General features: G+C 38.9%; 2 protein-coding genes across 3 annotated transcripts; one reads left to right on the top strand and one right to left on the bottom strand.

The window, feature by feature from the left end:
- Window positions 1-12575: 12575 nt before the first annotated feature.
- On the bottom strand, window positions 12576-51403 carry LOC117340032 (solute carrier family 23 member 1-like). The gene is made up of 11 exons (XM_033901780.1): window positions 51161-51403; window positions 48411-48568; window positions 47998-48086; window positions 44842-44936; window positions 44224-44405; window positions 42821-42941; window positions 20626-20782; window positions 15836-16089; window positions 14448-14721; window positions 13168-13263; window positions 12576-12933 (listed from the first exon to the last, which is right to left on the bottom strand). The coding sequence occupies exons 1-11, from the start codon at window positions 51263-51265 to the stop codon at window positions 12716-12718; spliced, it is 1749 nt and encodes a 582-aa protein (XP_033757671.1). The 5' UTR covers window positions 51266-51403; the 3' UTR covers window positions 12576-12715.
- A 7450-nt stretch (window positions 51404-58853) lies between these two features.
- Window positions 58854-71591, top strand: LOC117339878 (monocarboxylate transporter 3-like). 2 transcript variants are annotated; one of them, XM_033901588.1, is made up of 6 exons: window positions 58854-58955; window positions 63169-63396; window positions 64983-65126; window positions 67931-68722; window positions 69287-69337; window positions 70249-71591. In XM_033901588.1, the coding sequence occupies exons 2-6, from the start codon at window positions 63204-63206 to the stop codon at window positions 70398-70400; spliced, it is 1332 nt and encodes a 443-aa protein (XP_033757479.1). In that variant the 5' UTR covers window positions 58854-58955; window positions 63169-63203; the 3' UTR covers window positions 70401-71591. The 2 variants fall into 2 exon arrangements, with proteins under 2 accessions (XP_033757479.1, XP_033757480.1); XM_033901589.1 differs by lacking the exon at window positions 64983-65126.
- Window positions 71592-72089: the final 498 nt, after the last annotated feature.

The following is a 72089-nucleotide window of genomic DNA, read 5'->3' as shown; positions in this document are numbered from 1 at the left end:
ACAGAGCGTCCTAGTTCTAGACGTAGGAACTCCACATCAGATATGGACGACCAGTCCGAGTTCCATATCAATCTGGGTAAGGGAAAGCAAGTTGACTTGAGTACCCTACTTAGACCACATTGGTAAAGCAAGACTTTATAGATTCAGTGGCCCCTGCTCTAGCTCCCGCTTTAGCCAAGGCACTGCTACCGCTGTTGCAGGAATCATTTAAAGGACTCATTAGTGAAATTATTGCCCCTCTCAAGCAGACTGCTGATCAGCAAAATGATCATATTGATGAACTCCAGAATATCAACAAGGCACTTGAAAATAGGATTGATTATTTAGAAAATGTAGTGGGTACCTTAGAGGGCCAATTCGAGGAGTCACTGCAATATACCCGGAGCAATTCTCTCCGTTTCCATAACGTTCCCCTTACAGGAGATGCAGTTACTAACACTGATCCTACCACAGTGAGTGTTTGCAAAGAACTCCTCAAGGTAAATATAAACGAAGACTATATATGTAGATCCCACATCCTGGGAACCCCAAGAGACAACAAATACCAAATAATATGCCGCTTCCGTAATTGGAAAATAAAAAAACAATGTGTTCCGAAGTAAGAGGCAACTGAAGGAAAACTCTGGACAAATGACGACAGAATTTTCATAAAAAGAAGTCGTGATGTAAATAAGATCCTTCTCAAATCTCGCGAACACATGTATGTCACTATCCCGTCTCTCCGCCCTGAGGCATAAAGTGCACGAGAACCACCGGTGTGTATATATATATATATATATATATATATGCTCGACTCATAGTCTCCAATTAGATTGTGTTAGTAAATTAATCTACAACGTCCTCTGTATACATGTATACACGACTTCCCGTAATATTACATATTATCTACAATATATAAGAAAAAAGTCTAAACGAATCAGAAAGTTTGCTCTACATACGCAAATATGAACTCTTTGCATGTAAGATGCTTATATTCAAACATTGGATATCGTTCTTCATAGGTTGTTAAAATACCGATCATATAAATATCACCAAGTTGGTTTGGTTTGGTTTATTTAGTTTAACGTCCTATTAAACAGCTAAGGTCATTTAAGGACGGCCTCCCGTGCGTGCGACACGCATGCGTGTGGTGAGTGCGTATGGCTGCGGCATGTAAGTGTTAAGTCTCCTTGTGATAGCCGGAACTTTTGCCGATTTATAGTGCTACCTCACTGAAGCATACTGCCGAAGCCACCCAGCAGCACATCCCACCCAGCCACATTATACTGACAACGGGCGAACCAGTCGTCCCACTCCTAATATACTGAGCGCTAAGCAGGAGTAGCAACTACCATTTTTAAGACTCTGGTAAGGACCATCTCATGAACATTCCAGGCAAGTGTTAGCTCAATCCAACCAATGGAACTTGAGAAGTTTGAAATGTGAAACGTTTCCGCACGGCGTACGACGACGGACGAAGCACGATGACTAAAGGTCATCCTGACCCTTTTTGGTCATATCACCTACAAACATGAGGAACGAGAATAGCATTGCGTCGAGCCAAACAGTTATTTCTCCAACGACGGAAATTTTAAAATATCACGACACGAATTGGTTGTATAAAGTAGAACTGACAAAATCATGGGCGTAATCGGTGCTTTCACGTATGAGATTTGTACGCGAAAAAGGAAAGAAATCGGCAAGAACTAAACCCCAGGATATTGATCATATCAAAACGGAACTTAATGACAGAGTTAACAAAATGATTGCCAATAACATCGCAGACCAGCCCGTGTGCAACTGGGACCAAACGGGGGCAGTGGACAATGGAAACAAGAGGCCCATGGGCCTTAACGGTCACCTGAGATTTGAAATATCTCTGTTAATTCAATTGACCCTTTTTGGCCCTGCCCATCAGCCCCTAGGGGTCAGTCAGTAAAGCACCATAAGACCCTTCCACCTATGAAGAGTATTTGATTCTACGTTATTTTGGTCTTGAGAAGAAGATTTTTGAAATTTCAGTCCATTTGACCCTTTTTAGCCCCGCCCATCAGCCCATCGGGGTCAGTCATGGCCAACATGTGCATACCCTCAAATTACCATCCCAAGCTGATAATGTTAACCAAATTAGAATGAATTCCAATAGAAATCAAACAAATTATAGTAAAAAATGTGATTTCCCTATATAAACTATAGTAAAATTTACCCCCTCCCCAGGGGCAAACGTGAGACCCCAGGGTCATGAAATTCACATTTTGGTAAAGCACCTTAAGACCCTTGGAACTATAAAGAGCATTTGATTGCACCATATTTCCGTCTTGAGAAGAAGATTTTTGAAATTTCAGTCAATTTGACCCTTTTTAGCCCCGCCCATCAGCTCATGGGGGTCAGTCAGGGCCAACATGTGCATGCCATCAAACTGTCATCCCATGCTGACAATGTTTACCAAATTAGAATGAATTCCAATAGAAATAAAACAAATAAAAGTCAAAAATGTTATTTCCCAATATAAACTATAGTAAAGTTTACCCCCGCCCCAGGGGCAAACTTGAGACCCCAGGGTCATGAAATTCACAATTTTGGTAAAGCACCTTCAGACCCTGCCATCTATGAAGTGTATTTGATTCCTAATATGTCTGAGAGTAGAGAAGAAAGTTTTTGAAATTTCAGTCAATTTGGCCCTTTTTAGCCCCGCCCATCAGCCCCTGGGGGTCAGTTAGGGCCAACATGTGCATGCCATCAAACTGTCATCCCATGCTGACAATGTTTACCAATTTAGAATGAATTCCAATAAAAAGAAAACAAATAAAAGTCAAAAATGTGATTTCCCTATATAAACTATAGTAAACTGTACCCCTCCCCAGGGGCAAACGTGAGACCCCTGGGTCATGAAATTTACAATTTTGGTAAAGCACCTTAAGACCCTTCCATTTATGAAGAGTGTTTGATTCCACCATATCTGAGAGTAGAGAAGAAGTTTTTGAAGTTTTAGTCAATTTGACCCTTTTTAGCCCTGCCCCTCAGGCCCCTGAGGTGTGGGGACCATATAATTTACAATTTTGGTTGACCTTTAGCCATAGAAGCTTCCTGCTAAATTTCATTGAATTTGGTTTAGGGGTTTTGGAGAAGTCGAAAATGTAAATTGTTTACGGACGCACGACGGACGACGGACGACGCACGACGCACGACGGACGACGCACGACGACGGACAAAAGGGGATTAGAATAGGTCACTTGAGACTTTGTCTCCCTAAAAAAGTGAGAAAAACAAGTCAGTATCGTTGGACTTGACAAAAGACTTTCCTGTGCTAATAGCTGCATCTAAATCTGAAAATATGCTCCCTTCACAGGTATGGCATATAACTTTTTTTCATAGCACATTTTAATGATTTACTTGTATGCATCAGGATTACTTCGATTTAGAAAAAGAAACTTTGATTATTTTACGTTTTTTTAAATTCAGACATGTATCTGAATAGATTAAATTTCATTTCCTGTCATCTACAAAGGACTACTGATCAATGTCACCCAATTATACATTTCCGTCATCGTGGGATATTTACCAATCTGAGAATCACTGGGCCATGACTGACACAATGTTACGTAACATGGACAATGTTGTTGTTTTATATGCTGAAAGTTCTCGTGAGAATATTTATTTGTTTATATGTAGTAATTAAGGCGTTAGCAATATTTGACGTATTGAGTGCTCATCGTCACGAAAAAATGCTAACAAAGCTGAAGTCAGAAAATGTTATCGTTGCATTCATTCAAGCTGGTTGACACGCACAATTACAGCCATTGGACTTGAAAATAAATAAAGTTTTCAAAGAAACCATGAAAAAAACCCCTTTTTTCAGACTGCAGGTCGTTTGACAAAGAATATGAAAGCCGGATGAAGTAATTGACTTCAGGTTATCGTTCCTGAAACCCCCACTTGCGCAGTGGCTAGTTGATGCACTGGAAGCCACAAGCGACGTCGAACGGATCAAATCAGCATTCTCCATAGCAGGAATTTGATGTCACTTTCCCAATACCTGAAATTTCTAATTATCGAGACCGGGCTGCATCATTTTAAAACATGACTGGATTGTTAATGTTTCTTCATACTAAGCCTAATAGATCCTGATTTCGCCCATATTCTTATTACTAGGCCTAGATTTAGATCTAGATTATATTTCACATGCAGAGAGTAAACAATCTATTTCAATAATTTGGAAATTGTAATGAAATTGTAATAAAAGTGTGTTGCATGTATTTGTACAGAATAAAATTGAGGGTATGTTTTGGACCAGACTATAGCTGGCCTATGAACGATGGTTTTTACATCCTTCAATTTAGCTTGAAATTTCCGCCTTCATCTTAAATTCGCCCTACCTTCAAAGAACAAAAATTAAACGGGGACGAAAATTACAAGGTATACATAAACTATAAGCTATGTTTCCGCTTTCTGTTTTCGATAATGACCTCCACAGCTAGGCGGTCCATAGTTGCACCGACTGTTGAAATGCTGCTTGAGTTTTCCTGTGACAGAATCTTGATATATTACTTGCACGTGTGCTGATCCAGTTTTGACAGTCTTCTTCATTCCTAATTGTCCTCCTGTGATGCATGAATGAATATCTGATAACATTCGTAATCTCAAACATTTTCGAAATAATATTTGCCAAATGATCCATATCTCCTTGAATTCCATTTTCTACACAAAAAAAATTCGATTGTGTATTTTTAATCTTTCTCATTCTGCAGAAACCTTCCATTGCCAAAGTTGAACCAAAATTTTAACCAAAATTGTGTATTACATGGTCCCCATCCACTTAGCTGTGAATAGGACGTTAAACAAAATAAACCAAACCAAACCCTACCCTACCCACTCCGGAGACTTAAGCGGCGCCAAAGCGGGCAAAATTGATTGAAATTTCAAAAGTGATCTTCTTAAAACCCACATAAGGTTTGGTTTGGCTCAACTAAAGGCCAAAAAGTGAGGCATTGTTAAGGGAGACATTAGGAAGAAGAAAGTTGTTCAGAAAGAAGAGAAAAGATAAGATCCCAAATTTAGTCGCCTGTTACGATCATGCAATGGGGGAAGCAGGCACAATTCTTACGCCTTACCTGCAGGGCAGAGAAATTAAAGATTTCTGAGTTAACTATTTTAATAAAATTGTTATCTGGATTTGGTAAGGAGATGAATAGATGATTAAATTGTGAAATTAATAAAGATTTAATGATTTGTATTCTTCCTATTGGTGTTAATAGTCTTCTACTCTTTAATTTTTAATTATAGATTTAAGTTTCACCAACCTTTTATCATAATTTAATTTAGGGATTTGATGTAAATCTACATGAAATTCTATACCTAGTATCGTAAATTTTCAACTTCCCCATTGTAGGTTCCATTATGGGTAAACAAACATCATCACTGTACTTTTTATTGCCTATCCATATTACTTGTGTTTTGCTTTTATTTATTTTGAGACCAGAAATTTCTGCAAATGAATTTAGTTCTTTTATTGATTCTTTTAATGATTTTTTTTGTTCCATCTAATATAAGAGAGGTGTCGTCTGCATATTGTGAGAGAAGTAGTGGACAGTTATCTATGTTTATACCCCTAATAAGATTATTATTTCTAAGTCTAATTAGGCTAGTATTTCTGAACACAAAATAAAAATATAAGGAGCTATTAGATCACCTTGCCGACAACCCCTCTTAATTTCCAAAAAAGAAGACAGATTACCACCTTGATTAATTGAAGACATATAGTTATTGTGTAATGTTTTTATCCAGTTTCTGATATCTTTACCAAAATTAAAATATGTAAATACATTATCAATAAACTCCCAGCTCACCGAATCAAACGCCTTCTTAAAATCCACAATTAAAAGCATCCCATCAATATCGTTATCCTCTGTATACTGCATTATGTCGTAAATTAATCGAGTATTTTCCCCTTAAAATCTGCCTGAAATAAAACCTGTCTGGTCAGAATTAATTTATCTAAAATAGTTTTTAATCTAGACGTAATTCAGAGCCTGATGCAAAGTTTTAGGATATATTTGCAATGCGCCGGAGGGCCCATGTAGAAGTCGTGCGTCATTTTAAAATATTATGCGGGATTTGCGCGGGCGCACCGTCAATCTGAAGCACTGTATCATATATGAAGTAATCATCGATATATTGTTTCCAGCATTCGGTTCGACAATGTGCATGATAAAGGACACACGCTATTAGGTAAAGATACATTAAGTCGACATGTCTAAATATATACAAACTGTATGAAGAAAGTAATAGATTGTGGGTTTTTCCGTTTGGGCAGAAGATTCAATAGGAAAGTGAATGTGTCGGGGCCTACTGATTGGATATCCAGGTGAGATAAATTTCTAAAATTGTGGGCTGGGCAATATATGTAGATGTAAAATATATATATTTAAAAAAAAATTGTTCCAGTCTGTTTTTGTCTGGGGGAGTTCATTAAGTGTGTAATTTGTTGTAAATTTAGGTGAATGTGTGGTGCTGATGATACAAGATGGTGGCCCCCATATAAAAAAAGTTCAAATTGCTGGAATTCTTAAACATTTAATTTACAGGTGAGATGTCATTTTTCAAAATTATGGTTAGTGGACCAGAGTTGAAAACTCCATTTAAGCAGGACAGTGGTAAACGTTAACACTATCGTCTATGGGAAATCATTTGGTTCCGCGGTCCCTATAGGTAGCTACCGGATATGAAGTGTTATGCCATTCAGCGTCCCTGGACACCAGATGATGGGACCCAAGTGCACACTTTTAGGTGGGATTTTTATCATGGAGGTATTTTGGCAGAATTCAGAGAAGAAATTAAACTCGGGTGGATATTATAATGGAAATATGGACCCATGTAGAGTGTGGAGGGGGCAGAGACCAGAGAGGTTACGGGGACGTGTTGTTAGATGGCCAAACGGACACAGGACGACAGAGAGAGTGCATCGTTTGTCACTGCTGGTCAATTATAGATGGCTGAAGGATGATTTCCCGAGGAAAGACGGTGCCGATATTGGAGGTCAGTCATTTGTGCCACAACAAACTTTGTTTTAGTATACAACACATAGTCGTCGAGACACATGTTCTGTGTCTGTTTTGCCTCTTTTGTCTATATAATTGCTCTAGTCTTGAGTTTTTTTACATAAAGTGCAGAAAAAGGGGGGTTGGGGAGATAGCACTGAGTTAAATCCCCCTTATCTTCAAACTATATACTATTTGTTTATATTTCTCAGTAGCACAATAACCCTACTCGATTATAACCAAAAGCCATAAGTCTAGGTTCAAAGTTTATTAAGATATTTAAATTTACATTTCAGAATTGATTCAGTTCTCATGTCTTTTTCTTGTAGGAATCTCCATCTGCGGTACCAGCAGAAGACTTGACCTACATTGTACCAGCCAAAAACTTGCAGCCAGCTACTTCCCATTTTGATACCATACCCTATGGACCTTGCCTGTTCCAGAAAAGGTAAATTTGAAATTTTTTTAAGATTCTAAAGGTGTGTAATCGCCAGCATTTAATGCTGAAATTTTTGCATAAATATCCACCAGTACTTGGTGTGATAGCAATGAATAAAATAAAATGAATATTACTATTTGTTGTATTCTAGCAAATAAGTGTCTCAATATATAAAGTATTTATATGTTAATGTTCGATATTTGTCTTTCTTTTTTTATTTACGTCCCGACTTATTTTCGGGTCACCTGCTGAGTGTCTTCGGCAGTATGATTCAGTGAGGTAGCACTATAAATTGGCAAAAGTTCCGGATTATCAGAAGGAGGCTTTACGCTAACATGCCACAACCTCCAAAAACACATACGCACTAACCACACACATGTACAGCGCTTCACGATTTTTCAAGATGGCGGCGACGGCATTGTCCACTTCACATGATTAAAGCGGTCTAACTCTGAATGCAATTAGTCTTTTCTAATTAAATTTTGCATATGACGTCGTCTGGAATGTCATGACGTCATACTGACGTCATTTTGACGTCTGCTGCGGTATTCGACGTAAACAACACAGCTGTCGAAATGGGAAGGAAGTCGGCGGAAAAAGCAGAAGTTATTAAGGAAATCGTTGTAGAACTGAAATCAACCGGACACAAGACATCATAGTTAGTGAGATTATTGGGAATACCGGAATCTACAATTCGATCCATCTGGAAAAGGTATTTAGAAAGATCAAGCGTGGAAAATAAGCAAAGAAGCGGTCGTCCCGGTAGGTTGTCCCGACGGGACCAGACATGGTTACTACGACATATTAAAACTAACAGAGGAAAAGTTTTAAATGACATAACAACTGATTTAAACCAAAGGCTACATCCAGGCAAACGAGTTAATTCACGAACTGTTAAAAGATTTTTACATCAACATGATATGAAGCGCCGAGTAGTCCGTAAGAAAATGGTGGTATCCGAGGTCAACAGAAAAAAAACCCGTTTATCATGGTGTTTAGAAAAAAGACGGCTATCTGTTGATCAGTATTGGAACACTGTGATATTTTCAGATGAGTCACAAGTAGTTATTGGAGATAATTATCGCGTATATGTTTGGAGAACAGCAAGCGAATCATATCTTTCACAATGCATGTGCCCTCCCAGGCAGCGACGTGTATCAGTTATGATATGGGGATGCATCACATATCACGGTGTTGGAACTTTATGCAAAGTTGATGGCAATATTAATGCCCAAAACTATATTAACATTCTTGACAATCACCTGTGGCCCGTTATTGCCCGTCATTTCGCCGATGGAACTTACAGGTTTCAGGACGACAATGCTCCCGTCCACCGGGCTCATATAACTAATCAATTTAAGATAAACAACAATATCCCTGGCATCACATGGCCTGCACAGTCTCCGGACATAAATATCATTGAAAATTTATGGTTGAGGATCAAAAGGACTCTGCAAAATCAGGCCCGGAACATCAACACAGCTGATGAGGTTTTTGCAGCCATTTCGGACATTTGGGTTTCATTTACCTTGCAGTACATTAGATCACTGCATAATTCCATACCCCGACGTCTGCCTACAGTCATTAAGTCCAAGGGTCACCTCACCAAATATTAGGTAAGTGTGTTGATATCTATGTTACATTACGACATTTTTATTTCCGAGACGCCCCCGCTCAATACGTCCGCCATCTTGGAAAATCGCGAATACTATTGTCATAGCGCTGTATATCGCACGCCCGGGAGGCCGTCCTTAAATAACCTTAGTTGTTGATCGGATATTTAACAAACAGGAGGCCCAAGGGCCTTAACGGCATCTGACTCTAAATTAAAGAGCATTATACTATTGTAGTATGTATTCTCTGTAGCAGGTATAGTGGCACTGTTGGCCATGATGGCCATTTTGGAATTTGGATAAACACGAAAAATAGCACTTGATCAAGACTATCTCAGGATCATTTCTGGTAAGTAAGAGCTGAATCCCACTGGTGGAATTTGAAAAAAAGTTTGAAATAGGTGTTGTTCAGGCAAACCATGATTGCGCAATCATGTTACAAAATGGCTGCTGTGGCAGAGGCAAAAAAATAACAACACTTTGTTGGCTCTGCTTCCTTAACATCCTCTCCAATTTCAAGCTCAATCGCACCAGTGGAACTGGAGAAGAAGTTTAAAATGTGTTTTTCAAGATGGTTGCCATGGCGGCCATCTTTGATTACTGACTGACCTGAAAAATAACAACACTTGGTCAGGACCATCTCAGGATCATTTTTGGTAAGTAAGAACTGAATCCCATCGGCGGAATTTGAGAAGAAGTTTCAAATAGGTGTTGTTCAGAAGAACCATGATTGCGCAATCATGTTACAAAATGGCCGACGTGGCTGCCATGTCAAAGTTTTTACAAAGCCAAAAAATAACAACACTTTGGTGACTATCTTTCCTTAATATCCTCACCAGTTTCCAGCTCAATTGCACCATTGGAACTGGAGAAGAAGTTTAAAATGTGTTTTTCAAGATGGTTGCCATGGCGGCCATCTTGGATTACTGACTGACCTGAAAAATAACAACTCTTGGTCAGGACCATCTCTGGATCATTTCTGGTATGTGAGAGCTGAATCCCATTGGCGGAATTTGAGAAGTTTCAAATAGGTGTAGTTCAGAAGAACCATGATTGCGCAATCATGTTACAAAATGGCCGAAGTGGCTGCCATGTCAAAGTTTTTACGAAGCCGAAAAATAACAACACTTTGTTGGCTCTCCCTCCTTAACATCCTCAACAATTTCCAACTCAACTGCACCAGTGGAACTGGAGAAGAAGTTTAAAATGTGTTTTTCAAGATGGTTGCCATGGCGGCCATCTTGGATTACTGACTGACCTGAAAAATAACAACACTTGGCCAGGATCATCTAAAGATCATTTCTGGTATGTGAGAGCTGAATCCCATTGGCGGAATTTGAGAAGTTTCAAATAGGTGTAGTTCAGAAGAACCATGATTGCGCAATCATGTTACAAAATGGCCGAAGTGGCTGCGATGTCAAAGTTTTACAAAGCCAAAAAATAACAACACTTTGTTGACTCTCCTTCCTTAACATCCTCGCCAACTTCCAGCTCAATCGCACCAGTGGAACTGGAGAAGAAGTTTAAAATGTGTTTTTTAAGATGGTTGCCATGGCGCCCATCTTGGATTTCTGACTGACCTGAAAAATAACAACACTTGGTCAGGACCATCTCAGGATCATTTTTGGTAAGTAAGAGCTGAATCCAACTGGTGGAATTTGAGAAGTTTCAAATAGGTGTTGTTCAGAAGAACCGTGATTGCGCAATCATGTTACAAAATGGCCGACGTGGCTGCCATGTCAAATTTTTTACGAAGCCGAAAAATAACAACACTTTGTTGGCTCTCCCTCCTTAACATCCTCAACAATTTCCAACTCAACTGCACCAGTGGGACTGGAGAAGAAGTTTAAAATGTGTTTTTCAAGATGGTTGCCATGGCGGCCATCTTGGATTACTGACTGACCTGAAAAATAACAACACTTGGCCAGGATCATCTAAAGATCATTTCTGGTATGTAAGAGCTGAATCCCCCTGGTGGAATTTGAGAAGAAGTTTCAAATAGTTCAGAAAAACCATGATTGCGTAATCATGTTACAAAATGGCCACCTTAGCTGCCATGTCAAAGTTTTAACAATGATAAAAAATAACAACACTTTGTTGACTATCTTTCCTTAACATCCTCACCAGTTTCCAGCTCAATTGCACCATTGGAACTGGAGAAAAAGTTTAAAATGTGTTTTTCAAGATGGTTGCCATGGCGGCCATCTTGGATTACTGACTGACCTGAAAAATAACAACTCTTGGTCAAGACCATCTCAGGATCATTTTTGTTAAGTAAGAACTGAATCCCATCGGCGGAATTTGAGAAGAAGTTCAAATAGGTGTAGTTCAGAAGAACCATGATTGCGCAATCATGTTACAAAATGGCCGACGTGGCTGCCATGTCAAAGTTTTTACAAAGCCAAAAAATAACAACACTTTGTTGACTATCCCTCCTTAACATCCTCACCAACTTCCAGCTCAATCGCGCCAGTGGAACTGGAGAAGTTTAAAATGTGTTTTTCAAGATGGTTGCCATGGCGGCCATCTTGGATTTCTGACTGACCTGAAAAATAACAACACTTGGTCAGGACCATGTCAGGATCATTTTTGGTAAGTAAGAACTGAATCTCACAGGTGGAATTTGAGAAGAAGTTTCAAATAGGTGTTGTTCCGAAGAACCGTGATTGTGCAATCATGTTAACAAATGGCCGACGTGGCTGCCATGTCAAAGTTTTTACAAAGCCAAAAAATAACAACACTTTGTTGACTCTCCCTCCTTAACATCCTCACCAACTTTCAGCTCAATCGCGCCAGTGGAACTGGAGAAGTTTAAAATGTGTTTTTCAAGATGGTGGCTATGGCGGCCATCTTGGATTTCTGACCGACCCGAAAAACAACAACACTTGGTCGGGATCATATCAGGATCATTTCAGGTAAGTTTCAGCTCAATAGCAGTGGTGGAACTCGAGAAGACGTTTAAAATGTGTTTTTCAAGATGACGGATTTGGCGGCCATCTTTGATTTCAGACCAATCTAATAAATAATAACACTTGGTCGGGATCATCTCAGGAACATTTCTGGCAAGTTTCAGCCCAACATCACTGGTGGAACTTGAGAAGTTTAAAATGTGTTTTCAAAATGGCGGCTATGGCGGCCATCTTGGATTTCGGACCGACCCGAAAAATAACAACATTTGGTCAGGACCATCTCAGGATCATTTCTGGCAAGTTTCAGCTTAATTCCACAGGTGGAACTTGAGAATAAGATTGAAATGTGAACAGTTTAAGGACGGCGGACGACGACGTACGAAGCACGATGGCTATAGGTCATCCTGACCCTTCGGGTCAGATGACCTAAAAAAGATAAACGAAGCTATGGTTAGTCATTTCTTGTATAAAAACCGACGGTCTTTCGATAAAATGCAATCCAATTCAATAAGATGACTTAAACGATAAACGGTTAATAACATCAGGGACGTATATATGACTACATGCGATACTATGAGAATCTATAACAAGGACAACATTTGAATTACAATCCTTTAATACGATACAATTATATCCTGTTAATTGATACTCGATAAAAATGACTGGTACTAATTGTAGATATTTTACCAACAGCGTGTACCAGATATCTTCTTTTCTAAGGAGTTAATGTATTGAGGACTACACAGTGAACTGTGGCATAGGGAACATCTCGCCGTTATTTTTTTTGCCAGGTAGAAATGGCAGATATTTCAGGACTTTGTGTGGTATCCATTTCACCGAGAACGGTAAGTTATACACCTCCATTCCCTCGCTGTACGACATATTTCTGTCGTCATCGTTATGATCATCACCGAGTTGCGGATGCCATGATGTGATCCCTCTCTCTTGCAGGGTCGCTGTCATGATAGAAAAATATATCCTACAATATGAATACTTCTTTTGTATATGCTATGTTTACTGTTTTAATCATTTTGTAACAGTAATAATCTTCAACAATTGATATGTACACTTATTTTATCAATTATTTTACTGCGTCCGTTAGTAAATCTTTAGAAACCAATACAATCATGTACTTCGGTATATGAATTACGCAGTGGAGTGACATTCACGGTTCGATGAACACGCCTTACCTGGAGTTGTGTTGTCAAGGATGCAGGATATGATGCCACCAGTGAGGTTCGGATTTGCTAGAAGTACCTTTAGTATTTTATCTGCAGTTAGGTTGCCTAAACATAAGAAAGGTAAAATATGGAAGCTGATTGCCAGTTTTTGAATAATGAGAGATGCAAGTCGAGATAAAAAAAAAGTCATTTGAACGCGTTAAATGTCCAATTGGAAAGTATGAACTAAATTAACCTCTGGCACCGACATTGTAATATTTTGTTTTGTTATTTTCCTAGCCATAAGTGATTCATCTTAGGGCTAAGTTTTACCATACAATACCATAGCGCCCTGTTATACATATCGTAGTAACGTAACACACGGCCATGTGCATGTAGTGTAACACACTCTTAAGATATCTAATTATGGGCTAAGGATAACTGAGTGGTTTGTAACAAGACATAGAATCCACTTGATCAAAAACACAACGTCCAGGGTATAAGCATTTTTTTAGTCTAGACCTGAAACGTTGCGCTTTACATCGTACGACTGAATATTGTGCTTGCTCTAACAGGTGATCAGGTGGCACGAATAATCGAAAAACACAAATTGCAGGAGAACGAGGACATTGTACAAGTCAGGTCTCTAATCATCGTAAAAGACGACTAAATTTGGGATTTCCTTTTGCGTTGCCTCGCTTTTTGCCGGCCTATAGTTGGGAGCGTTCGACCCTGTGATGAAGGCTTTGTGTTGTCCCTTGGTTGAGACATACCAGTCTATAAAACTAATAGTTGCTACCCCTGCTTAAAACTTCCGGCTTGTTGTCTCGGCAGTATGCTAGGACATCAGTTTCGCGCTATCCAAATTCGACAGTCAAATTAGATTTCCACATTCAGATGTATTGAAACCAGATACGTTTTTATCGTTGGAAAGGTCTATAACTAGAATAAGAATTCTAAATGTCATTACTCATAAACTTTATATTCAACCAAGTGGTTAAGTGTATGTAAAGAGATGGGCTTCAAAGTTTCTAGTAATTATTCTATACTTAATTGAACGTAATTATATTATGAATGTTTGAAAAGACGATTAGATGCTTTGAGTAATTCTTATTTTTGCCAGCCTCAAGGGCCGGAACCCACAGTAATCAAATGTGCTTGTATTTCTGCAATTTCCTTATTAGACCTAGAGTTGCTAGAGTCATGCTCTTTTAAGAACTCACCCGATTCGAATCCTTTATCGAAAAAAAGTTACATGTATGATACAAAGAAAGGATATGCATTCAAAATATTCGTAAATCGTACCCAACCTGTATCAATAGCATTTGGGGTCGTCTCGATCCATCGGGGTATCATCAAACCAGACACGATCGATATCCCGATAATAGCGAGATTCCGGGTCGACTTGAGAGAGACAACTTGAAGATTTGACAGGATTACACCCGTGAACATGCCATACATGACAAGCATTCCTCCTCCTAGGACGGGGTACGGCATTGTCACAAAAATGGCAGACACCTTACCCACCAAGCCGAATAGGATAAAGATGATGGAGGCACAAAGAAACACACTTCGACTAGCTACCTACAAATTAAATGCGATCGGTTTAGTGTATCTTAAAGCTGGTACATGTGATAACGCAATTACTTCTTCGAACATGGCATTGCATACATTTTGTGAGTTGGTAATGTTTTATTGATATAGTATTAAGAACAAAGTTATCATTTGTGAAATTGACGGAAATGAGTTTCTGTGAAAGTGACATTTTATTGAAGATGTTGGTCAAAAAATATCGAAAGAATACCATGTAGCTCAAACAATAGAACGAAACACCCATCGATGTTGCTCGCTATAACAGTTTCTGCCCTTATGGAGTTTTTCTAGGAATTCGATGGAGTTTTTCTAGGAATTCGATTGTAAAAAAGACGGTATCAACCCTATGTGTTATATCATGTTTCAGCAACATACTTTGGTTTGGTTTATTTTGTTTCATGTCCTATTAACAGCTAAGGTCATTTAAGGACAGCCTCCCGTGCGTGCGACATGCATGCGTGTGGTGAGTGCGTATGTGTGTTTTGGGAGGCTGCTGTATGTTCGTGTTAAGTCTCCTTGTGATAGGCCGGAACTTTTGCCGATTTATAGTGCTACCTCACTGAAGCATACTGCCGAAGACACCCAGCAGCACACCCCACCCGGTCACATTTTACTGACAACGGGCGAATCAGTCGTCCCACTCCAAATATGCTGAGCGCTAAGCAGGAGTGGCAACTACCATTTTTAAAGACTCTGGTATGCCTCGGCTAGGGGACAGAACCCAAAGCCTTCCTCACGCTCAACTAAAGGCCAAAAGTGAGGCATTGTCAAGGGAGACATTAGGAAGAAGAAAGTTGTTAAGAAAGAAAAGAAATGATAAGATCCCAAATTTAGTCGCCTCTTACGATCATGCAATGGCGGCAGCAGGTACAATTCCTACGCCCTACCTGCAGGGCAGCATTTGTATGGTTGCCCTGCAAATTTAGAGAAGAAAAAAACCAGATCGCCTCTCAAAACACGCACACTACATACATACAGGCATCTTGCACACAGGTGAGGCCATCCAAAAATGACCATATTGATAGGACGCTGAACAATAATTGATGAAAATTCCGAAAAATTAATATTGATTATTCTAAATTCGAGTCATTGGCTTATCTCGTACCTTTGTGATTCCTATAGATCCAATGTTTCCGCCTTGTGTGGAAGTAGCATGGCCACACCCCATTGCCCCCGACAGAGCTGTACACAGTCCCTCGACGGCAATTCCGCGATTTACTCCGTGCGCGGGCGGGGGTGGAACGTTACATATCATCGCGCAGGCGTAGTAATCGCCAATGGAATCCAATATAGAAATGAACGTAGCTATCAGAAATGCAGAGAACGCTCCGGTTTCAAATATAGGGCTTCCAAATTGACCTGTAATTAACGAGATTAAAACTAGGTTTCTCAACAATACGGAATTAAAAAAAAATGAAATTATGCAAAATAATGGTAAAATAATCAAAATAAAACAAAGTTTTAAAGGAAGTGCTTCATTCAAAAGTGGCAAAAATGGCATGTTTGCATTATACAATTTTCATTGAATTTCGAAAGGCAAGATTGAACGCCTAATTTATTCTTTCACGAAATGAAATGTAAAAACAAGAGGCCCATGGGGCCTGTATCGCTCACCTGGTTGGATTAGACCAAATGTCGAAATAATGTTCATATTCAAATTGTTTTATTTGTAAAACTCTAACAATGCTATATATGGTTATAGTGTGGGAATCCGAACTGCTTTAAAGATTAATGAAGTTCAGACTCTCTAAGGTCTGAAAGACCTCAAGAATTGTTTATAGAACATGCATTCATCACTTTATGACTAGTAGCGATTTAAAGGAATTACCTCTATTTCACCTATTGGGCCCGCCCCTTTGGCCATTCGGGGGTCAGAGTCACCATTTATGCAAAATCTGTTCCCCTGTTTCTGACCAAATTGGGTTCAAATCCATTCATAACTTGATGACTAGTAGCGATTCAAAGGAATTACCTCTATTTCCCCCACTGGGCCCCGCCCTTTTGGCCCCTTTAGGGTCAGAGCCACCATTTATGCAAAATCTGTTCCCCTTCCCCCAAGGATGTTTCTGACCAAATTGGGTTCAAATCCCTTCACAACTTTATGACTAGTAGAGATTTAGAGGAATTACCTCTATTTCCCATATTTGGCCCCGCCCCTTTGGCCCCTCGGGGGTCAGAATCACTATTTATGCAAAATCTGTTCCCCTTTCACCAAGGATGTTTCTGACCAAATTGGGTTCAAATCCCTTCACAACTTTATGACTAGTAGAGATTTAGAGGAATTACCTCTATTTCCCATATTTGGCCCCGCCCCTTTGGCCCCTCGGGGGTCAGAATCACTATTTATGCAAAATCTGTTCCCCTTTCACCAAGGATGTTTCTGACCAAATTGGGTTCAAATCCATTCATAACTTTATGACTAGTAGTGTTTAAAGGAATTACCTTTAATGGTGACTCTGACCCCCAAGGGGCCAAAGGGACGGGGCCCAAAAGGGGAAATAGATGTAATTCCTTTAAATCGCTAATAGTCATAAAGTTATCAATGGATTTAAACCCAATTTAGTCAGGAACATCCTTGGGGAAAGGGGAACAGATTTTGCATAAATAGTGACTCTGACCCCCCAAGGGGCCAAAGGGGCGGGGCCCAATAAGGGAAATAGAGGTAAAGCCTTTAAATCGCTACTGGTCATAAAGTTATGAATGGATTTGAACCCAATTCAGTCAGAAATATTCTTGGGGAAGGGGAACACATTTTGCCTAAATGGTGACTGTCCCCGAGGGGGCGGGGCCAAAAATGGGAAATTGAGGCAATTCCTTTAAATTGCAACTGGTCATAAAGTTATGAATGGATTTCAACCCAATTTGGTCAGAAACATCCTTGGGGGAAGGGGATCAGATTTTGCATAAATGATGACTCGGACCCCAAGGGGCCAAAGGGGCAGGGCCTAATAGGGGAAATAGAGGTAATGCCTTTAAATCGCTACTTGTCATAAAGTTATGAATGGATTTGAACCCAATTTAGTCGGTAACATCCTTGGGGGAAGGGGAACAGATTTTGTATAAATGGTGACTCTGACCCCAAGGGGCCAAAGGGGCGGGGCCCAATACGGGAAATAGTTGTAATTCCTTTAAATGGCTACAAGTAATAAAGGTATGAATGGATTTGAACTTAATGAAGTCAGAAACATCCTTGGGGGAAGAACAGATTTTGCATAAATGGCGACTCTGACCCCCAAGGGCAAAAGGGGCGGGGCCCAAAAGGGGAAATAGATGTAATTCCTTTAAATAGCTACTTGTTATAAAGTTATCAATGAATTTAAACCCAATTTAGTCAGGAACATCCTTGGAGGAAGGGGAACAGATTTTGCATAAATGGTGAATCTGACCCCCAAGGGGCCAAAGGGGCAGGGACCAATAGGGGAAATAGAGATAATTCCTTTAAATCGCTACTAGTCATTAAGTTATGAATGAATTTGAACCCAATTTGATCAGAAACATCCTTTGAGATGATGACTTTGACCCCCATGAGACCAAAGGGATGGGGCCCCATAGGGGAAATAATGGTAATTCCTTTAAATCGCTACTAGTCATAAAGTTATGAATGCATGTTGTAAACTTAGAGAGTCTGGACTTCATTATGTCTTTAAAGCAGTTGAGATCCCCACACTATAACCATATATAGCATTGTTTGAGGTTGAAAAACAAAACGAATTGAACATGAACATTTTAACATTTGGTCAAATCCAACCAGGTGAGCGATACAGGCCCCATGGGCCTCTTGTTTTTTTAACCTTATCACTTTTGAGTATAATTGTCTTATATTTAAATGCTTGCGGTATCCTAATTTTTAAAAGATACCGACCGTCGGGGACGCATCCCACTCCTGATTTGTCTTGAGCCCTCCAAGATAATGTGTGCCCTCAATGGCGACTTTTTTTCTCAGCAACGACACCATTATTCGTGTCTTTATCTGGTTTTCTTACATAAAATGCAATCTATGTAATAGTTAGAGGCAAGTGTCCTGTTTTTTAATATCAATTGTTTAAATCCCATGGTAAGATACTGCTTCCCAATTCGATCTATCAAGAATACCAACATAATTACAAATTATGATTCCAAAATAAAAATAATAAAATATGAACAAAACTTTAAAGCATGTAGACTACTACTGTTTCTTTCCCGGTTACTTCTAGTTAAGTGTGGTATTACGTGCATTGTTGATTTTGTACCTTCTACTGGATTATATATGAATTGGAATTTATTTTTACTTGATTGGCATGTATTATATTTTTACTTGAATTTCCTATTTGAAGTTTGTGTCAGAAGAGAAAGCAAAGAGTACCCATGTGCCTACATCGCTCACCTGGTATTCACTTCTTCGATGATACGAGGCCGTTCAGTTTATCAAAATATCTTGATTCTACCTCTATGACAAGACACGAACATACCGCAGCAAATCAAAACACAAATAAACAACACGCAAGGACCTTGCACTCAGGAAAGGTCGTCCTTAAATGGCATCAGCTGTTGATGGTACGTTAAACAATACAAATCCGAACCAATTAGATGATCAGACAATTTCGTTTAATACAAAATACTTTTAAAGTTAAATAAAAAAAGAGAAGAATGTCTATTAATGTAATTAGAACATTGAACAAGTTTTATTATCAGAATAATATTGTAAAGCTAGATCACAAGGTAATTCCATATTTTCGTAATGGTAACAACGTTTTGTCCAATTGAACCGGTTTCACCACATAACTGGAAGAGAATGTCTATGATATGTAGCAGTCAGGGTCATAGTAGACACATATAGAAAAAAGACAGCAGTAAGGAAAGATTCAAAGCGTTGAACTGGGAGCAGTAAATATATTCTAGTCGCTTCAAATGTTCCCTTTAGAAAGAACAAGAGGCCCATGGGGCCTGTATCGCTCACCTGGTTGAATTAGACTAAATGTCAAAACAGTGTTTATGTTCAATTCATTTTATTTGTAAGTCTCAAACAATGCTATATAAGGTAATAGTGTGGAGATCTAAACTGCGTTAAAGAAATAACAAAGTCCAGACTCTCTAAAGGTCTGAAAGACCTCAAGAATTGTTTTTACAACATGCATTCATAACTTTATGACTAGTAGCGATTTAAAGGGATCAGAGTCACATTTATGCAAAATCTGTTCCACTTCCCTTCCCCCCAAGGATGTTTCTGACTTAATTAAAGTTCAAGTCCACTCATAACTTTATAACTAGTATCGATTAAAAGGAATTACCTCTATTTCCCCTATTTGACCCTGCCCCTTTAGCCCCTTGGGGATCAGAGTCATCATTAATGCAAAATCTGTTTTGCTCCTGCTTAGCGCTCAGCATATTAGGAGATGGACGACTGGCAGTATGCTTCAGTGAGGTAGCACTATAAATCGGCAAAAGTTCCGGCCTATCACAAGGAGACTTAACACATGAAATAAGGCAAATGAATCATCATTTAATCATGAAATAAGGCAAATGATGATAAGTTGAAAATGTATGCGTGAAATCATAAATTTTGACAATACAAAGCAAGTCTATGAAATGAACGTAGCCGAAAACCCCTTTTTGGTCTACTTCCTGTCTTTCCGAAAATCTGAAGATTTCTAACTTCAATATTCTAACTAAAAGTGTTCGTCTGTCGGATATCTTTGATCGCAACACAATATATATTCTTGTTTTGTGTCCTCGTTTACTTGTTTTACTGACATAAGTGCGTGAAATGGTTTCATTTGCATTAATTTTTGAATTTCTTCACAAAAATTCAAACTTGTCAATTAAAATACGTGACTCTTGTGAGACATTAATGTGTATATATACTAGTCTTAGTAAATAGCCAAGGGTCTTGCACCTTTTATTAAGTAAAAAACCAACCTGGATAAGGAAAGTAGAACCAGTTCGCATTCTCGACAACATCCCCTCTAGCGTCGGTACGTGCCTTGAATTGGGCGTGTTTCGGGTCAAATGGAATGACGTCGGTAGCAGTGAGGATAGCCGCCAGTCCCCAGCCAAATAACATCCCAATCATGATCTGTGGGCAAGATTTATCCAAATGAACAAATCAAAGAAAGTATGTACACAATCAATAAACATGATTCAGGACGGCTTTATAGTCCGACTACAGTGACCGGTCATGTTAAATAAACTACATTTTAACGAAACCATAATTAAAACACAAAAAACGAAGGCAAATATATACAAAAATAAAGACTGAAGTCTCCTGAAAAATTACGAGAATAATACAAGGTGATCCGTTAGAGTTTGCCTCTTCTGCTTCAGCCACAACACCTGTCATACTAATCTAGGTCAAATCTGGATCACAACATATCAACGTTGATAGGCATATATATTGCAGGCCTATAGGAAATAGGTACTTGGTATATGTCTATTTGTTACACTTAAATATTGGTTATCTCATCAACGTTTTAAGATCTTGGCATCTCTGACGACTCCCAGCTGGACAAAACATTGGATTGCTTTTTGCTCTACTGTATTTAACCTTGTCTTTTTACATTTTTCAAATGAAACGTTTAAGTCCATTCCTTAGTGAGACTTCTTGTGTGACATTTTTTAACTGTTTTGTGAATCCCCATTTTAATTATTGTGTAAACATCTGGGGAAATACTTCTCAAAATAACACTGGCAGGCTAGATAAACTACTAAAAAGGGCTGCCAGGATAATCTTAAAATGTAATTTTAATACTCCATCCCGTGATATGTTTAAAAAGTTGAACTGGCTGACATTCTCCAAACGCGTTTTGTACACCCAGTCAGTTCTGATGTATAGTTTTACATGGCTTGGTTCCTAATTATTTGAATAATTTTAAATTTGCCTCTGCTGTCCAGTCAAGGTCTACTAGAGCATCGTCAATTAATTTATTTTACATTCCTACTTTTAAAACAAAAATGTTTAAGAGATCTTTTACTTACCAAGGTCCATCTACAAAATGTACATGGAACATCTTACCAGAACATGTCAGGAATTCTACGTCACTATTATCATTTAAACAAAATGCCAAAAGATTTTTTATTGACTCATTTTAAATTATACCAGTAATAGCTACATTATCAAGACTCTTTCTGGCTATTACTTATATGATCAACTGTGATATTACATGTTTTTTTTATGTCTAATTTGTAATATACTGTACATATTATGTGCTTAGTGAACTTGACCAAAAGGGAGACGAGTCTTTGACTCATTTTGTTATCAAGTTTTTAAATAAAGACTATTATTATTTCAATTTCTACTAAAAAGTTCTACAGTAATACATCTTTAGTATTGTTGAGCAGCTAAGGTTGTCTCTTATGGCGGCCTCTTCTGTGTGCGAGATGCATGCTAGTGGTGAATTGGTGCAGTTGGTTTTGGAGACAGCAGTATGTTCGTGTTGGTCTCCTCGTGACGCTAAACACTTTCGCCAAACATTTGTTTGTGAGGGTATCGTGTCCAGTGGAGACGAGTTTGATTCTCAGGGGTATAATGTACTCACAACAGCCAGGATCATATTAGGACGAGTGTCGAGGAGACACCTATACGGGAGGAAATCAGTGCACAGAAATGCAGAACAGCGAGGAAAGAAAAGAAAAATTTAAGATCCCAAATGTTGTCATGGGGAAGATCAAATCGCGTTTGCGTCCGTGGTCCGTCCGTAAACAATTCTTGTTATCGCTATTTCTCAGAAAGTACAGAAGGGATCTTCATATGTAGGCTGCCCTTGGTCCGTAGTTATGCATATTGCATTTTGGGACCAATCGGAAAACAACATGGCCAACAGGCAGCCATCTTGGATTTTGACAATTGAAGTTTGTTATCGCTATTTCTCAGAGAGTACCGAAAGGATCTTTCTGAAATTTCATATGTAGGTTCCCCTTGGTCTCTAGTTATGGATATTTCATTTTGGAACCAATCTGAAAACAACATGGCTGATAGGCAGCCATCTTGGATTTTGACAATTAAAGTTTATCTGAAATTGCATATGTACCTTGGTCCGTCGTATTGCATTTTGGGACCAATCTGAAAACAGCATGGCCGACATACAGCCATTATCGCTAAATCTCAAATTTCATATATAAGCCAATCTTATTAAAATCTAGATGGTCATTCTCACTACATTACATGAACTTATAACAACATCCGCCCGTTGTCAGTATAATGTGACCGGGTGGGGTGTGTTGCTGGGTGTCTTCGGCAGTATGCTTCAGTGAGGTAGCACTATAAATCGGCAAAAGTTCCGGCCTATCACAAGGAGACTTTACAAGTACATACCGCAGCTTCCCAAAACACACATACGCACTCACCACACGCATGCATATCGCAAACACAGGAGGCAGTCCTTAAATGGCCTTCGCTGTTAATAGGACGTTAAACAAATAAAACCAAACCCATAAGGGGTCACGTCGGGGTGACCTTTTGGATTAGCCAATCAAATGACTACTTCCAGGATCTTGGAAGTGAATTTGATGTGTCCAAATTAGCATGCCTAGAGTGCATAGCTTGCATAATCTGTCAATTTGTTTCAAGTTATTTCGTCACAGAAAGCGCTTAAAGCTACATGTATATACATGCTGTGCCGAAATGGTTTGCTTCAGATGCTTGCTGTGACGAAATGGTTTGCTTCGATGACATCGACAAATTGACAGTTCGCCCTGAAAGTGAACTAAACATATCTCAAAGGTCATCAGATCGTGACCCCTTATGCGATGTCGTTGTTTGAAAAGTACTGGAGGGATGTTTGTCAATTTACACAGATTAGTAAGAGGAAGAGAAAAATAGAGAGAAGATCAATCTGACATGGAACCTATAAAGATCATTCAATGGTGGGCGCCAAGATCCCTCTGGGATCTCTTGTTACATTTATTCAAGCATTATTCTCATTTTTTTTATGAAGTCTGACAAAAAAACGGAAAGGATTCTTCATAGTCATGAAAAAAATGCCCATCCGGTTTTCTTTCTATGACTCATATTGACTTATCAACCAAAAACAAAATTAAGAACAATGCTTATGCTTATAATTCTAATTTTATAACTAAAAAGAATGCTTATGAGACATAAATCATCATTTATTCAATTGATTTTAACAAATCAATAAATGTATGTGCGGCGCGTTAATATCAAACCAGCAGTTCATAGTGCCCTACAGGTAGGGTGTATTTATTCAATTAATTTTAACAAATCAATAAATGTATGTGCGGCGCGTTAATATCAAACCAGCAGTTCATTGTGCCCTGCAGGTAGGGTGTAAACATTGTACCTGCTGCCTCCATTGCATGATCGTAAGAGGCGACTAAATTTGGGATCTTATCTTTTCTCTTCTTTTTAACAGCTTTAGCCTCCCAAAACACACATACGCACTCACCACACGCATGCATGTCGCACGCACGGGAGGCCGTCCTTAAATGACCTTAGCTGTTGATATGACGTTAAACAAACTAAACCAAACCAACTTCTTCCTAATGTCTCCCTTGGCAATGCCTCACTTTTGCCCTGTAGTAAGTTGAGCGTTCGCCCCTGTGAGGAAGGCTTTGGGTTCTGTCCCCTGGCCGAGACATACAAGAGTCTTTAAAAATGGTAGTTGCTATTCCTGCTTAGCGCTCAGCATACTTGGAATGGGACGACTGGTTCGCCCGTTGTCAGTATAATGTGACCGGTTGGGGTGTCCTGCTGGGTGTCTTCGGCAATATGCTTCAGGGAGGTAGCACTATAAATCGGCAAAAGCTCCGGCCTATCACAAGGAGACTCAACACCAACATACCGCAGCCTCCCAAAACACATACATACACACTCATCACACGCATGCATGTCGCACGCACGGGAGGCCGTCCTTAAATGACCTTAGCTGTTAATAGGACGTTAAACAAAATAAACCAAACCAAACTTATTCCGCATATGTTTAATGAGACTGTTGTGATCTGATTGGCTGATTGTTTTCCACACGATATCTTTGAAGGAATGATAAAATTTTGACGAAACTTGCTTGGTAGACTTTGTTATAATTATGTTGACTTCTTTCACAGGTCATCCTGCAGGTAGGGCGTAAGAATTGTACCTGCTGCCCCCATCGCATGATCGTAAGAGGCGACTAAACTTGGGATCTTATCTTTTCTCTTCTTTCTTAACAACTTTCTTCTTCCTAATGTCTCCCTTGACAATGCCTCACTCTTGGCCTTAAGTTGAGCGTTCGCCCCTGTGAGGAAGGCTTTGGGTTCTGTCCCCTGGCCGAGACATACAAATGTACCAGAGTCTTTAAAAATGGTAGTTGCTTCTCCTGCTTAGCGCTCAGCATATTTGGAGTGGAACGACTGGTTCGCCCGTTGTCAGTATAATGTGACCGGGTGGGGTGTGCTGCTGGGTGTCTTCGGCAGTATGCTCCAGTGAGGTAGCACTATAAATCGGCAAAAGTTCCGGCCTATCACAAGGAGACTTAACACGAACATACCGCAGCCTCCCAAAACACGCATACGCACTCGCCACGCGCGTTCATGTCGCACGCACGGGAGGCCGTCCTTAAATGACCTTAGCTGTTAATAGGACGTTAAACAAAATAAACCAAACCAAACCAATTTTTCACAGGAAATTGATGACTGAACACAAATATATGTAATGATTCTTAATGCTATTGTGGCCAATAACTGCCGCTTTTAAAATTTCCCGCGAAATCTATCATGACGAACCGGTTTATTCCAGTTTGCACTGGTCACATTGACTGCGCAGTCAAGTCACTCACGGTACTGTAGGCTAACAAATCAGTTACACTGGAATGTTTTAAATACACAGTTATTGAAAGAGGAGTTTGAACCCATCCCATACGGCAGGACATTGCTACTCGATGAGGCGTATGCCATTGGTAATGAGTTTGGCGGTGTCAAAGGCAAGTTGTATTTCTCCGAGGCCACAAGTGGGCCTACGCGATTATGTTCGAAGTTTTGATTGATTATCGAAGCTAAAGTGTAGCTGATTACACGTTTTTGGTTTGCAGAACATTCTCGACTGTAGCTTCAAATAGAGCTTTCGTTACGGTGACCTGAATAGTACATAATGTGTCTTGAGTTCAACGTCAGCTTGGAGATACTAGTGGCCCTTAAACAATTAGCAGTGTACGTATTTGAACAGGCGTTTTTGGATGTATCCTTCATGAATCTCGTGAACTGGTACTGTTTAACTGGTGTTTTATAATTAGTGTACCAACATTCAAAGAATTCTGGAGGATTCATTGCGTCTTCGTCAATGATTGAATAGAAGTTTCGCCTCAGAAGGCGTTTTTCGTAGAAACAGTTTCAGCCACTGTACGTACAAGGACAACGGATATTTCCAGTGACATTCATTCTTTTATCGGACGATGTGTCAATGCTAGCTAGACCGCCCTTGCGATTTTTTGTTTCGTGCGAATCCCCATATGGTATTTTTCTTCGTTGCTTTGGCCAATCGATTTTTCTCGATCTTTTGCATACTAGATTCCTGGAGCTCTGAAAAGCGTTTCGATTGTGTGTATGGAGTAGACAGCTGACAGTCTTCTAATTTCTCGTTCATTTCCCGATTGACTTTTTTGGGGGAAATGTCATCGGAAGCCGATTCATAAAATGATAAAATTCGAGTTCGGTATATCCGATTGCTTTATAATCGATATTCTGTTCAATATCCAATCCGAAAATATCATCACGACGTCAAATGAAGTTCTATGTGTATTACGTTATGAAAAATGACGTAAATTTTCGGGCTATGAAGAAATAACCTTAATTTTCAAACCAATGAAAACGAGTGTAACATATGAAATAGAATTATAGCAAAATATACCGATGCAGCTCAATCTCTCCCATAATTCATTGCGATTCCCAGTCAACGGCTCATAAATGTACGCCAAATCGTGACGTAATGTTACGTTGATCAGCATGTTGATTCCATACAAGTCATATACGGGACATTGGTATATGTGCATCTGTTGAACTTTCAAGATGTTTGTAATTTCATCAACTTTATAGACACTAATCATGTCTGTCGACTGCAAGAAGGACGAAGCAACTCTAATACAATGTTTCTGTTTTGTCTGGGCCGCCATACATCAAGTCGGTTCTGGCGTTGGCTTGCATAACTGGTGAAGATCCGAGACGCATGGTTCGATGTTGCCTATCCGTTAAGGCTACCGTTTCTCGGAAAGCTGAGAAGGTTTGGTTTATTTTTGTTTTACGTCCTATAAACAGCCAGGGTCATTTAAGGACGTTCCTAGATTTGGAGGTGGAGGAAAGCCGGAGTACCCGAAGAAAAACTACCGGCCTACGGTCAGTACCAGGCAACTGTCCCACGTGGGTTTCGAACTCGCTGCCAATTTGGTTTGGTTTGGTTTATTTTGTTTAACGTCCTATTAACAGCTAAGGTCATTTAAGGACGGCTTCCCGTGCGTGCGACATGCGTGAGGTGAGTGCGTATGTGTGTTTTGGGAGGCTGCTGTATGTTTTTGTTAAGTCTCCTTCCGATAGGCTGGAACTTTTCCGATTTATAGTGCTACCTCACTGAATCATACTGCCAAAGACACCCAGCAGGACATCCCAACCGGTCACATTGTACTGACAACGGGCGAACCAGTCGTTCCACTCCTAATATGCTGAGCGCTAAGCAGGAGTAGCAACTACAATTTCTAAAGACTCTAGTATGTCTCGGCTAGGGGACAGTAGTATGTCTCGGCTAGGGGACAGAACCCAAAGCCTTTCTCAAAGCGGCGAACGCTCAACTAAAGGCCAAAAGTGAGGCATTGTCAAGGGAGACATTAGGAAGAAGAAAGTTGTTACGAAAGAAGAGAAAAGATAAGATCCCAAATTTAGTCGCCTCCTGCGATCATGCAATGGGGGCAGCAGGTACAATCCTTACGCCCTACCTGCAGGGCAGACGCGCTACCAAGAGACAATTTAACCACATGGTCACCGCGGCCCCTGGGAAGCTGAGAAACGGACCGCTCTACGCTAAGGTAGTTGCTTTGGACCATACGCTTTACCCTAATTGCTCTGAATGGCATGCGACGAGCATGTCGTATCTTCAGTCAGGTAGCCGCCGATTACTTCAAAGTGACCCCGCCTCAAAATAACCTTCGCTGTTCACGGTGATTAACCAACCAGGACGAGTTTCGTCATTTTGTATCAACAGCTAAGATCATGCATGCGTGTATATAATGGGCGTGTTTTGGGAGGTGTGTTTTTCTTCGTGATTGTCTCTATGTACTATCGCGGGACTTATATCCGACTTAATAGCTTTACCTCATTCAATCTAATTGAAATGTAGATGCTCATTGTCACTACGTTACATGAACATCTTTAACGACATCGCGAAAGGCGTCACGTCAGGATGACCTTTTGGATTAACCAATCAAATTACTACTTACAGAATCTTGGAAGTCGTATGTCCGAAATAGCATGACAAGAGAGCATGGCTTGCATAATCTGTCAATCTGGTTCAAGTCATTTCGTCCAACGAAACATATAGCTATACAAATACTGCACCGAAATGGTTAGCTTCAGATGCATGATGTGACATCGAAAAATTGTCAATTCGACCTGAAAGTGAAACATTGTGGTAACAAAGGTCATCCTGACGTGACCCCTTATCCGATTTCGTTAGATGTTCATGTATGTTCATGTAATAGTCTAATCAAAATACTTTTCTACCTCAAACTAATTGCAACAGAATACTAAAAATCTACAGAAATCTAAATTGGGGGAAAGTATAGTAAGAAGCTATTGAAAATTGTCATATTGGTGCGCAAGAGCTGTACGGCGTGTACAGGCCGCCGTAGAACACAAGGGCGACAACTACGATGTTGACATCTACGAGCCGTCTGCTTGCACAGACCTTTCCAACGTTAGAAGTGATGTTTCCTTCGTCTTACAGGTAAATATTCATCCTAATATATCCACTTTAAACTGTGTACTATACGTTGGATTTTTTGTTTATACGTATATACTGTATAGGAAAAGAAGGAATTTGCTTCATGTAACACTGGCCATGTTTACGGCGACGTGACACGGCACGATTTACTTTAAAATATTCGGTTTCTGTCATAGATTACCGTGCCAGATTATATAGAGATGATGACAAGTAATAACTTAATAAATCTTCAGTCAAAGTTGGTCTGAATACTAATCCATTACTTTGAAATTACGAAAAGAAAACGAAAACAGTCTGCTTATTTTTTAAAAGTATGGAAGCCCGGTGACACAGAGTATTGTCGTATATGACCGTGTTGTAAGCCGTATATCATACCAGATGAGTAATGTATACGTTTATTTGAGAGAAAAGGAGAACAAAATGCATAAATCTGTTATAGGGAGCAACCAACCAATTGAAAAAATACATTTTTGAAACAGCCCCTGTGTATAGAAAGTTGAGCCATGGATAAAATGTCTGGCAGCCACTGATTGGCCAGTATGTTATGAAGTGAGAAAATAGATATGTAGCCTGATAGGTAACTATCAATAAGAAATGTTGATATATATTTCGTAAGTCCGATTGATTTTTTTCCCAAAAGTTCAGGTTATAATAATAAACAGGTAAACATTTAAGATTTTTGAGTATTTTTACTGCGAAATTCACCTATTTTCAAAATGGCTACCATGGAGAAAATTTGAGCTAAAGGACCCAACTTTTTTTTTGATTAGGTGTTGTATCAGACCCTAAACTTTTGTTATAAACCGTAATTGTCATATTGAATTCAAGAATTTGAATGAAATGCTCCAAAACGTTAACACTAAAGTCTATGGGAAAACAATTGGTTGGTTGGTCTCTAGTATGATATATATTGTATGTGTTACAGATGCATGCCGATTCGAACACAATTTAAACATGTGTCTGCATTGCCAGTTGACAGAAGCTGTTAATAGTCAATACCTTATATACAATGTAATGGACATTTGGACCACAAACGTAAGTTATTTCAGTATTGCCTTTATCGATTAATTGTTTCTATAACTTTTCTGTTTTTGGTGTGTAAAGTAAGGGGATTTAAAAAATGAATAATCCAACTATTTTGAGGCTTGTATACCCTTGTTATGTGTTGCACGTGGAAAATGAATTGTTTTGTCTAAGGATAATTTTAATAAAAAAAAGAATAAAATGTGCTATCTTCCACAATGACCTATGGATTGATTCTAGACATGCTCACCTATATCTGAGTATGACTGCCTTTTCAAAAATTACATGTTTAGGCTTTCGCGTTTGAAGCTAGTATAAACACATAATACAATGTACATTGTGTGCAGATGAATAATTAATATGCATATGAAAATACAAATCCAGAACTACAACTAAAATAGTATTTAAAAAGACAAACATGATTCCCTGCCTAGTGAATCAAATAAATGTATGATTTTTAATATTAATTTCACTATAAAAGATAAAGGGCGTAGGTGTAAACTTATTAGCACAAACAACAGCTTTTAAACTTTTTGAATTACATATATTAACTGTAGTTCTTAATCTTTTCTTTTCTTTGTTTTCATCACTTATTTTATTCAATTTTGTTTAATTTTATTTAATTTCATTTCCATTTTCTTTCCTTTCAGTTATATCATGATGACCTACCAAAAAGACTGTCTTGGTATATCCGCATGACTAAATTTGGGATCTTATCTTTTCTCTTCTTTCTTAACAACTTTCTTCTTCCTAATGTCTCCCTTGACGATGCCTCACTTTTGGCCTTTAGTTGAGCGTTCGCCGCTGTGAGGAAGGCTTTGGGTTCTGTCCCCTAGCCGAGACATACCAGAGTCTTTAAAAATGGTAGTTGCTACTCCTGCTTAGCGCTCAGCATATTTGGAGTGGGACGACTGGTTGGCCCCTGCCCTGCAGGTAGGGCGTAAGAATTGTACCTGCTGCCCCAATTGCATGATCGTAAGAGGCGACTAAATTTGGGATGTTATCTTTTCTATTCTTTCTGAACAACTTTCTTCTTCCTAATGTCTCCCTTGACAATGCCTCACTTTTGGCCTTTAGTTGAGCGTTCGTCGCTGTGAGGAAGGCTTTGGGTTCTGTCCCCTAGCCGAGACATACCAAAGTCTTTAAAAATGGTAGTTGCTGCTCCTGCTTAGCGCTCAGTATATTAGGAGTGGGACGACTGGTTCGCCCGTTGTCAGTATAATGTGACCGGATTGGGTGTGCTGCTGGGTGTCTTCGGCAGTATGCTTCAGTGAGGTAGCACTATAAATCGGCAAAAGTTCCGGTCTATCACAAGGAGACTTAACATGAACATACCGCAGCCTCCCAAAACACACATACGCACTCGCCACACGCATGCATGTCGCACGCACGGGAGTGCGTCCTTAAATGACCTTAGCTGTTAATAGGACGTTAAACAAAATAAACCAAACCAACTGGTTGGCCCGTTGTCAGTATAATGTGACCGGGTGGGGTGTTGTTCTGCCCCTCATCTCTTATGCGTGAAGAATAACTTGGGTAGACAGACAACGGGTACCATTAATGTTTAATTCAAAGCATCAACCGTAACACCGTAAGAAGCTGTAGGGACACCAAGGGCAGATATTGTCTCACGACACGCGATATAAGATCGGATATATTCTCAACAAGATTCAAAAAGACGTGTCGTCTGCTAAAAAATAAAATTCTTCGCAAAAAGTGGTGACGTCATCAAAGGCAGGTAATGACTTTAGCGCCGACCTGGGATTCAAGGATGTGCACCACAAAGATTCAATATATAATCATGGCGTTCCGGCACAGGTGTGCTGCTGGGTGTCTTCGGCAGTATGCTTCAGTGAGGTAGCACTATAAATCGGTAAATTGCCCTGCAGGTAGGGCGTAAGAATTGTACCTGCTGCCCCCATTGCATGATCGTAAGAGGCGACTAAATTTGGGATCTTATCTTTTCTCTCCTTTCTGAACAACTTTCTTCTTCGTAATGTCTCCCTTGACAATGCCTCACTTTTGGCCATTAGTTGAACGTTCGCCCCTGTGAGGAAGGCTTTGGGTTCTGTCTCCTAGCCGAGACATACCAGAGTCTTTAAAAATGGTAGTTGCTACTCCTGCTTAGCGCTCAGCATATTGGGAGTAGGACGAATGGTTGGCCCGCTGTCAGTATAATGTGACCGGGTGGGGTGTCCTGCTGGGTGTCTCCGGCAGTATGCTCTAGTGAGGTAGCACTATAAATCGGAAAAAGTTCAGGCCTATCACAAGGAGACCTAACACGAACATACCGCAGCCTCCCAAAACACGTACGCACTCACCGCACGCACGGGAGGCCGTCCTTAAATGACCTTAGCTGTTAATAGGACGTTAAACAAAATAAACCAAACCAAACTAAATCGGTAAAAGTTTCGGCCTATCACAAGAAGACTTAACACGAACATACCGCAGCCTCCCAAAACACGCATACGCACTCGCCACACGCATGCATGTCGCACGCACGGGATACCGTCCTTAAATGACCTTAGCTGTTAATAGTTCCAACTTTCTTCTTCCTAATGTCTCCCTTGACAATGCCTCACTTTTGGCCTTTTAGTTGAGCGTTCGCCGCTGTGAGAAAGGCTTTGGGTTCTGTCCCCTAGACGAGACATACCAGAGTCTTTAAAAATGGTAGTTGCTGCTCCTGCTTAGCGCTCAGCATATTAGGAGTGGGACGACTGGTTCGCCCGTTGTCAGTATAATGTGACCGGGTGGGGTGTCCTGCTGGGTGTCTTCGGAAGTACAGTTGAGTGTAGACTAAAGGTTACACCCAAGTGGACTCCGAGTGCACTCCGTTTGGACTCCAGGTAAACTTGGAGTGCACTCCAAGTGGACTCCGAGTCTACCTGGAGTCCTATAAGACACCATGCCTATACCCCAGTTCTATAATCAGACTATATCATATATATACTAATACTTTGATGCTTTTAATATAATTTACATATAGATAAATAGAATTTTACAAATAACTTTTGTTCTGTTAATATTACTATTAACATTTGTTTAGTCTACTAGAAATATTTCTTTTATTGTTAATACATGGTAATAATGCCTACATATTAAATTTATATTTATAAGATCCATAAAAGACAGTTATACAATTTATGCTATAATCAGGTTTCTATGAAAGTTAATTGCTTATTATTTCATATTTTATTAAGATGTAAGTAAATTGTATTTCATTTTATTAAGGAATTTAAAAATTATTTCAATTAGAATATTTATTACTGTACATATATCATGTAAAGGAAGTTTAGATAATGTATCTATATTATGTTATTGATTATTCAAAGTATTGAAAGTTTACGGTATTTAATGAATTATGTGGTTTTTTTTTAAGAAGACATTCTCTACATATATGTACTCAGTTCAAGCAAGTAATTATAAAATAAACAATCATTTGAGTTTATATATTTAAATGTATCATTAGAAAAATATACATTTACAACTGTACATATTTACGAGCATTACCTGGGTAAATTAATGTTCTGACATAACGTACACACTATGTATTTCTGGACTACCCACAATGAATGACAGTATCTGCTTAATTGTTATTATTATTGGTCATGCATGACTGACTCCGGCCTGACACTCCTGAGAACTGTGCCAGGTGAGTTTTAGGAGCCAGTTACAGGTACTGTCCTGGGTTCACAGATATACCTGTGTCAATTTTGTCACTGTATGGCTTCAAATGATGAAGCTGTGCAAAGCAGGGTCTCAGTGTTATAACCTCAGGGCAATTAACAGAACAGTAAGATTATCTCCTGACTTGAAGGAAAGGATTGTTGCTCTTCATTTGAGAGGCCTTAATCAGAGCAAAATTACAAGGTTTCAAGGTTTTATTTGTTCGCTCTGACACACTGACGTGTGTAACAAGAGGTCATACATGGTATATAATATTACAACATGGCGTACTGAGATTTACATATATGAGATTCATAAAATGTATACATGTATAATATAAGTACATAACAATATAAGTAATGGTACAAGTACAATTGAGGAGCATGGTTTGGTAAAGGAGTAAATATTACTTTGCAATTAATTTACTTAACTTCTCAACAAATCTACAAATTTTCAAATAAGTTTTAACATTAAATATTTGAAACATTCCTTTCATTTTGTCATAATTCGGATAGGTGTAGTAGTATTTTGGTATATATTTTTCTCTCAACAATTTCACATATTCATATTCACATTTAAATAAATAATGAAATTCATTTCCAATATCAGATTGACACAAATTACAGATTCTTTCATTACGGGGTATACCAAGCCATCTTCCTGATTCTATAGGTAAATTAATATTTGAAGTTCTAAATTTGCACATAATTATTCTATCTTTTTCATTAAAATTTAATAAATACTTTTCTTGTCCAAATTGAGTTTTAAATATAGAATATGTTTGTCCTTTTGATGAATTAGTAATATCATCAAACCATTTCTGTATAAATTGATCCTTTAATCAATCTTTAACTAATCTCTTCAATTCAACTTTTAAAACGAACATGTAATTAAGAAATAAGTAATTAAGGTGGAAATGTCAAGATAAGTTGTAAAACCGTTAACACATTGGTTGACATGTTTAGGAAGACCACCTCTATTGAATTGAAGTCATTCTATACTGAAATTAGAAAGTAAAAATAAGCTGTTTCTTATTACATTGTAACCTGTCTAAACCGTAAGTCATTGGGACCAAACGTATTGGCCGGTTTATGAAGGTGTCCGGTATGTAGAGGTACAATGTTGAATGATATAAGTTCAGAAAAAATTAATGCAAATCAAATTAAGAAATGATGCAGTTCTTATCTTGTTATATTCAAAAATATAAAGACATTGCTTTAAAAAATTAATTGTAAAGAAAGAGATTAAAGTAAAAAAAAAAAAAAAAAATCAAAAAAAAATCAAGAGTAATTCCAAATGGTATAATGAATGTAAATTCACCGTTTCCCAAAACCAACCTATAGCCTTTTTTCCGTAATTAGTACACATTGTTCTCGTCCAGGAAATAAGATTATAGAGCCTGAGGTACAATTAACCTCAGGCCAGTTGGACACGGCAACCTATGTACCATTTACCTGTAAAACTGACCTGTTGGAACTACATCGTTTTCTATTCCAATTCAGTCAATATCTATCATGATATGTGTCACTCATACATTTTATGTACTATATACAGGTCATGAATGCACAATGGTTGTTCAAGCCAATTATAAAATCATAAAGTTAAATGTTCAAACTTTTGAAAAAATGACATAAGGCCAGCTGCAGTTGGTGTATGGAATGTTTGATAAGTATTTATTTAACTCAAACATGAAAATTATACTAATATATGTTGATTTACATATTGGCCTCTAATACTCTATATATGCTTCCATTATTAGCTCACCTGGCCCGAAGGGCCGGTGAGCTTATGCCATGGTGCAGCGTCCGTCGTCCGTCGTCCGTCAACTTTTTCTTTAAATTGCTACTAGTCCTAAAGTATTGAATGGATTTTCACAAAATTTGGTCAGGAACATCCTCGGGGGAAGGGGAACAGAGTATGTATACATTTTTACTCTGAACCCCCAGGAGCCTGAGGGGCGGGGCCAAATAGGGGAAATAGGGTTAATCCTTTAAATCGCTACTAGTCATAAAGTTATGAATGAATTTGAACCAAATTTGGTCAGGAACATCCTTGGGGAAGGGAAACAGAGTTTGTATACATTTTTACTCTGAACCCCCAGGGGCCTGAGGGGCGGGGCCAAATAGGGGAAATAGGGTTAATCCTTTAAATCACTACTAGTCATCAAGTTATGAATTAATTTGAACCAAATTTGGTCAGGAACATCCTTGGCAGAAGGTGAACAGAGTTTGTATAAATTTTTACTCTGAACCCCCAGGGACCTGAGAGGCGGGGCCAAATAGGGGAAATAGGGTTACTCCTTTAAATCGCTACTAGTCATAAAGTTATGAATGAATTTGAACCAAATTTGGTCAGTAACATCCTTGGCAGAAAGGGAACTAGAGTTTGTATAAATTTTTACTCTGAACCAAATTTTTACTCTGAACCCCCAGGGGCCTGAGGGGCGGGGCCAAATAGGGGAAATAGGGTTACTCCTTTAAATCGCTACTAGTCATAAAGTTATGAATGAATTTGAACCAAATTTGGTCAGAAACATCCTTGGCAGAAGGTGAACAGAGTTTGTATAATTTTTACTCTGAACCCCCAGGGGCCTGAGGGGCGGGGCCAAATAGGGGAAATAGGGTTACTCCTTTAAATCGCTACTAGTCATAAAGTTATGAATGAATTTGAACCAAATTTGGTCAGTAACATCCTTGGCAGAAAGGGAACTAGAGTTTGTATAAATTTTTACTCTGAACCAAATTTTTACTCTGAACCCCCAGGGGCCTGAGGGGCGGGGCCAAATAGGGGAAATAGGGTTACTCCTTTAAATCGCTACTAGTCATAAAGTTATGAATGAATTTGAACCAAATTTGGTCAGGAACATCCTTGGCAGAAGGTGAACAGAGTTTGTATACATTTTTACTCTGAACCCCCAGGGGCCTGAGGGGCGGGGCCAAATAGGGGAAATAGGGTTACTCCTTTAAATCGCTACTAGTCATAAAGTTATGAATGAATTTGAACCAAATTTGGTCAGTAACATCCTTGGCAGAAAGGGAACTAGAGTTTGTATAAATTTTTACTCTGAACCAAATTTTTACTCTGAACCCCCAGGGGCCTGAGGGGCGGGGCCAAATAGGGTAAATAGGGTTACTCCTTTAAATCGCTACTAGTCATAAAGTTATGAATGAATTTGAACCAAATTTGGTCAGGAACATCCTTGGCAGAAGATGAACAGAGTTTGTATAAATTTTTACTCTGAACCCCCAGGGACCTGAGGGGCGGGGCCAAATAGGGGAAATAGGGTTACTCCTTTAAATCGCTACTAGTCATAAAGTTATGAATGAATTTGAACCAAATTTGGTCAGGAATATCCTTGGCAGAAGGTGAACAGAGTTTGTATAAATTTTTACTTTGAATCCCCAGGGGCCTGAGGGGCGGGGTCCAATAGGGGAAATAGGGGTTACTCCTTTAAATCGCTACTAGTCATAAAGTTATGAATGAATTTGAACCAAATTTGGTCAGAAACATCCTTGGCAGAAGGTGAACAGAGTTTGTATAAATTTTTACTCTGAACCAAATTTTTACTCTGAACCCCCAGGGGCCTGAGGGGCGGGGCCAAATAGGGGAAATAGGGTTACTCCTTTAAATCGCTACTAGTCATAAAGTTATGAATGAATTTGAACCAAATTTGGTCAGGAACATCCTTGGCAGAAGAGGAACAGAGTTTGTATAAATTTTTACTCTGAACCCCCAGGGACCTGAGGGGCGGGGCCAAATAGGGGAAATAGGGTTACTCCTTTAAATCGCTACTAGTCATAAAGTTATGAATGGATTTGAACCAAATTTGGTCTGGAATATCCTTAGGGGAAGGGGGAAAGAAAGTTTATATAAATATTGACTCTGACCCCCAAGGGGCCTGAAGGGAGGGGCCAAATAGGGGAAATAGAGATTTGAGTTTTTAAATGGATTTGAACCCAATTTGGTCAGAAACATCCGTGGTGATGGGGGAACAGATTTTGCATAAATGGTTACTGTGACCCTCAATCGCATAACTATGTATAGTATCGCTGGGCATTAAGGGATAAACACAATTCTTATGTAAAAATAGGCCAAAGGGTTTCCCCACCCTAAGGGACTTAGTTTCTTTAAACACCATTATGGTGTAAAAATTATCCATATGGTCTTTCAGAGAGTACATTTTTGTATATGTATTAACAAATTGAACATGAACATTATTTTGACATTTGGTCAAATCCAACCAGGTGGGCGATACAGGCCCCATGGGCCTCTTGTAATATCAAAGACATAAAGTAATGCTACCAGTTTGAAATATATATTATTTTCTTTCAATTGTTTTTTTTTTATAATAATGACTTATAACTGTTTTAATAATACTGTAATAGGAATGGACAATCATATCATTTCAAAAGTGTCAGATATCGACCGTCACAAGTCTGTACCTATATTCTATATGACCCTGGTATAGGTCAGCTTGAGTTCCCAGACATGGTGTCGGGGCCAGAGGAATCTCGGGCTAGGTAAAGGTAAGGTGTGATGACCAGTTTCCATCTAACAATTAAGGGGGTCTTTATCTAGTTAGATGAACGTGTGTACACCTGTCCAGATCTTCACACCTTATGAGGTCAACTTGGAGGACGGGGTCATTATTGGGGTCAGTGTAAGTCTGTCTTTTCTCCACACCCCTGTAATCACGCTTGATATACAGGTAAATATTGACCTGGAAGTCTGGGGGGGGGGGGGGGGGGGGGGGGGGGGGAGGGAGAGATTGTATCTTATATAACTGTTAAAAGAACTCCATTTATGACCAAGATTTAATGAGGCAGGTAAAATAAAAAGTTGGTTTACCAAATGGAAATTTAAGTCTGATGTTAAACTGTAAATATGCTATCAAGGTGATAAAAACAACATCTTTCTTTTGTATTGAATGTTAAGATAAATGTAAACTGATTTAAGTAAAGTATTTGAAATATTAAAAACAGTCGTACTTTGAGAACAAGATAGTTCGAGCACACATTCAGATTCTACATTTTGAGAGACCACAAACAACTTGGGAGGAGATTGTATCTTATATAACTGTTAAAAGAACTCCATGTATGACCTGGATTTAATGAAGGCAGGTATAACAAAAAAATAGTTGGTTTACCAAATAGAAATGTAAGTCAATCTGATGTTAAACTGTAAATCAAAATTAGACATTGGATCACTTTTGGCCTTTCGTTGAGCGTTCGCCCCTGTGAGGAAGGCTTTGGGTTCTGTCCCCTGGCCGAGACATACCAGAGTCTTTAAAAATGGTAGTTGCTGCTCCTGCTTAGCGCTCAGCAAATTAGGAATGGGACGACTGGTTCGCCCGTTGTCAGTATAATATGACCGGGTGAGGTGTGCTGCTGGGTGTCTTCGGCAGTATGCTCCAGTGAGATAGCACTTTAAATCGGCAAAAGTTCCGGCCTATCACAAGGAGACTTAACACGAACATACCACAGCCTCCCATAACACACATACGCACTCGACACACGCATACATACCGCACGCACGGGAGGCCGTCCTTAAATGACCTTAGATGTTAATAGGACGTTAAACAAAATAAACCAAACCAAACCAAGGATCCGGAATATGCTATCAAGGTGATACAAAAAAAAACCACTTTCTTTTGTATTGTATGTTAAAGCTGACAGTGCAAGTTAAACAGCATCCAATTGAGATGGGGGGAAAAAAATACATGTACAGATTTCCAAAAATCGTTTCCGAGACATCCCCCAATTATGGTAGTGTCGTATCTAAGGACGGGCAGACATTTTTCTTTTTTTGTTATGCGTGGATACGAGCCGCTATAAAAGCGCGTGCGTTCATTGAGACAAGACATATGGAGTTCGACATCGGACCGAGAAGGACCACCTAGCCGCGCCCATGTCCGTCCCAGGGAGATGTCCGGCCCTGTGGACGTACCGGATGGATAGGACAAGACTCACCTGAGCGGGACACAGGCACCGGAGGCACTCGACCACCGGCCCCCTCACGTCGCCTGAACACAGCCCACGCACGCAGTGGAAGGAGACGTTAAACCACTAACCAACCAACCAACTTGAGACAAGTATCAGTCTATCGATACATGCGCATAGCGACACATCTCTCCATTATACATAGTATACGTTCTCAATACACACGCCAATGAGTTTTTGTTCACATTGTACGCAATTGCGGAACTTGAATATGGAATTTGAAGAGGTAACTTTATATATACATATATATTTTATTTTACAATAAAAGAAAAAAAAAGTATTGACAATACAAAATATTTGGGCCTCAACAAAACATGCACCTAATGAAATTATAAACAGAGTAAATATGCATAAATTCCTACCCGAGTCTTTCCAGTGGGATATGCAGCAAGAACAACTTTACAACTGTTACAGTATTATATCCATAGTTTCCATCGAAATATTTTCCGTGTCTTCGTATTATTTGTGCACGTGTCATAACGCAATTAAAGCGTGATAAAACCGCACTAGTGAACAACAGCCCTAGTTTAGTGTAGACAATAGGAATACATCCGAGGAGTGCTAGTGTAGATGCGAGTAAAAATCGGAACTCCTCGGACTGTTTACTTGTTATGAAAATGGCTGCACCCACGAAAAACACGTGAGAAGATGGATAGAGTATTTGGGATTAATTCGTTATGCATTTTCCAGCATTTATTTGGAGACTTTATTTCCAACAAGATTTGAAAGATAATTGAGAGACACTGACCATCTTTCTGCTCAGGTTACAGGTAAGTGCTTCTGTTTGGTTTCGTTCGCGAATGCAGTTGTAGGTCACGTGGTGTACAGATATAGTGTAGGTGATACAGATGTGTCACCGTGAACAGCTGAGGTTAGAGTGAATGTGAGTGTGACGAAGCACGTTCTTTTTATAGCAGCGGCGGCTTGGTTGTATCCACGCGGAACAAAAAAGAAAAATGTCTGCCCGTCCTTAGATACGACACTACCATAACTGGGGATTGTCTCGGAAACGATTTTTGGAAAGCTGTACATGTATTATTTTTTTTTAATCTCAATGGGATGCTTTTTAACTTGCACTGTCAGCTTTAAGATAAATATAAACTGTTGGAAGAAAATTATTTGAAATATTAAAAAAGTAGTACTTCGAGTACACAAGTATTACAAGTATTTCCAGTACACAATCAAACTCTACATTTTGAGAGACCACAACCAACTTGCCAAATACATTTTTGTTTATTACCAATTTTCTATTAATTGACGTGGCTTGTTAAAACTCAAAAAATCAAAGGAATGCTATCATACGTTTTTCAACGAAGTGCCAGATTTATTCATTTTATATAGGGCTAACTAATAGAAAAAATCAATTATATTAGATGCTGTTAGTTAACCAACTAAAAATGAACCAACAAAATAATAAGATAATATATACAAAGATAAAACAGTAACACATCTATTATTGTTACATGTTTAAGGAGTCTTAATGTATAAGAGTATATATCTATCTATAAACATTATGTATATATGTACTTGGTTACAGGTACATGTGATACATGTGAACCCAGGTCGGATTGGGGCCTGAAAGGACTCCAGGTAAACTTGGAGTGCACTCGGAGTGCACTCCAAGTTTACCTGGAGTCCAAACGGAGTGCACTCCGATTCCAAACGGATTGCACTCGGAGTGCACTTTGTGTAACCTTTAGTCTACACTCAACTGTATGCTTCAGTGAGGTTACTATAAATCGGCAAAAGTTCCGGCCTATCACAAGGAGACTTGACAACAACACACCGCAGCCTCCCAAAAAACATACGCACTCACCACACACATGCATGTCGCACGCACGAGAGGCCGTCCTTAAATGACCTTAGCCGTTAATAGGACGTTAAACAAAATAAATCAAACCAATATGCGGAGAACATGCATACAGTCCCATATATATGAAAAAAGATGCTAATAGGTCATTTTAAGGAGGATATAATTGTTTCAGACATGACTGGCAAATCCGATGTCATTCCGCTCAGGAGAACAGCAAAATCTATATTAAGAGAGTTCTATCAAACTCCCAGAAACAACTCTGATCTAGAAAAGCAAGCTGTGATTGAAGCAGCAGCTAAATTAAGGGTAAATCGTCAACAAAGATCGACTTCACAGGAACTACCCCTTGTAGGGCAAAGAAAGAACTGTTTTTGGCGAACGCGGAGAACAAGCAGGCGTTTATCTACTAACTTGGTAGCAAACTACAGGAAGCCGGGTGTACTGTCATTGACTCCCCTTGGTGACGCTGATCTTCTTATCGTCAAGACTGCATTAAATTGTGCACGATTACAGAACGTTGAAGTTATTGGTGACGACACAGATATATTTGTTCTGCTTTGTTATCACTTTGATAAACATGCAACAAACAACATCTACTTCCGGTCGGACTGCAGAAAGGCAGGAGGAAAGGCAATACAGATTTTGGATTTACGTAATACAGTCGCTGTACTTGGTGAGTCATTATGTTCTGCTCTTCCTGGAAGTTTCAGCCACAATGAGGCTATCAATCAATGGGAGGAAATATCAACGCTTTAATGACATCATATTTTAACTTAATATTTGTGTAGGTATCATTTTTATAGCTCTAACAATACATTTATCATTTTGTAGAATTGCAAAATTATCATACAGGTTTCCTTTATTTCAATGACACGTAAGTAGAGTGATATATGAAATACTATCCCGCCATATTTTAAAGAAAAGTAACATAAAAACATGATATATGTCATGTTATACAATTTTATTTATAGCTTTATACTACTGAAACCATTGAGATTATATTCACTTGATAATTAGGGAATGTGTTTTTATCATATGTACCAAAATATGAGGTGTCTTTGGAAAAAAATGGATAAAAAGAATATCTTTATGGTAATGACATCGAAAATCACGTTTTGACAAAGGGGAGATAATTCAATATTGTTATGACGTCATAATGAATTAGAACCGTTATTATTTTTACATAATAAAAGCATTGAACAATTATCGTTCCTTTGGTATATCATTTTGATGAAATTATTCAAACAATATTTTACCTATACAATAAATGTTACCCCTACCCCCCAATTTCTATGTATAATTGCTGCCCTCTACATGGTGATTTGAAAACCAATTCTAACACATTTCCTCAATTTATAGGGATGTAGATTTTTTTATAGAATTTTCTATGAAAACTGAACTTTCAAAATTACATGGAATAAATTCTGTTGCAAATAGTTTGATTTTAGCCCTATTTTGAGGCTAAAATGACTGGACTATAACGTAGTGAGAATGAACATCTAGATTTTAATTAGATTGTACCTCATTCAACCGACCGGATACATTATACTTACATCGAGCAAACGAGTCGTTCCACTTCAAAAATTATGAGCGCTAAGCAAGAGTAGCAACTACCATTATTATATGCTTTGTCTTGCCAAGGGACAGCCAAACAATAAAAAAAACTGTTGTACATTTATGCATAAACAAAACACTTACAGCAAACATTTGGTGGAGCGGGTATCGTGTCCAGTGGAAGCCTTTCTGCTTTGACCATGTTGGTATTGGCATGTTCTTTCTACTTAGGTAAATCGACATTGTAATGGCCATTGCAGCAGTTCTAGAGAAAAAAAATGTAAGTTGAAATGTACTATTCCCTTTTCTGTGTTTATCTTTAAAGCTATGGATTGTAAATCAATTATTTATTTAATTATAGGGATGAAAATATATATATCAAAATTTGAACGTTTTATTCCTGATTTTTACACACCATACCTAATTTCGGCAGGAAACCTTCCGAAACCCCCTCGCCGGTTTTTCAATTCATTCCTTCTGCTTATCGATACTTACGCAAATGCTATTTGTTTGCAAGGTTAGATAAGATTTGAAAAGCAATACACCGGCTGCCAAAGAAGCTAATTTTTTTTCTCTAAAGATGTTGAAAATATACATGAAAATGTAATGCCAAAACAAAATTGATAGTGTTTATCAACTTATCGCATGATTAAAATGTCGAAAACACCACTGGGCACCTTGAATAATACGAAACAATTCATGTTAAAACTATCACATTATCATTCACAATCTCAATCATAAAAAAAAACATCTCGAAGAAAAGTGGCGCACCAAAAAAGGCCCTGCCAGGCCTCGCCTCCAGTATAGGTAAGGCCGTAGCAAAAAGGTTGCAAACCAGCAAATGGACATGGTCTCAGTTGACAAAATCGAAAACCCAAGAAAAAGGTGTCAAACTAAAGGAAAAACATATCACAATTCAGGGAAAGGAGTGTGGATGACAAAAATTAATGTACATGTACACTGGTGTTTCCTTGTGTGATCAGTCGTGTAGCCTCGTTTGGAAAACCAAGGGAATGCAACTATATATGGTTCTCTACCAATGTTTTACAATGCAAGGGAAGTAAGTCGTCCTTCCCACTGCAAATTAGAATAGAAAATATACAGGATATACACCAAAGATCACACAAAATCTATTATCCTCGCTACGCTACAAAATATTCATTCGTGTTCGCTGAGTTAGATTAGAATTGAACAGCAATACACCGATGTTTTTATAAATATGTTGCAGATATACATGTATATATAATACCAAACAAAATTGAGAGTGATTGTCAATTTATTAAATTAATCAAATTTCCAGAACACCTCCCGCACACCTCGAATAATAACGAAACAATTTTTGTTAAAGCAATCACATAATCATGTACATGGTGGTCGGGTTGCACAGTGGTAACACACTCGCGGGCTTCCATCCGGGCCAACAGGCGTGATTAATATAAGTTGATATAACTTGTTTCGCAATTGTAAAATAAGCATAATTGACAAGATTTGTGCACAATCTCAATTATAAAACTTAAAACAGGGGGACAAAAAAGGTCGATACTTACGCAAATGCTATTCCCCAGTGAGTTTTGCTGAACCTAGTGACCGCCCTGGACAGGTAAATGCCAGACAGGAGCACTGTAGGTACTATGGTGATAGGGCCGATAATTCTGAGGGCCAGTCCAACCAAACCTGTTGCTCCTATTGCAAAATGAACGATTCCCGCTACCATCAGACTGCCAGACATCTGTCGGTTCATTTGAAGCAATAGACAATGCATTCAATTGCTAATACTCTAAACCACTAATCTGTGTGATTTTTCATTAGACGGACTGATCAATTGAAAGCAGTTAACACGAAAGTATTGATACAATGTCGAATTAAGTGAAAATCGCATTCGATCTACCAGATATATACTCGGCCAACCACATCTTTATAACATCACGTACTGAAACTAGTACACTCGCTCGTCATTGGATAAAGATGGATTCACTACTAAAACCAGCCCTAATATATATGAGAAGTATGACATCCTACAATTGCTACAATGATCTGGATAACTTCCAGAATACGTCATTTCTAAAAGACTTCAAATAGTGTCCTTGTCCTTTGAATATCAATATAAAGATATGAATGTTGAAATTTTGCGGTGGTTCTGTATCGTGTGTTATATAAGAACATACCTCTCTTATCTTTGTCATAGCCAGAACATTTAAAGCCGGGTGCTCCGTTACACCATAGGATACGATGCTGTTATTACTTGATGAAGACGTACCTTCTGTGCAAAACAAAACATGACAAAGCTGTGTTTCTATTTATGAAAAGAAAAATAACAAATTCGTGAAAATGCCTATTCCATATATTTATACCTTTTAGTAACTTTATTGTAAATACACGATAAATTTCCTCCTCATTCAGTGATAATAATGCAAATAAACATCTTCACATCATTCAATGCCATGTGATGATAATGCAAGTGTAGAAACAAACGAGTAAATACGATATCAACCTGACATGTTTATTTCTTTTCTTTTCTTCTTTTTTACTGATTTTCCTTATTGGCAAGGGTTACACACATACGCACACGCATGCATGTCGCACGCACGGGAGATCGTCCTTAAATGACCTTGGCGGTTAATAGGACGTTAAACAAAATAAACCAAACCAAACCAAAGAAAATATTATAGCGTTAGGGACGAACTTGTTGTTTTCAACAGTAGGTAGGGACAAACTCTGTTTCCCACAGTAAACATTCCACTTTTTCTGTTTTGCGAGTGTGTGTAACATATGAATGTATCCCGGGGAGATATGGTGTTATAGCATCGATAGAACACTGCTATTTTTTAGCCTTGATTATTGTAATAATGAGTTAACCTTTTGTTATCGCCAACGTTAGAGCTGATCGACAAGCATTTTGCAGCAAGTACCACTTTTACTTTCACTTTGGTTTATTTCAATCAACGATCAGGGCAACTAAAGGTCAAAAGTGAAGCAGTTTCAAGAGAGATTTGGAATTAAACCAGTTTTTGAGAAAAGTAAGGGAAAATATAAACTAATAAGATGCCCAGAGGGCCTGTATCGCTCACCTGGTTTCATGAGATATGAAACAAGAATAATGCTTATTAAAGTATATTTGTCGCTGGTATTGCTGTGTCAATATATCATACGCATGTCATATGGGTACATGTATAATGGTTTTTAGCTCACCTGCCCGAAGGGCAATTGAGCTTATGCCGTAGTGCGGCGTCAACTTTTTCATTTAAACAACATCTTCTCAATAACCAAGAGGCACAGGGATGTGATATTGGGCCTGCAGCATGCTTGGGTGAAGGGCTACCAAGTTTGTTCAAAGAAATCACCTTGACCTTCATTCAAGGTCACATAGGTCAAATAGGCTATAATCTTCAAACGACTTCTCAATAACCAAGAGGCCCAGGGACTTGATATTTGGCCTGTAGCATGCTTGGGTGAAGGGCTACCAAGTTTGTTCAAATAAATGACCTTGACTTTCATTCAAGGTCACATGGGTCAAATAGACTATAATCTTCAAACAACTTCTTCTCAATAACCAAGAGACCCAGGGACTTGATATTGGGCCTGTAGCATGCTTGGGTGAAGGGCTACCATGTTTGTTAAAATAGATGACCTTGAGCTTCATTCAAGGTCACATGGGTCAAATAGGCGAACATCTTCAAACAACTTCTCAAACACCAAAAGGCTCAGGCACTTGAGGTTGGGCCTGTCTGTAGCATGCTGGGGTGTAGGGCTACCAAGTGTGTTCAAATGAATGACATTGTTCTACATTCAAGGTCACAGGGGTGAAATATTTTAAATCTTGTGATAGCCAGGAGTCACCAAGACCCGATATTAGGCCAATAATTTGCATTGAATAAATTGGTTATCAGCATAGTATCTGTAGAAATGACCTCAATCAACTGCAAATTTGCTGTAAAACCAGGTGAGCGATACAGGACCAATGGGCCTCTTGTATTGTAATTCTAAAAATGTCAAAATTGACCCCTTTTGACCACCCTACCCCAAAAGGATGCTAACAGTCAAATATGAGCTATATCCATTGCATGGTTTCAGAGAAGAAGTTGTTTATATCAATTTAGCCAAATTGATCCCGCCCCTCAGATCCCCTAGGGTCAGCCCAACCATTTGTACAATTTTGAATCTCGACCCCAAGGGGATGCTACCAGTCAAATATGAGCAATATCCTATGCTTCGTTTCAGAGAGGAAGTTGTTTATATAAATTTAACCAAATTGACCCCTTTTGACCCCGCCCCATCAGACCCCCGGGGGTCAGCCCCACCATTTGAACAATTTTAAATCCCAACCCCAAAGGGATGCTCAGTCAAATATGAGCGATATCCATTACGTAGTTTAAGAAAAGAAGTTGTTTATATCAATTTAGCCAAATTTACTCCCGTTTCGCCTCGCCCCTCAGCTAACAGGGGGGTCAGCCCTACCATTTGTACAATTTTGAATCCCGATCGCAAAGGGATGCTCACAGTCAAATATGAGTAATATCCATTGCATGCTTTCAGAGAAGTTGTTTATATCATTTAGCCAAATTTACCCTTTTGACCACACCCCTCAGCCCCCAGGGGAGTCAGCCCCGTCATTTGTACAATTTTGAATCCCTACCCCAAGGGAATGCTACAAGGCGAATATGAGCGATATCCATTGCTTAGTTTCAGATAAGTCGTTTATGTCAATATAGCCCAATTGACCCCTTTTGGCCCCGCCCCTCAGGCCCCTGGGGGGTCAGCTCCATCATTTGTACAATTTTGAATCCACACCTCATAGTGATGTTACCAGGCAAATATGAGCGATATCCATTGTTCGGTTTCAGAGAAGTTATTTATATCAATTTAGCCAATTTGACCCCGCCCCTCAGATCCCCAAGGGTCAGCCCAACCATTTGTACAATTTTGAATCCTGACCCCATAGTGATGCTACCAGGCAAATATGAGCGATATCCATTGCTCAGTTTCAGAGAAGAAGTCGTTTATATCAATATAGCTATATTGACCCATTTTGGCCCCGCCCCTCAGGCCCCCAGAGGGTCATCCCCACAATTTGTACAATTTTGAATCCCCTACCCATAAAGATGCTTCAGATCAAATTTGTTCAAATTCCAATTGGCGGTTATGAAGAAGAAGTCAAATAAGTCAATTGTTGACGGACGGACGACAGACGACGGACGGACGGCGGACGCCACGGTATGGCATAAGCTCACCTTGGTCCTTCGGACCAGGTGAGCTTAAAATCATGATATTAATGAGATCATCTGGAACAATTTGGTTGCCCTACCCTCGAATGTGTTTCTCACCTGGTATGAGGCATCTGGTAGGATCCACTGATTGTATCGCTATCAGCGGAACGATGTACAATGCAGCAGCGCCTTGGTACAAAGGGAGACTGAAAATAATAAAATGAATTGCAAATCGGTTATTATGTACAACCTACATCATTCAAGAAAATTGAAAGCAGACACAAAAATGATCTATTTAAGCATTGGTTGTCATATTTTTGACATGCATTTCGGTATAATATACATTGGGTGTTAGCATATCCAATGGCACGTTTGCACTATGAACGTGCGAAGATTTTGGGTCGTTGTGCGATCTCAAGATCGTAGCGCGTCGTCAACTTGACAACAATTTGTTTACTAGAAGAAATCTGTTGAAAGATTCAAAATGATTAATATGAATAAGAAACCCACTAGTCTGCGGATATACATACCGTATTCCAACAATTACCATCAGTAAAGTTGTAACGCCATTCATTAATAAAGTTGAACTCAATAGCCTTGATTTAATATCCGTGTCATCCTCTGCACATGCGGCGTCGGCCACAAAGGAAGAAACAGCTAGTGACCCTGCCAGGGATATCATCACCTGCTGCTCAAATGTAAAACGCCAGATATAGATAAATATTTATTTTTAAGTAGGTCAATGTCGTTCATTTCGACAAATCAGTAGCCCTTTATTTAAGTATGCTTCTTGTGACATAAGATACTACTTGGCCTATAGGATGATGAGAATATTTGATTCAAAGATCTCAATATTTGGTTTGGTTGGTTTTATTTGTTTAACGTTCTCCTATTATCATGTCGCACGCACGGGAGGCCGTCCTTAAATGACCTTAGCTGTTAATAGGACGTTAAACAAAATAAACCAAACCTATTAACAGCTAAGGTCATTTAAGGACGGCCTCCCGTGCGTGCGATAAGCATGCGTGTGGTAAGTACGTATGTGTGTTTTGGGAGGCTGCGGTATGTTTGTGTTAAGTCTCCTTATGATAGGCCGAAACTTTTGCCGATTTATAGTGCTATCTCACTGAAGCATACTGCCGAAGACACCCAGCAGGACACCCCACCCGGTCACATTATACTGACAACAGGCGAACCAGTCAACCGACTCCTAATATGCTGAGCGCTAAGCAGGAGCAGCAACTACCATTTTTAAAGACTCTGGTACCAATGTCTCGGCTAGGGGACAGAACCCAAAGCCATCCTCTCAGGGGCGAACGCTCAAAAGTGAGGCATTGTCAAGGGAGACAGTAGGAAGAAGAAAGTTGGTAAGAAAGAAAAAGAGAAAAGATAAGATCCCAAATTCAGTCGCCTCTTACGATCATACAATTGGAGCAGCAGGTACAATACTTACGCCTTACCTGCAGGGCAACTGCCGAAGACACCAAGCTGGACACCCCACCCGGTCACATTATACTGAAAACGGGTAAACCAGTCGTCCCACTCCCAAAATGCTGAGCGCTAGGCAGCAACTAACATTTTTAAAGCAAGTAACGGCGGCCTATCACAAGGAGGCATACTACAAACATACCGCAGCCTTCCAAAACACACATGCGCACTTACCACACGCATGCATATCGCACGCACGGGAGACCGTCCTTAAATGACCTTAGCTGTTAATAGGACGTGAAACAAATCAAACCAAATGTAACAGCCAGGGGACAACCCAAAGCCTTCCTCACAGGGGCGAACGCTCAACTGAAGGCCAAAAGTGAGGCATTGTCAAGGGAGACATCAGGAAGAGGAAGTTGTCTAGAAAGAGAATAGATAGATCCCACATTACGTCGCCCCTTATGATCATGCCATGGGGCAGCAGGTACAATTCTTTACGTCCTACCTTGTTAAGGAGCGGGGGTATTAGTCGGTTATAGCTCAAAGTAAGCGCCTGTTGGCGATTTTGTTTTCCGTTTAGTCTCAATTCAATTCAATTTGCACAAAGAGTCCAATGGAAACATACGCATGGAATTTGGGAAAGGGTCTTGAAGAATTTGCCAAGAAATAGCAATAACACACTTCAACAATCAAAATTCAACTAGAAACCAACGGAAGCTTAATTATAAAATTTGTGAAAAGATATCCATGGGAACCTCCCAAAACAAGCATACGCACTATCCACACGCACGGGAGGCCGTCCTTATAGAATGACCTTAGCTATTAGGGAACAACCAACCAATTGAAAAAATATATTTTTGAAACAGCCCCTGTGTATAGAACGTTGAGCGAAGGATAAAATGTCTGGCAGCCACTGATTGGCCAGTATGTTATGAAGTGAGAAAATAGATATGTAGCCTGATAGGTAACTATCAGTAAGAAATGTTGATATAAATTTCTTAAGTCCGATTGGTTTTTTTCCCAAAAGTTCACGTAATAATAGTAAACAGGTAAACATTTAAGATTTTTGAGAATTTTTACTGCGAAATTCACCTATTTTCAAAATGGCTACCCTGGAGAAAATTTGAGCTGAAGGACCCAACTTTTTTTTTTGATTAGGTGTTATATCAGACCCTAAACTTTTGTTATAAACCATAATCGTCATATTCAATTCAAGAATTTGAATGAAATAATCCAAAACGTTAACACTAAGGTCTATGGGAAAACAATTGGTTGGTTGGTCTCTATTAACGTTCCGAGAAATAGCGATTGCACACATGGACCAAGACCACCTTTGACATTTGAACAAGGACATAGATGTCAGGACCCCGCCCATGCAATCATGGTATCATGTGAAATAAAAGTGGGCAACATGAATTTAACATAAAACACATGACATAGCATTTAGAATCATAACATATATTTGTGTTCAGTCATCAATTTCCTGTGAAAGAAATCAACATAACAAAGTTTACCAAGCAAGTTTCGTCAAAATCTTATCATTCCTTCAAAAGATATCGTGTGAAAACATTCAGCCAATCAGATCACAACAGTCTCATTAAACATGCGCGAAATAAGCCGATAATCGAACTTGAGCAAGGAATTTAGGTAATAAGTCTACCAAGCAAGTTTAATCAAAATGTTATCATTCCTTCAAAAGATATCGTGCGGAAAGTGAATCCGGATGGACGGAACTTATTTGTGTATCTCCCGCCAACGTCGTTGGTCAGGGAATGAAGAACAGGCTGATAAAGGAGGACTTCAAATAACATAACGTTTCAGGATGCATATCCTTGATTAAACGTCTTACCTGGAAGGCGAGGACAGCGGTGACATAAAGAGGAGGACGGTCTAACACCGTGTATAGTAAATCGGATCTTTTGCTGTCCGTTCTTGTACTATCCTCCGTAGTCATAATGTCTTGCTTAACGTGACCGTTTATGGCGTTAGGTCGTATTCGCGAACGGATTTGATCCTAATGCCTTTACTCGATGAGACGGGTGATGAGTAAATTCACTCCATTATGATATATACATGTGCAATCTCGGGAATTTGATGATACTTATCACAGTAAAGTGGATCTGGTTATACCTGTCCATGAATACGAATAGGAAATTATGATGTAATGTATTCATACGAGACCATGGACACTTGTATACATATAAGACATCTCCAGCTCTAGACATAAACGTATTACGTATGCGTACTGTTCAATTCCAAGGGTGTCGTATCAAATGTGGAAATTCTCGAGTCTCATTGATGCCCATTACATCGCATATATAATAAGGCAAATACATGGTTTAACATATTTACAACTTGACCCTGAAGACTATATATCCCTGATCATTTATAACATCTCCAGTTCTGTCGGTTAAAGGCGTGCACCCGTAATACACAGCTAAGGTCTTTGAGGACCGTCTCTCCTGTATGTGCGCTGTATGGACGTGGTGAATTGTGTTTTGGGATGCTTCTGATAGCACGGAACTGATGCCGACTTTACAATGCTACATCACTAAAGCATACACTGCCAAAGATACACAGCAGACTACCTCGCTCAGTCACGTGATTATAATGACAACGGGTGAATCCGTCGTCCCACTCCAAAAATGCTGCGCGTTAAGCAGGAGCAAAGAACTAGCATTTGTAGAGACTCTGGTGTGTCTTGGCAACGGCTGTTGGTGAATATAACTAAAAGAGTAGGAGCACCTTAGCAGCATCTCGAACAACACATTTTTAACTTCTCGAGATGCATTGGTGCCATTGAGCTAGACATGGGTGAAGATGCTAAAGAAGGGGAGCCAACAAAGTGCTATTTTGCAGCCCAGTAAAAACCTTGACATGGCAGCCACTGCGACCACTTTGTAACATGATTTAACATTCATGTTTTTTCCTGAACAACACCTACACTGTATTTCAAACTTGTTCTTAGGTTCCGACAGTGGGATTCAGCTCAAACTTACCAAAATGATTCGGAGATTGTCTTCACCTACCTTGTTTTCTCCCCTTTTTTCCCCGCTCGATCAGAAATCCAAGAGGGCTGCCATGGTAGCCATCTTTAAAAACGCATTTTAAACATCTTCTCCAGCTCTACAGGTGCCATTGAGCTGCAAATTGGTGAGGAGGCTGAAGGCGAGCCAACAAAGTGTTGTTATTTTTCAGCGTAGTAAAAACTTTGACACGGCAGCCACAGCGGCCTTTTTGTAACATTATTGCGCAATCGTGAGGAGGTTCTAACTACATAATGTATACTCAATCTACATGTACGTGATGTTCTATGTATGGTTATACATGTATATATTGCTTCACTTTTCAATTTTCATATCATTTTCATGTTGCCAATAATTTCGGTTAAATCCAGATCTACTATGTATGTGTTGCGTAAGCTGAATCAATAGCAAATATAGTTTACATCCTGATTTCGTTTTCTCTATGAAAAGTACTAGGGTGGATACGAATCCCTTCTAACGTTGACTGTTGTTTGTAAGAGAACAAACAGGCAAACAGAAAAACGTTAACTGGTGTCAGAAGTGGGTTATGTTGAGTTCCAGTGTCCTGTGAATTCATAATATAACATCGAGTTTGTATTAAGAAAAGGTAACGTTCATCAAGTTTGGAGAGCTAAGACAAGAAATAAATAGTTAACATGAACATGTTAGGGCTTTGGAAGACAAATAGTCCAGTCAAACTAGATTTCTACCTCAAACTAATTGCAACATTAATGATTTTACATATATATTGAAGTACTACGACCAGTAAACACAATACTAAAATTTCCTGAAAATCTAAATTTGGGAAAGTATCTAAATAAACGGTTGAAATCTGTCAAACCGTTGAGAAAGCTGTATGTCGTAAACAGGCCGCCGTAGATTGCAAGGGAGATAACTACGTTGAGTATACCCGGGAGCGATCTGCTAACGAAGACACTTGACACGTCAGTATGCAGTTTTATTCATCGTTTGTCTTATACTAACTGTCGACCTACCTAAACCTATCGATTCAGTACTAGGAAATAAATAAAACTGTATTTGATGAGCCTACCCAGAGGCAAAATCTCTGGAAAACCTTTGGACATTGACAAAAATTATAACTCTATGAGCCATATACTCAACAGTAAGAAAAACATTCACCATTTTTCTTCAAAACCAAACAATACATAACTTTTGAATTCACTTTTTAACCTACACTATAAATTGGTTAATACTACACATTTTTCTAAAAAAATTAAAGTTGACCTATACTGCGAGTACCGAGGCTAGAATGACCACTCTATACACGTGTTTACCTCTCCCTAACACCTGAACGTACATCTCGTGCTTTACAAGCACGCCTAATGAATATTCATATTCACTGAATTCAACCTTACTTGTACCAGAACTGATATATGGTTCCCGCTATACTACGAAACGCGGGAAAATAACCGTGTCTTGTACTGACTGTCGACCTACCTAAACCTATCGATTCAGTACTAGGAAATAAATAAAACAACAACTGTATTGGATGAACCTACTCAGAGTCTTGATTGATATACAATTAACGGTAGACAAAAAAGATCTAGAATATGAAGACTAAAAAATATAAAATCCCAAAAAATTGAAACAAATATCTATGGGTGGGTATATGACAATTTTTGAAGTTTTAGCTTTCTAGATACTTCCAGTCTGCACTCAAGAGTGTCTTTGACATAACCGTCTTTCGAAACATCGCCCTTTCAGCGGCCATGCCTTTTCCAGCACCTATCACTAACCGAAGACCCGGCTGCCATGGAAGCACCTCCCGCTCTCGGGGAATGTAGACCCAAATTTATATTTCCACAAACTTCTTTCAATCTAGAAACGATTGTCTTCCTTGCTCTAGTATAAGACATTGGCTTGTTTTTGTAAATCAATGCACATTTGTTCCCTGACCTAAAAGCGGGCTTAAACAAAAATGATTCGGACACTAAACTGACCTCTGAAATATATCTGTAAAATACGGATCGGACAAGCTACTGTTTCTCCTTGAGCGATAACGACTCTAATGCCTTGCCGTTATTGATCAGTGTTCGATTTAGCAATAAACAAAGTAAGAAAATTCTCACTAACTGTGACATCTTTACATCTTTAAGAACTAATTTCGTCAAATCTCAAAAAACCTGAAAACCCTTAAACAATCATGGCTTAATCTCTCGGAACCAAAACGTTTTTTGAACTTTCATACTTCTCACACAAACAAATGATTTGCTCAGATGTAACAATGTCTCTCTTTGCCACAGGTCTAACGTCTTTTGGCTGAATCTAATAGCGTCATCACAAAATGATTGTTCTTCGGATCCACAAAACCACGTATATTGTGCGCCCACTTAATGGTTGATAATGCGGCCTGAATTACACTCACGGATTTTTTTTTCTTCAATAAGCTTAGTCAAATATAAGGCGACGTGTATCGGCTCACCTGGTAGCAATAAACTGCCATTACTGCCATTACCCCTTTTTAATTGTTGGGCATCTTATAATCTCGTATCCTTGACAAAATACAGATAATTGCCATGCTTACTAACGTCTGGCCAAAATGGCGCAGATTCCCACTTCGGAATCACTAAGGTGCCCTCAGCTCTATCCTAAATGATCTTTCTTACTGTCTTGCAAATAAGCCTAGGGGGAGGAACCCACCAGTTAACTACTTTCCCCCATGCTTGCTTAAATGCGTCTACACCGCTCGTACCTGGCATCCCCCATTTTGAGTTGAATACCCTGCATTTAGTATTAAAATTACTTGCAAATCTGTCAACACAATGCTCGCCCCAAACTTCACTTAATTCTTTATAAACGTAATCTTTGACTCTCAAGTCATCGCTATCTATGCACCTGCTTAAAAGATCTGCTCTTTTATTTTTATTACTACAAATCCTAACTGAATCCATACTAATCTCATTTTTCAGACACACCTCATGTATGTTCACTGCTATTTCCTGCAATTCTGCATTCTTACTTTTCTAAAATAGATTTCTATTATCGGTGTACCACTGTACACTCTGTCCTTCCAGACATGTTTCTGATGACTGCAACTCTCTATTAACAGTCTCTAACTCACCTGCCCTACAGGTAGGGCGTAAGAATTGTCCCTGCCGCCCCATTGCATGATCGTAAGAGGCGACTAAATTTAGGTTGGTATATTTTCTCTTCTTTCTTAACAACTTTCGTCTTCCTAATGTCTCCCTTGACAGTACCTCACTTTTGACCTATAGTTGAGGGTTCGCCCCTGTGAGGAAGGCTGGGAGTTCTCTTCCCTGGCCAAGACATACCAGAGTCTTTAAAAATGGTAGTTGCTACTCCTGCTTAGCGCTCGGTATACAAGGAGTGGGACGACTGGTTGGCCCGTTGTCAGTATAATGTGACCGAGTGGGGTGTCCTGCTGGGTGTCTTCGGCAGTATGCTTCAGTGAGGTAGCACTATAAATCGGCAAAAGTTCCGGCCTATCACAAGGAGACATAACACGAACATACCGCAGCCTCCCAAAACACACATACGCACTCAACACACGCATGCCTGTCGCACGCACGGGAGGCCGTCCTTAAATGACCTTATCTAATGACCTTAGCTGTTAATAGGACGTTAAACAAAATAAACCAAACCAAATGTTAGCATTACCAGCATTGGATGACAGCTTGATGGTTGACCCTGACTGACCCACTGAGCTGATGGGCGGGACCAAAATGGATCAATTACATTAACTTAATATTTCAAAACTCAGGGCCATGGACCTCTTGTTTATATTCCTCAATACTCGGATTGATTTTAACCAATTTAAACTCCTTGAAACATGTCAAAGGGACAAGACGTATCAATTTATATAATACAGATTAATTTCGTGCAAAATTGCCATTCAATTAAAACTATAAAGCACACGCACAATAAGCATGAAAGTCACTATGGAAACACAACTGTGACTTCATAGATTAAAGACATATTATTGTCACGCTAGAGTCTCTGTAGTGACAAGTGTGTTTTACGACAATCATCTTGATATAGCAGAGAATTATGAAAAATACATCTGTAGCCTTGTTCCTAAAATTGTATGTCAAATGTAAACTTACACTTTTAATTTCATAGACGTACGCTGTTAATAGGACGTTAAACAAAATAAACCAAACCAAATAAACTCTTCTAAGGTTCATATCACATGCACACTTGTGGAAACTCGTCTTTATGTAATAGCTGCTCAATTGTCAGATGACCGTTAAGGGTAATGGCTCTTGTTTAATTCATTGTAAAGGGGATCTTAATCTTATAATCGTACATTTTACATGCAAATGAGCAAGCGGAGTATTGGAAGTAAATGCACTCGGTAATACTGCAAAACGGTGCAAGAATTCAAGATTTTGCAAATCTTTATATTTTGATTCAATTTTTAGCTCACCTGGACCGAAGGTCCGGTGAGCTTATGCCATGGTGCGGCGTCCGTCGTCTGTCGTCCGGCGTCCGTCGTCCGTCAACATTTGCTTCAAATCACTACTAGTCAAAAAGTTCTTATTGGATTTTGACCAAATTTGGTTAGAAACATCATTGGCAGAAGGGGATCAGATTTTGCATAAATGGTGACTCTGACCCCCAAGGGGCCTGAGGGGCGGGGCCCAATAGGGGAAATTGAGGCAATTCCTTTAAATCGCTACTAGTCATAAAGTTATGAATGGATTTGAACCCAATTTGGTCAGAAACATCCTTTGGGGAAGGGGAACAGATTTTGCATAAATGGTGACTCTGACCCCTAAAGGGCCAAAGGGGCGGGGCCTAATGGGGAAATAGAGGTAATTCCTTCAAATCGCTACTAGTCATAAAGTTATGAATGGATTTGAACCCAATTTGGTAAGAAACATTCGTGGTGGAAGGGGAACAGATTTTGCATAAATGGTGACTCTGACCCCCGAGGGGCCTGAGGGGTGGGGCCCCATATGGGAAATAGAGGTAATTCCTTTAAATCACTACTAGTCATAAATTTATGAATGCATCTTCATTATTTCTTTAAAGCAGTTGGGATACACACGCTATAACCATATATAGCATTGTTTGAGGTTAACAAACAAAAGGAATTGAACATGAACATTATTTTGACATTTGGTCAAATCCAACCAGGTGAGCGATACAGGCCCCATGGGCCTCTTGTTACAAAACGTGTTTTACTGAATGTCTGTAAATAAAAAAATTACGCTTGTTGTAAGCAAAATAAAAATAATAATGAATCATAATAATAAAGTTTCACCAAAAAAAGCATGATGCATACAGTAGGCTTGAAATCGTCAGAACATTTCACCTTTTTTTAAAGATTTTTTTTTTGTCCACAATGTAATACGAATTACTCTATTTTCCACAATTTTAGGGGTTTGGAGATAGGGTAAATTACATGCAAACAGGCCACGTCACTAATTACATGTAAACAGGCCACGTCACTATCGTATCCTTTTGTAAATACTTGATATATTTGTTTACCTAGAACTCATAACCTCTGAGGTGCGTAACTTAAGAAGCAAAGCTTCGTAGGACAGACATTTAATGTAACAGTCTTAGTAAAATTCGTTCAAGGTTTTGTCATTGTATCTTTCCTCTCCTGTTACATTTTGCACCAACTAAATACCTACGAAATGTGCTACGAGGTCTCGTGTGTGTCGTTGAAGACTTTGTTGAAGGAGGGGGGAACAAAGCAAAACTGTAAGTAGACAGCACGCCGGTGCAATTTTTTGGTTTTATATTGTTTAACGTTGTTTAACGTCTTCGCAGCTAAGGCCATTCAAAGATGGCATTTTCTATATGGGAAATCTATGCGTTTGGCCACTGCATGTGTTTTTGGAGACTGGCATATTCGTGTGTCTCGGTGGTCAGGTAGCTCAAATGGTTAAAGCGACAGTCTGGAGGTTTCTGGTTCGAGTACCAGTCTGGTCGTAGCATTTTTCCTGTCCTGTTACACTAACACCCAGACCCAGCAATATTACACTAGAGACCATTAAGGATCGAATTCGTCTTCAGCTATTGAGTTTTGTAGTAAAGAGCAATTGCATGTAGATAATCAAATATATTGAAAAAGAGAATATCCAACATAGTAGTTTTCAAGGAACGTTATGAAATGCGTCAGGGTATTTGTTCACAGTCTGCGCACACTATCATATGTGAAATAGGTAATGTAGTTTCAGATCAATAACAAGGCTACATAATAAATTAACTGACGCAAGCTAGGTACACATATACATCCCCGGACGTTCAGTGAATAGAGTTATGAGGCGAGACGGCTTATATATGTTAAATAGACTACAACACTTTAAATTGTGACACAGGTATATCGATATATACTTTAAGAACTCCAATTAACCAATTGGTTGCATAGACTCAACGATATCACTGAGCGCTTTTGTACTACATAGTTATTTCTTATACCATGTGAGTGCCTTTCAGTGGCTATAAAGTAAACTCGATGCAAGCATTCCTGCATATATTTAAATGGATCAGATATCCTGTTCAGTGGCTGTATATATATATATATATATTTGATTTAAACGACCAAGTGCTAAACTACCCGTGGCCGATCTCAGGCAGATGTGTGCGAGATCTTGATTCTATGGATATATAAGAAAAGGGAAAGTAAGTTTGACTTGTGACAGATAGATAACCTGTTCATACCTATCTATTTATTATTGTCCGCAGCAAATGAATTCCATACACTGTATAACTGTGTATATATGTAATGGTTCATTCAATCTAATTAAGATATAGATGGTCATTCTAGAATGACCATCTAGATTTCCACTTTATTAGTATGTAATAGTTCATCCACTATAGTAACTGTGTCACGATCGCATGTGGGTATAGGGTTGTATATGTATGTCTTTACGTTGTTTTGTGTGTAATCGTGTGCGCGTATTTGTATGGCACGAATGGAAGTACGGTCAGCGCGGAAGTGCACGTGCGAATGGTCAGTTAGCGTCACTACAGGTGAGTAATGGCTGTAGTGTAACCACCTGTAGTCAGAATTCTTTTGATCATGGATACAGGCACGGAATACAGACTGTGGTGAGTAACTAACGTTATTTCTTTCTGTTTATTTCACTAATTGCTATCTTAGAATGTCTTGTATTCCGGATAAATGTATTTCTAGTATATATCTTGGTGTACGGTCCAATCATGCGTGGCGGTGATTAGTAATAATACGTCTATATAGGTGTTGCTGATCTGATAGCTTATAAATGTTTATGTTGTGATAGTTATGTTATGACATTTATTATAGGTTATTTGCAGTTGTTGTATTGATATGTCCGTAAATATTGGTATGAATGTCCATCTATAGGTAAAGTAGGTCAGTGAGTTTTACCTGTGTACAAATGTATGGAAGCCCATACGGGCTATATATGAATCATAGTGTATATTGTGGTAGCGTTAGAAATGGACCGGCACGTGATTCTATTAGTGTTTTATGTTAATATTTAATAATATTTAGGTTTATGATAGCAAGTATTTAGGGTATATAATATAATATTATATTATTGGAATATCATTTTAGGAAATATGTTGTTAATTAGCATGAGTGTTTGGTGTGAAATTGTCACGTGTGTTATTGTGTGTTTTTAAGCTTTCCATGACGGAGTGAAGTTCCTTGGACAACAGGACACCGGAACAATTACCACGACTTCGGCATCAGAACCGGTAGAAAACTCCGGTCAGCCTCAGGAGGTCTGATGTGATAAACAGACGGGTCAAGGAGCCAAGGATGATAAGGAATGGTGGTCCGTACTACGGTCACTAGATCATGAAGCGGTGACGTCTAACGCTGTTGACGGTATGACGTTATAGCCAGCTAGCTCTCATTGAGTAGTTGCTACATACTTTATCTGCGCGAAAGTATTGTTGAGACTTATAGTGAGTCATCCCAGTGGGAGGTGCGTGACATACGCGGGATATACCTGAACTGCGGTTCAGTTACTCATGTGTTTCTGAAGTCCATTGAGTGGAGAACTTGTGCCTTTAATGTGTACTTGTACCGGTATTGTGCTGTTCTGTGTCGACGACTCCGTGACTTTAACCGTAATTGAATGTCAGAGTGTGCAAGGGGTGTGAATATGCGTTTGTGTGAATATATCTATTTGCTTTTGTACATAATAGTTAATAAATATCGTTTGGTATAATCTCTTTTATTGTCTTCAATTCCAAAAACCAACTCGAACGCTTGTCCTACGTTACAAACTGTGTATATACGGTATGCATAGTTCGGCTACCTTATCAAATGTGTATATATAGGGATTGAATAGGTTTCTTTTTTTAATTTTCATTGCGGCTATGAATAACAGACGCTATCTACATGTGAATAGATGGCAAAGCAAGCACTATTTACAGAAACGTAATGGGGCCTTTTTTCTGGTGTATAGATATTTAGCCAGTGCATTGTGTGGAAAATCAGTACGTGAAACGATGTTTTTATAGTGTATTCAGTGTTTCATAGTTAAATGTTTAAGGACGGCGTCCCCTGTATGTTTTGGGAGACTGTTGTAAGTTCATGTTTGCCTTTCCGTGATAGCGCGGAACTGATGCCGACTTTATAGTGCTACCTTACTGAAGCATACTGCCGAAGACACCCTATCCAGTCACATTATACGGAAAACGGGCGAACAAGTCGTCCCTCTCCAAATATGCTGAGCGCCAAGCAGAGGAAGCAGCTACCATGGCACGTTTCTCTTCACTGAACACATGATGGCAAAACACGAACGCAAATATCACATCTTCCGTTAGCACGCCGAAATGACAAAAAATAAGAACAGGAAAGGGAAAGGGGAAAAAATACAAAGAATATGAAAAAATCCCAAGTTTAAAATACCCAAAAATGACGCATGTAATATTAAACGTTTCGATTAACTGACCCTAAACGTTATAAAGCCAATCAGTAAAATTAAACTCAAAGCCCTAAGCTTTTTTTTGACAAACAACCTGTTGTTAACATTTCACCTACCTCCCTGCGAAAAAAAAGAAAAACAGGCAAGAAGTTAAATGAACGTTAAAAGTGTACTGCGCATCCTGCTAGGCGACTTGAGAAAATTTTCAAGCGGCTATCGCTAGCCCAACACACTTAACTTGACTTACTAAAAACACGGCCGCCCTTGCCTCACGAGGCAAACTATTCCCGCTTCTACTGCGAACCGCGGGAATGTTAGAGTCTTGGCAAGGGAACAGAACATAAAGCCTTCCTCACCCTCAATTAAGTACAAAAAGAGGCATTGTCTAGGGAGACATCAGAAGGAAATAGTTGTTAAGAAACAAGTGAAAATAAAGTAGTCTCTTACGGTCATGCAATGAGGGTGGCAGGTACAATTCAAAAATAAAAAAAAAAAAACAAAAAAAACTGAGCTCGCACATTTGGCAAAGGTTATTAAGATGCAGCTATATAAATGACATCGTACGTTTTATCATTTCAATTTCGGAGGCATGGGTAATGCGGTCGTCAAGGGGAAAAGTTTGCATGTAGCTGTTTGTTGAAAAAACAGTTATGATTTTGCATCAAGCCCGAACTCGCACATGATATTGCTGGTAGACTGCACTGGTTTTAAGCTGGTGTGATAGCTTGCATTATTTCAGACAATGCTTGACATGACATTCACAATGGCCAACAAATGGCTGTTAATAGGACGTTAAACAAAATAAACCAAACCAAACCAAACCAACAAATGGCGGAAAATGAGTAATTAAATGTTTATATATATATAATGCTGGCTCTTAATTTGTCAAATTTTAAAAAAGTTCTTGCGATTCCGTCCGAAATATGACACACAATGCTACATTAAGGGGAATAAAACATCATCTACATTTTTAGATGTTTTTAGGTGGGTTTGGCATTGCTTCTTACATTAATCTCGCGGTCGTATTCATACCCCGAACGAAACCTAGGTGTACATATGCCAGAGCGACGTAAATGTAAATGGATGTATGTATAAAATCATTCTCTGTATAAGAATTGAATAATTAATCAAAGTCGATCCGGTAGCCACTATAAATAAATTGGTATATTTGATATTATTGGTATATATGATATTAAACTAGTGGGCTATCTGTCGATTTCCAAGTGTAAACTTCTACAAATTACGTTATGCCCATGTTGTCACCTGATATATAAATGAAGCGGAAGAGGCATGGTGGAATATCCCAGTGCGGTTGCACAGCGGCAGAATTTTGTGGATATTCCACTACTGAATGATTTTGGTTTGGTTTGGTTTTATCTGTTTAACGGCCTATCAACAGCTTAGGTCATTTAAGGACGGCCTCCTGTGCGTGCGAAATGCATACCACTGAATGTTCATAGCAAATCAAAATATTGAAGGGAAGTTTGCATGATTAATTAGAAAATGTGTTGATAGCATTATGTGAATTGCTTCCGTTTTTAATAGATGTGTTCCCTACTCGCTTTGTAATAACTAAAATATAACTGAATTTATAAAACTAAAAATGTACCTGTTCGTTCATTATTTGATACTGTTACAACACTGGTATTGTGCTATCCCGGTACACACTTGCTGGAATGAACTGTTCATACTTTATGATATATTTTTTTCTGTTTGGAGAGTAAAGGTATATTGTTTCCGATACATCAATAAATAATTCATAGAAACACATTGAGCAGACGATACCCATGGCTACCCAAGTAAAGAGTAATAGGCGTGGAAACTCCTATAACTTCATATTTAAATATTATGTGGTTGGGTTATTACCTTCCAGCAGCAGACGGTGTGATACCAGCTGACGTCATGGGTCGATGCAAGTCAGTAAGTTTTTACATCAATGTCAAGGTGATTTTACATATATGATTTGATTTCAGCGATATACAAGTCAGACGGGGAATATTTTGATGTCATGATTCTGACACGACCGGACAGAAATTGGTCATGGGTTGTCATGGTAGCATCCTTCGTTATACATGGTCTGAATGGCAGCATACTCTATGGAGCAGGCATCATTCAAATCGCGCTCCTCGAAAGATTCAACGAGAGTGTGTCGCTGACGTCATGGGCTGGTGGGATATTCATTTTCTTCATGTCGTCTGCAGGTATGTTTACTATATACCATAACTGTGATGTCATATTATATACAGATTAAACTCTATTATGGCTTACAAGATTAAATTTTCTTTCACAAGAAAAGATGCCAACATTTCCTTCCATATTTGTGTACATATTTTTATTGTTTTCATTATATAATTGTAACAGGCGAGGTACACCTGTCTAGTCGTGAAGTATAGTACCCAGGTTCTGTACTCGAGGTTCCGTTGTGTATAAGTAATATATAGGCTATAAGTGGAATAAGCAAGAAAGGCAGATAAACATTCAATAACACATTTATTATACCCCGTGGACATTTGACGAGTTTATACATAAGCAAATACAAACAATAATACCTAGAAATATACGTACCCTTACTACCCTATCACCTAATATATAACCCTGTCCTACTCAGTAGCTACTTATAACTTCGCCTACCGGTATACAGATGTGTGTGTAATAAACCACCCCATCCCGGTTCCACAGAATATGTGACTACAATGTTAATAATATAAAGTACCCTACACTACTACATCACAGTTCGAGTTAGAGAGAGAGAAGAAGCTAAAGAATGAGCTGACCTGCGACTAAACGCACCCGTCTGGCTATCGAAATACACGTGCAGACGCTATTTATACTCTAGCCAACAATACACAATTACTAACCAATGAGAGCTAAGGTTACATAACGATTACGGAAGAATAGATTAGCGGAAGTAGATAGACTTCCGGTATATAACTAACGACGCTAAGTGAAACACGAGGTATGTTCTAATATATATAACATACACTATTCATTCCTGCTTCATAATAAAGCTTCTGACTGGTTCAACCATTGTCAATATAGTGTAAATGGGAAGGGGGGGGGGGGGGGGGGGGGGGGGGGGGGGGGGGGGGGTCTGGTTGGGTGTCTTTGACAGCATGCTCCAAGGAAGTAGAACTATAAGGTCGCCTTTTTTTACTACACACACATACGCACTCACCACACGCATGCATGTCGCACGCACGGGAGGACATCCTTAAATGACCTTAGCTGTTAATAGGACGTTAAACAAAATAAACCAAACCAAATTTTACTACACAAACATTGCCCTGCAGGTAGGGCGTAAGAATTGTGTCTGCTGTCCCATTGCATGATCATAAGAGGCGACTTAATTTGGGATATTATCTTTTCTCTTCTTTCTTAACAGTTTTCTTCTTCCTAATGTCTCCCTTGACAATGCCTCACTTTTGGCCTTTAGTTGAGCGTTCGCCGCTGTGAGGAAGGCTTTGGGTTCTGTCAGTGACAGCAATCAAGCACTAAAACAGAGGAAATAATATCAAGTTATGCACTTGTTATATGCGCCATTTTGAATTCGCTGTGTGGAAATGGCCAGCCGATGGTAAGTGTCCTGCCTCTTGTACAGAGCATTATTGGAGGCTAGGAACCAGGCTACATCTATTTCGCGCTATCACAAGGAGGCAAACATTAACATACCACAGCCTCCCAAACCACACACTATCACCACACGCATACATCTGGCACCCAGGGAAGTCCATCAGTAAATGACAGTAACTGTCCAGAAGTTGGCATTTTCTGTTATTAATTCTTTCAGGTTTGTTTGGAAGCTGGATTATCAATAGATGGGGATGTCGTACATCATTTCTCATTGGATCATTGATTATGACATTAGGGCTGATTGCAAGTGTGTTTGTGACGTCTCTGGAACTCATATTTCTGGTATATGGCGTTGTTGGAGGTAAACTTCTTAAAATGCACTATTTGTAACCCATGAAATATGTAACATGTCATAGACGCCTAATTTGGGTCCTAAAACGGGATAAGCCATACTATGTGAATACGATAGGAAAATAAGGCAAATGACTATGACGTTACGCGTGATGTTGGTGACACATGCTTCAAAGTACGTTTGCCGCCCTCTACATGTAGATAGGGCGTAGGAACCCCCATTGCATGATCGTAAGATGCGATTAAATTTGGGATATCGTTTTATTTCTTTCAAGTGAATTGATTGTTCCTTATATTTGCCTTGCCACTGCCTCACTTTTGGCCTTGAATAGAGCGTTCACCCCTCAGAGGAAGGATTTGGATCCTGTTCCCTTGCTGAGACATACCAGATTCCGTAAAAATGGTACATTCATGTAGTTTCTATTCCTGTATAGCGCTCAGCATTTTTCGAGTGGTACGCGTGGTTTGCCCGTTGTCGGTATAATGTGACCGGGTAGGGTGTTCTGCGGATTGTTTTCGGCATTATGCTTCAGTTAGGTAACACTATAAAGTCGGTATCAGTTCCTCGCAATCACAAGGGGACAAAATTCGAACATACTGCAACCTACCAAATCATGCATACACCACTCGTATGGATCTTGCACAAATCGGAGACCATCCTTAAATAACTCTAGCGGTTGATAGGACAATGAACAATATAAAACAAACTCCAAAGGTCTACATGTTTCATAGTGTATGATATATCAAAGGAAAGGTTTTTTTTCATATATTTTCTATGGATACTAGTTATGAAGAGTATATTACAACATAATTTACTTGTATTGACATTTGGAACCTCAAAAATGTATAAAAGAAAAAACAAAATAATCGAAAATATATAAAAGAAAAAACAACGTTTGTAGTGCGTTATATAGACGGGAACGACCATTACAAAGAAATATATACTACAGAAGCACATAAAGATGAAAAAGTGTCCTTACTTAGCGGAAATGAGACAACTGGAAAAAATCCAAACAAAATGTCTTACAGTATCGACTAGTAAATATACATAAGTCTTACTGGCCATATTCTGGAGGATAACAACACCCCCTCCCCTCAAAATAATTCCAGGGAAACCAAATAAATATAATTATAATTTCTTAAGAGTTGCAATTTCGAAAATATTGATTTTCAGTTTGAATGTATCATGTCATTATCAGACGTATGTGGTTCCACCACTACTCGTCATATTTGACCTTTGGCAAGACACTTTATACCAACTAATCTGTAGAGCATGCAGCGAATCATTGAATGATGTAGTCACAAGCAACTTCAGCGATACAAGCGTAAAAGCGATCCTGGCTATGTATGGACTTCACAATAAAAAACATGCCTAACATGTAGATTAATGTAGCGGTATAGACGGTGTGTTCACGTTTTTTGTTAGGCTGCTAGATGTCTTATTTACATGTATGTAGCAAATGCTTAATACAAGAGTGATAAATTCTGTCAAAAATTATCTTTTTCATCGATCGTAGATGACGTTAAGTCCCAAATTTAATATTTTACCACCATTTTTATTATGAAACCTCAATGCACATGCGCTATCCAAGGACGGAATTGTCGGAAATTAAAACAAAAATCCGTACTAAAGTCAAAACCGTTAGTTGCAACATCGTCCATGCGTCAAATCACCATATGTGGTTAGCAAAATATATCGATCCAAATTTTTACCAGAGAGAAAACTGTACAGTGTACATTGTGACAAAAAATAAGAGGAAATTTGAACATGTATCGGGCTGTAAGGAACTATCGTTTTCATCGACATGGATTATTTTGTACTTTAAATATGGAATATTATATTTGTTTATATATCTAAACATAGAGTTTAGGAAGTAAAATAATAGTCCTGTGGTCGACAGAGATACTTCTTGGTATCAACAATGCCATAACGTTATCATGTGAAGTTACGGCACCAATTTTGCGCCATCACAAGGAGACAACACAGACATACCACAACCTCCCAGAACGTACTCGCATACACTGCACGCATGCATCTCATACAGACCGTCCTTAAATGACCTTAGCTGTTCATAGGACGTTAAATACTTAACAATCGTATGAGGCGACTAATTATGGGATTCCTTATGTCTTCCTTCTAAACATTGTATTAATGTCTACCTCGTCACTGTCTGTTTTTGCCATAAGTTGAACGTTAGCCCCCGTTAGGCAGGCTTTTGGTTATGATCGATGTCAGAGATATTCGAGTCTCTAAACCCTTGTATAATATTACCGGATGGGATATCTTCCTGGGTGTCTTTAGTAAGGTAGCACTAAAAAGTCGCCATCAGTTCTGTGCTATCAAAAGGAGACAAACACCAACATACCGCAGCCTTTCTAATACTAAATATATAATTACCGTATACATGCATCTCGCACGCAAGGATGTTATCCTAAATGACCACAGTTATTGATAGGATGTTATACAACGCAAATCACTAAACCATGTCTCGACCAGATGACAGAATCCAAAGCCTTCCTTACAACGGCAAACGCTGAACTAAAGGTGTAAGGGTGACATTAGGAAGACGTAATTGTTAAATGAATTGATCCAACATGTTTTAAAATCTTGTTCATCCCATCTCGCATTATTCTGCAATTGAATGATGCTTTAACGTCATAATTTCTTGCCAAAAAACTAAAATATTAAGTATTCTCGTTTACATTATATAACCCAAAACTGTTATCAAACAATGTAAAACTTAATAATTTCCCCTCATTTTCTTTTATCAGGTACCGGTTCTGGTATAATTTCCCCTCATTTTCTTTTATCAGGTACCGGTTCTGGTATAATTTTCACTACAGGAGTCGTTGTTGTCGGACTTAATTTCGAGAAAAAGCGAAGCTTAGCAACAGGATTCGCGTCATGTGGGGCAGGTGTCGGAGTTTTCATCCTATCACCAGTAATCCAACTGGCCAAGGAAGAATATGGAAACCAAGGATTTTTCTTTATCATGGCAGGAATTGCTCTCAACATGTTTGTATTCGGATCATTGTGCTTCCCCTCTTATCTCGAGTATAATCAAGAAGAAATAAACTTGTCCGATACAAATCTGTCCGTTTCGTTACTAAGCTTATCCACAAAGAAAGTCATTCGGGAAAGAGTTCAAGTGTTTGCCAATATACCGTTTATTTTGATATGTTTAAGTCTCTTTTCAAGTCACATAGGCATCTATTTGATGTATGTGCATCTACCAAACTTTTCAATATCTACGGGAACTCCAGCTTTCCAAGCTTCCTTTTTGATGTCTGTTACTGGTATAATGAACTGTATATCCAGATTTCTGATAGGTCTTGTCGGCAATTCAGAAAATATATCTAATTCAATTTTATATTTCGGAACGTTCGCTTTACTAGGATTATCAACTATGCTATTTCCATATTATGGTGCGAGCTATACTGGACAATCTATCTATGCTGCATTTCTAGGATCATATTCCGGATGTTGTTATGTTTTACTGAACACCATTACACCAAACCTAGTTGGAGTGAACAATTTAGCTACAGCTTTTGGAATCGAGATGGTATTCACTGGAGTAGGGACACTTATAGGACCACCACTAGCTGGTAGGTTAGATTTACTTCTGTAACATTTAAAATTAGAGCAATATGGTTTGTAAGTCAAATTTATCTATCTGTTGATTGATATGTATTATTTCTACAGGTCCATACACTTTTACGTACAAACTTGATAGGTTTTCTAATAATGTTATAAAGTTGTTTCCCCAAGACCCCCCCACCTCCCCCGAGAGGAATTTCCATTCGACTATTTTGACCAGTTATTATATTTATTTATTTCTTGTATTTGAATCTTATCCGGAGTTCTACTTCAGTTTTCTACCGATTTCTTTAAAACTTGATAAAATTTATAGTCATGATATCAGGTTGTGTTGAATTGAATTGGAGCCAAACCCATGGTTACTAGTATTCTGCAAACTGTAAGAAAATTAGACTTTGTGGTGAAAGGTGAGGGTTAAAGCATGCCAGATATACCACTTATATAATATAAATCTTACCTTAATGCAACAACTATATGAAATTATACAGTTGATATTGTTCCACTCTATATTGATTTTTGTGTACTGATTATTGAATGGATTAACTTTATTAAGTTCATTTCATATCTCCTAGGATTTATACTGGATTATGGAGGCACGTACGAGGCGTCTTTTACCGTAGCAGGTATGTTTTATGCTTTGTTGTGGTATCTCCCTATATATCTTTGCTATTTCAAACCCATAAGCAAACATTAAGATTCTTTTCTTATTATTCATACATTATGCGTTTGAAAATACATATTTAAATTGCATCTCCCTGTGTGTCATAATAGAAGGCTCAATGTGGTTCCCCGGCAGTATCAGAATGGTTTCTCCGATGTCTTGTGTAGTGGCCATGACATATGAGACCCCTTGAATACAAGAGGCCCAGAGGCTTTATGCTATTGCATGTAGGTAGTGATGAAACGTGGTTCACTGCAAAATCAGGTTGAACCTTCTCCGTTCTTTCTTATCTTTGTGTTTTTTCCATTGCAATTGTCATCATACGGCCCTAGATGAGTGGTCCTCTATGACCAGGTCTTTGATAGAAGTTCAATCCACGTAAGAAATTATCATGTATGTTCATAAACAGATTCTAAGCAATTTCTTATTTCATTTTGCATTAAATTGGATTAATAGTTGCACTACAATTTATAACCAGAAAAAATGTTTGTTTATTCTGCTGCAAAATAATTTCAATAAAACTTCATAATGTATTATTTATATTTCAAAACGCTATAAAAGGTCATTATGGCCCAATTCGGGCCAGAGTGTAGAATCCCGAGAGGGTAAATATAGCATATTCTTTGAAATACTGTACGTAGAGAATTTTTCATTCATCACGGCAATATCCGGATGAGGGATACAGGCCCTGTGGACATTATTGCAACCCTTGATTATGTATCATTTATACTAAGTCGGTGGTAGCATTTGCCCTATCGTTCGGAATAATGTGCCAGTACATTACTCAGGTCAAGTCGGGTAGAATGCATTATAATAAACAATGCACTGCTTACATTATTTCTCTATTTTTGAAATTTTATCTTTTTTTTTCAGGTTCATCAGCAGTAATAGCCGCTGTCTTAGGATTAGCATCGGAAGTGTTTCGAAAACTGAATCATACTGGTGACAAAAATATTAACCCAGAAACCGATAAGCTTTTCAAAGATCACAACAGTACCACAAATGACAATGTAACGGAAACGTGAAACTCTGACAACAACCAGAAACAACTCAGTATGGCCCGATTGTGTGGCAGTATGTGCCAATAGTACTTGAGTTGGCCATATCGCTGAGATTGACATTTGAGATAAGGGCTTAAAAATAATCAAACGAAAGGCAAGTATACATTATCAACATTCACCTCCAAATTGCTAAATTTTATTTGACATAAATTTCCTGGGGCGTAGTAACAGATCAATTTTGCGTATGTCTTATCAAAACTTTCATCATTGAAAAGATGCAAAATTTGATCTTGACATTTGATCCAGTGACCGTGCCTTCTGATATCATGATCATGACATTTGGTCACTTGAATTCTTGTTCATTTCCGCTCTAAAATATTTACCAATGATAATTATTTGACCTTTGATCCAGGAACCTTGCCCTTACGCCAGTCGACTCCTTACTTGATTCTGACCAGTATTGCTTCATAATGTCATAATGAAATGTCCATTGTGAAAAGATACAAAATTTGACCTTTACCTTAGACTCGATGACCTTGAAGTCGGAAATATCACTCCTTTTTATATTCACCTTACTTTGCTTCATACTACCTTACCAGAAGAAGTTTCGGCCTATCACAAGGAGACTTAACATGAACATACCGCAGCCTCCCAAAACACGCATACGCACTCACCACACGCATGCATGTTGCACGCACGGGAAGGCCGTCCTTAAATGACCTTAGTTGTTAATAGGACGTTTAAACAAAATAAAACAACCAAAAAACTTACCAGAAGATGTGAATTTGACCTAATCTTTGACCCATTAACTTTGACCTTTGATCCATTGACATTTTGAGAGTTGACTGCTTGTTTAATTCCTACCAACAGTGCTGCATGTCATAACGAAATGTTCATCAATGGAAAAATAAAAAAAATGACTTTGCATCAAATTACCTAGAATAATAACTTCGGTGAATATTTTTCCGATCTGAACTAATTTCATGTGAATCGGCCAATGAGTACTGGAGTTTTCAGCCGGGGAACACAATTTGTTGACTTTCAAAGTGTTTACCATATAATCTCCCTAATTACTAGTTGGCGAAAGGTATTTAAGGCTGTCTGCATAACTATACTATACCTGTATATTTACTCTACCATAAAGAATACTCTAAAATATGTCATATTCATATCACTTCTTTTTGTTAATAAAATACTAAATAAAAATCATGTATATTTAATGAGTATGTTGGTTATTGTAAGCGAGTAGCTATACATTTATATAACGGTCTACATGTGAATATATACATTCATCTGACATAACATACCGCAGCATTCATCTGACATAACATACCGCAGCCTCCCAAACTACACCACTCACCACACGCATGCATCTCGCAAACAAGAGAGGTCGTCCAACAAACTGGTCGGTTTCGTATTGTTTAACATCTCATCAACTGCTATGGTCATTTAAGGACGGCCTCTCGTGCGTGTTAACTGCAAAGGTGTAGTTTATGTCAAAGGTTTTTGGGAGGTTGCGGTATATTCGTGTTTGTCGCCATGTGTGATGCCGACTTTATAGTGCTGTCCCACATCAGGAATCTGCAAAAGTCACCCAGCAGGGAACCCCGACCGATCACATTTTACTGGCAACGGGTGAACCAGTTGCTCTATTCCCAAAATACTTACCGTAAAACGAGAGAAAATACCATTTTATAGACTCTTGTATGTCTC

Source organism: Pecten maximus, chromosome 12 (assembly GCF_902652985.1).
Source record: "Pecten maximus chromosome 12, xPecMax1.1, whole genome shotgun sequence".
NCBI lineage: Eukaryota > Metazoa > Mollusca > Bivalvia > Pectinida > Pectinidae > Pecten > Pecten maximus.
This window is presented reverse-complemented; position numbering and strand designations above follow the sequence as displayed.

Excerpts from the sequence above, each read along its gene's own strand:
- LOC117340032 (XM_033901780.1), bottom strand. The coding sequence starts at position 51,265 with ATGACTACGGAGGATAGTACAAGAACGGACAGCAAAAGATCCGATTTA. Across the intron at positions 16,090-20,625 it reads GTTCTACTTTCCTTATCCAG|GTCAATTTGGAAGCCCTATA; the intron begins GTTGGTTTTTTA and ends CGTTAATTACAG. Across the intron at positions 14,722-15,835 it reads GATCTATAGGAATCACAAAG|GTAGCTAGTCGAAGTGTGTT; the intron begins GTACGAGATAAG and ends TTTAATTTGTAG.
- LOC117339878 (XM_033901588.1), top strand. The coding sequence starts at position 63,204 with ATGATTCTGACACGACCGGACAGAAATTGGTCATGGGTTGTCATGGTA. Across the intron at positions 68,723-69,286 it reads TATAGGACCACCACTAGCTG|GATTTATACTGGATTATGGA; the intron begins GTAGGTTAGATT and ends CATATCTCCTAG. Across the intron at positions 69,338-70,248 it reads GGCGTCTTTTACCGTAGCAG|GTTCATCAGCAGTAATAGCC; the intron begins GTATGTTTTATG and ends TTTTTTTTTCAG.